This window comes from Cheilinus undulatus, linkage group 13 (assembly GCF_018320785.1).
Source record: "Cheilinus undulatus linkage group 13, ASM1832078v1, whole genome shotgun sequence".
Classification (NCBI taxonomy): domain Eukaryota; kingdom Metazoa; phylum Chordata; class Actinopteri; order Labriformes; family Labridae; genus Cheilinus; species Cheilinus undulatus.
Window position 1 is genome coordinate 34,372,532 of NC_054877.1, and position 64,196 is coordinate 34,436,727.

The window sequence follows — 64,196 nt, forward strand, 5'->3', positions numbered from 1 at the left end:
CTAATCAAGCTGGCCAGCAAACCAGTTTCTGCTAGTTTTGGCATCACTGTCAGCAGGTTCTAAGTCCTGCTGGAAAAGGCAATTAGTACCTCCATAAACTGGACTTCAAGCACCTTGAATTCTGTGCCTCTCTGATCTTTCTCCAGACTCTGGGACCCTGTTTTCCAAATGCTTAATTTACTTTCATTTGAAAACAGGACTTTGGACCACTGAGCAACAGTCCAGATCTTTTAATTCTTAGCCCAGGTGAGATTCTTGACATCTGTGGTTCAGGATTTGCTTGACACGACTAAGAACATAACACTTGTAGCCTATTTCTTGGACCCGTCTGTGTGATGGCTCTTGATGCACTGACTCTAGCCTCTGAAAACCTTTGCCAATGGACTTTTCCACAGTTTATGTTTTGAGATAGAGGATTTTAGATTTTTGTGAACTATAAGCTGAAGTCATCAACATTAAAAAAAAAAAAAGTCTTGAACCGTTTCACTCTGTACGACATTAATCAAGAATTTATTAAGTTTAACTTTTTGAAGTACATCATGGGGAAAAGTTGACTTTTACTTCATATTCAAATTTTTTGAGATGCACCTGAATACGTTATCAATTTCTCTTATATTAGATTTTTGTCTCTTTTTATTGTTGTAGAAAGTTCAAGCAATTTACACAAGATTATCTGTCAAGATAAATAAAGTTCAATCTTATCTTCAAAAAAACAATATCAAAAAGCAGCAAAGTGTTTATTGGGGGTTTACATTGCAACTACAGTCAAGAACTTGGATGTTACACATGTAGATACAACAGACTACATGACAAATAAGAAGTTAATCACGGTGGTAAAACATTTGTGGAGAACTTTACTTCATAATGGCTACCTCTCGTCAGGCTCTCAACTACAAATATCTCATTGACCACTTTATACAGATTTGTTCAGCCTTTTAGTCTTTTGGCCTTCAAACAAGAGACAGTGGACATTGTCTTTACACTGGGAATGACAGTATCAGCATGTGTGGAGAAAAGAAAAATTACTTCACAGTAATATGGTCAGAAAATTGTCTTCATAAGATGTGAATTAGACCAGAATGATTGATTAGTGAATGCTGTGGACTAAAACAAGAAGCACCACTGTAGTTGTTTGTTTGCCTTTCCACAAGATCAGCCCCTAAACTCTGTATGCGCTGTCTATTCAGTGTCTGAAGAAATATAAAGCATTCTACTTAAATCTCTACATATTTTAACAAAAGTACATTCAATTTTTACAGAGAAGTGGCAAGTATTGGTTAGTTTTTGCATAATGAACATTCTTACATAAATCGTACAGAACATCACAGAGCTAACAGTTTCAGTCTTGGTAAACAGTTGTTAAATAGCTATAATTTGCTCCTTCCTTGACATTATAATACAATAAAATACAAACATGATCCACTGAATTCAGACTGAAATATGAGAAGTTTCTTTCCCCAACTTACAGTAAACTGACTTATAAATTCCTAAAATATTCCCACAAGAACAAAATCATTAAGAGCACCAAGGGCATTTTTCTTTCATTGAACAAGTTTGCCAAGAGAATAAGAAATATAAATTTGGCTTAGGGGAAAAAAGCTAACAACTAAAAATTGATGCTTGACAAAAAGCGAGATTTTTGTAAATGCAATTGGAAAAATTAAAAATATAAAACATGATCATGTAAATCAACAAATGTGATTTCAAAGACGTCAGAGTACATTGCAGTTTTTCCTGCTTTTGGTGCTTTGTTTCAATTCCTCTCTTCACAGAATATCAATAAAAACTTTATAGTGTTGCTACATAAAATATAGGGACAAGTTTCAAATCAAAAATACCTCTACCATCACACCAAACCTGCTAAAATCATACCTCAGATACATACTAGAAACTACAGCAATTCTCCTTTAGCTAACCTTGCAGTTATGCTCACCTCTAACATTCAGACTCTTAAACTGCTCCTTTTTAGCCAACATATTTTCATAAATGGAGAAATTTCTTTTCAGAAACATAAGTGTCTCACCAAAAACCATCAAAGTCATCAGCCCATCGTACAGGCTGCTGTTTATACTCAAACACCTGGCAGCATTACATGCAGTGACACATTGTCTCTTATAACTTTCTTTTCATTTGTTAGAATAAAAAGCAAATATCTTCTCCAGAGTGTTGTCCAGCCCGCTGGACACTGTCAGTTGACCTGTAAGCGACATGATACAAAAGGAGAAACTGGAATTGTAAATGTCAACATCTTTTGGATTAGTGCTGTTTTAGGGCACTCTACATGCTAAGTGAGCCACCCTGGTCCACTTTGTGCCTCATAACTCAGATTGTCCCAAAACCCTGTCAGATGAGATCCTGGGCTAGGTTACGAATGACGCTCAGTGCTCCGAGGTCGAAGCCACAGATGCTCAGTAAACCCCGGTCATCTGTGTCTGCGATGGCATGTCCAATGGAAGTAAGTCCACACATCACCAACTTAGAATTAGCTCCTGTTTTCTGTAAAGATAATACACAAAAACAGATTTTAGGCATTTGTTTACATTTTTAACAGAAAAATCACAAGCACCACAAATGCCCTTCTATAAATAAATAAATACATAAATTAGGGCTGTCAAAAGATTACAATTTTTAATCAGGATTAATATCAGGATTTCTGTAGTTAATTTTGATTAATCACACCCTATTTATCATAATATTACTATTTAAAAACTCCACTTTTTTGCATTTAAAACTGGTTTGTGTCATTTTGGATGTTTCTACGGTTTTAAACCAAGGGTAAGAGGCTTTCAGTTTGGAAACAGCCCTACTTTTATAGGCAGACTGAAGAATTAAAATGAACATGAACTACGGAAAATAAACTAAAATTAACTAATAAAAAAAAATATCCCAGAAAATTCTTGATGAAGCAAACTGACACAAAAATGCAAAAAATTTATATAAACTAGAAAAGCACTTGGAGAGCACAAACCTCCGCTATTAGCCCTATCTCCCAATAGTAAAGAATCCTTTAAAAAATTCCTGGATCTGGACGGTGATCCGGATCATTCCCAAAATCTAATCAATTCTTCTTTACGTCATTTCTGACATTTACTGAAAATTTCATCAAAATCCGTCCATAACTTTTTGAGTTATGTTGCTAACAAACAAACAAACTAACAAACCCTGCCAATCACATAACCTCCTTTGCAGAGGTAAAAAGGAGATGATTTGAAAGGGAGCAGCAAAGCACGTCCTATGTTCTTTGGTATCAAAGGCTGTTAGAGTTTATATTTAATTTCTACTCCATTAGGTAGATGTGCTTGAATTTCATCACTTCAATGTCATACCTTTACAAAAAATGGGTCCCATTACTCTATGCCAAGTAACATTAGAAGAAAAAATATAAGAGTTTATGAATTAAAATGTATACCAATAAACTGACAATAGAGAATTTAGTATAGTTCGTCTGTGCTGATCAACTTTCAACTCATGTTTGGCTGAGCATATTTTAAGAAGGACATTTTTCAAACTAAAACCCCTCCTAAAAAGTTATGAATGGATAAATGTACCTGTCTATGCTTCTTTAGAGTCTCCACTGGGCTGGCAGCGAACATCCACAACGGGTTATTGGTCAGAATGATGAAAACATCTACTGTTTTCTCGTTCTCTGTGGCCCATGTGATGGGAAGGGTGCAGTCTGTGCTCCCACCAGGAATCTGAAACATGAAGTGTTGGATAGTTCACAAACAAAGGAACATTAAGAAACATTCAGTTCAGGGAGGATGGTATAAATGCAGTGCAAGCCTGCTACTACACTGCCCTGTATATGTTTAAAGTTTGTAGCTGTGTTATTATGGACTGCATGCATATAAACATCTTTGACTTTGTGACTTCCATTACCTTAACCAGTTCAATTGTAGCCTCTGAGAGAGTCATGTCAGCAGAGATGGAGCATGGAACCAAAGCACCTTCAGAGTAAGCTAACACCTCTGTGTCCGCCTCTGACCTAGCAAAAATCTGAGAAAGATTCAAGGATCAAAAGAACAGCACAACATCATAAAAAAACCTAACAAATAAACACACACAATGCTGCATCAGTATGACAAAGTGCTCAAAAATCCTGGGAATCATCTTTGAGAAGTCTCTCAGCTAATTCCTTCTGCTGAAGGAAATTTGCTGGAATCCATAGTATGCATCAGCAGATCAATCCCTCAATCCCATCTTCCTCTAAACATAGGGCAGCCTGAGCAGCTGCTCCAACTGGAGCAATTATTATCCACACAGTGTGAATTTCTCACTCTAGTATCGCCTTACCATAGTAATAGCAGCAGCAGCGACTGCAGTACTGATTGACGTCCCGGGGACTATGCTGCTCAGCGATGTGCTCACGTCTACCGCCACTACAAAGCGTTTACCCACCGGCTCCACATTCTGAGGGCAGAATAAAAATCATAAAACAAAAGCAAATATGTGAGGGGATTCTATTGGTAGCTGTCTGAATTTTAAGTTTGTGAGAAGCAATAAAGTAAAAAAAAAGAACCTACCATAAAACTCTTATAAAAAGCAGAGTCCATTGCTTTAAGGATGCTGCTGTCTGGTTCCCATTTTGTTTTACCCTGATAACCTTGGCCTCTTTTGTAGTTTTCTGTAGCCAAAAGTATGCTGAATGGATGGACCTGTGCCTGGTTGTTTCAAGAGAAAACCGTTATTGCTTAAAGACTGAGTTATGTGAAACAAACAAACTAAAACAAAACAAACAAAGTTTAAACTTAGAATCAGGCTATTCTCATCTGACCTTCTTTAGTGCCGTCTCACTCTGGATTCTGTCACACACAGCCTGTGTATCTGAACTTCCAGGTTCAAGTACTTTGTTTGACGTCATCTTACCCAAGATCCTCAGCAGCGACTGGAGAGGCATTTCCTTCAATAAAGCCCTCCATACCTTGAAAAAAGAAAGGAATTCACATCACTTAGAAGGATTAATGATTTGCAGTAGTGTGAGTATTTTAAAGATATTTGTTAGCTCAACCAAAGAATGCCCCACCCCTGTATTAACTGGAAAAGACTGCTGAGAAATGCAAGCCATTTGTTCTTAGAGCCCCCTCCCCATTATCTTTATGATTTCAGAGAGCCTACCATAAAATATCTGTGAGGATTTTAAAATTTTGTTGTTAGCTTCTAAAGCTCTTCATGGTTTGGCACCACCTTACTTCATGTTCACACTCTAGCCAAAGCACTGGGGTCTGCCAACCAGCTAAAAGCCAAGGCTCAAAACCAGGGGGATTGAGCTTGTGCAGTAGCTGCCCCAAAACTGTGGAACAGCTTACTCCTTCATATAAAAACTTCCCCCACTCCATAGTATTAAATCATTGTTGAAAACTCCTCTCTTCTTTTTGGCTTTTCTTTAAAGAGGAGATTTTAACAGATTATGCTCTTACTTTTACCATTATTTTATGATTTTCTAACTTAATTGATTTTAATATTCTAATATTATTCTATACTGATGTATTCTTGTTTTATGTTTTGCCTTTTACTCGGTGGAACAGTTTGGTTGACCCTGTTTTTTTTTAAAATGTGCTTTACTGTGGGACACAGATCTGTGCTAGAGATGTAGGCCTATGAAATGCTTTTTTTTCATTCTTTGTCTTTGTTTCGTCCTATTTTGTTCTACCTAAGGTTCAAACTGCCACTTTTTTCATCAAATATACTGATTGACTGAAAAAAAATACACAAATTTGTGTCATGATTTCTCAGAAACAGAATCAAGTGTTATTACCAACTACACTTTCACATACAATTTGATTTGGTTTCTGGTGCCAAAACAAATAAAATAACAGGTATTGAGAGGCTATTAGGAATATCAAGGGATTATGAACTTGGATTATTTTAGAAGAAATACTCTAGAAAAATACAAATATGAAAAATATAAACATTACAAATAGTATGTTAAGAAGCTAGTAAAAATATCATGAGGCTAATAAAAATATTAAGATGCTAGGGACTAAGACTGCTATTAAAAATATAGCAAAAAAGTATGTACAAATTATTAAGGAGGATCTCAACAGATGTGCAGGGATATTGGTGATCAGGTAATAGTGCTGATTTTTAAAGGGAATATTACACACAGTGTGCAGTTGTAAACAGAAGAGACAAGTCTTCAGACAAGTATTCTTGGGTACCATTACACCATGAAGACAAAAGAACACTGTTCAAATGTTGATGTTTGGGTCCTAAAAAGAAAAACTAATTTAACAAACTAAACACGTTAAAAAATCATATCATTACAGAAGGATTTACATGCTTACATCTTATTTTACTCCATTTCCCCGAGATAGCCTGAAAGTTCGGTAATTTCTCTAAGAATTTCCTTGTTATCTTGGGTAAACCAGCTTTTTCCGAACAAAAGGAAGATAAATAGGTTGAAATCTTGAGAAAAATTCTGAATTTTACTCATAATCATAGGAAAACCTAAAAAATGCATGTATGAAATTACTGTATGCCTACTTAGGGCTTCCAAGAGTAGAGTTTTTGTCACTTTCCCCCTCTAACACATTCGTGACCCACTTCTGGGTCCTGACCCACCAGTTGAGAACCACTGTACTAGACAAATGAGGAAAGACAATGGGTCCCTCAAATTGACTGCTTGTAAATAAAAAATAAAACTGGTTAGCAAGTTCTCCCAAAGACAAAAATATTTTACAAAGTGCAATAAAATTTGGATGGCAATTTACATGTATCAAAGTTAAAGGGAAAGGATGTTACAATTTTTAATAAAAAGTATGCAATAATTTAGGTTTAAAGATCCTCTCCCAATACAGTTTTGGTGCCAACACTTCATTTCTTATATTGTAGTTCATTTTTATTTCCCACTTTGTAATTAAAAGGGCACGTCATCATTTTAACATCCTCTGCTTCATACATGAGTGTAATATTTTATATTCTAGCAAGAAATAAAGCTCAGAGGAATGTGATTTTTTTGCCAGAAGGATGTTTGCTTTTTAATTTCTGCCACCACATTTTTTGTTTCTGAGTTGATCTTCTGTAAAAATCTGACTTTTTATCACCACCTTTGAATCTGAAGAACACATTTCAAGTATAAAGCTGCTTTAACCTGTTGAATCCTGACTGTATGATGATGAACGCTGACCTCTTTGGTCTCTCTGTGTCAGTCACTGTGGCAATAATGTGATTTTTATTTGACTGAGGTCTATTTATCATCAATATGAAGTCTTATTAAATGCTTCGGGATTCAGAAGCCTCTGGGAAAACATGCTGTAACCAAGATGTCAGGGCGCTCAATTTAAATAAATCATAATTAAATGTGTGAGCTGCACACACTGAAGGGAGAGTGAAAGAGAGACTGAAAGCACCAAAACTGAACTTGAATCGCGAAGCCTGTCAGTGCACTGTAAAGCTGTCGAGCCAATCAGTGTCAGTTTATGAAATCTTTCAAGTCTACAGACACAAACTGGCCGCTGTCTTTTAAAGCGAATTGTGTAGACAGTGCGTAAACTCAGAGATCTGCGTAGTTTCACCCATGCAGTCTCTTTACTATCTGTAAATTTTTTTTCCTTTATTTAAACCTTTTGTTATGACACTGCACCCCTACAACATTAGCATAGCGCTGTATCTGTAGGGCCCTATGAAGATTGAAGACCTACTCACCCCTCGGAGGCCTCAAACTCAAGTCGGATGGACTCAAGATTTTACGAAGTCCTGCAGTCTAAATGATGTTACATTCGAGTATCAATTAGCTTAATAATTCCTCCTGTAGCTACTGTAGTTCCCTTTGGTTGCTTAACAAGCCAATACGTGTCTGCATTAATGTAGCGGTCTGATATGAGGCAGACGGACAGACAGCAATGCATGGAGAGCGATGAGGAGAGAACCACTACATTTAGGAGTAAAACACAATGCAGCATCAAACTGCATGGACTGTTACAGACTGTGAGAGTAAAGAAAATGTAGGTGACAGGTTTACTTTTAACCATTTAACTTTAATGTTACTTTCTTATGAAGTTACTATCACTCTGTGTTTGAGAGAACAGAAGGATTTCTTCATTTACATTATTAACATCAGTTAGGACGTGATTATACACGTGGATGTGTCTTAAAATGTTGGAAATATCTGACTGTGAAACTGGTTATAATTATTTTATATCAGGGTTATCCAAATAATTGCTCCTGGGCCAACTGTGGCCCTTTTTCAATACATTGAAGGTTATTTTTATTTAATTATTGAACATTTTATTCATTTACATAAACAGGACACTCTTTTTATGGTAAAATCAGTGGAAAGGTTAAAAAATAGAATTCCAAAAAATTAAAAACAGAATTTGGAAAAAAAAGGGATTTTCATCAGGCCCTATATCTGTCATTCCCCCATGATTTTTACACATCATCTTTACTTTATGATACACTAGAAAAACAGCGACAGTGCAATGTCCAAGCTTACACTATGGGCTTAAATGGAAACATGACTTGATTTATACAAAGCCTTGAAGCAGATAATTTGCCTCAAGAATTTTCTTAATCCAGTCAAGGAATCGTTTCAGCCCTACAGCAATCCCATTAAAAAAGTCTGAAACACAAAAAGGACCATTTTAATATAAGATATTTGAGTTTGATGGAAAAAATGACCTTTCTTATGTGGATTGTGCATTTTTTAAACCAACAGTCAATTCTAAAGCAGATCAACATCTGTTCAGCTGTTTAATATATAGGCATCAGCTTATGCCTGTCACACAAGTGCTTCAGCTATCAGGTATTTCAGTCAGGCAATAAAAAGACTCACCTGTTTTGACTTCAGGTGGTCTGTCAGCAGCTGTTCCCTCTCTAGTTTGTGTTCCTCTATTAAATTGACGACCTCCGTTTCATCACAACTATGCTTGACCTTCTCCACCACTTCCAGATAGGAAAGCACTTTGACAACCTCCTCAGAGTTCTCTTTGTCTGAGTAAGCCGCCTGGACTTCTTTCCATCCTTTTGTTACATATTTGCTGATTAAGGCAATTGCTGCAAAGAGAAACACACAGCCATTTTGATTAAGTTGGAATTTTGTAAACTCATGACAGTGTGCTACAATACAGTTGAAAAACAAGTTATTAGAATATTAAGCATTTTGGAGCTATTTTACTTTGATATTACATGCATCAGCTCCACAACCAAAGATACAGAGAGTCTGAATGCCTGTTAGTAAGTGAGTGTTTATGCTACTGCCTTTTTATCACTGAATAAAATCATACCAGTTATGCTGGTCTGATCTCTTGAAACATACTTCTAACTGGTATTTAATTTAACTGCCTGTCTAATTTACAGTTGTGGGTGCTTTTGTTAGCCTGGAACACTGTAACTGTATGTAATGTAAAGTAAGAAAGGAACTATATCCTTAAATGAGGCAGTAAAATGGTAGGTTAAAAAACAATGGACATATTTAATTGGGAATTCTGCAATGGTATTTGACAAAACCTGAATTTGTGTCACCAATCTGACCTAAACTGTAGAGTATATGGCTCTATGAGGTGGTTCTATTCTAGCCTACCCTCTGTAAAAGGCAGTGTATGGTGTGACTCACCTTCATTGGCTGGTTTGGTGTGAGAGAGCCTGAGCAGATCCTGATGTTTCCAGCCCTCTCTCTGTTTACATTTGGTCACAGCCGCAGCCAGACTCAAGGTGTCCTGTTCATTGTACCAGTCAGATACTGCTTTCCTCAGGGCTCGTCCCCATATCCCACACTTCATACCCTCCTTCAGCTCCTTTTTGTTCTGGATGAAAGAGAAAAGGTGGGCAGGGTCCCGACAAACTTCCTTTACAGCTTTGAACGCCGCCTGTCTCGTCTTCAGCTCTGAGTGCTGGGAGCACAGAGCCAAGGCGAAAAAGGAGGGGCCGAGTCTGACAGCATGTCCATCTTGACTGAACCGTTTTATCTCCTCCACTACCTCAGCGCCCCGGCCCTCCTGCAGCAGGGAAAGCAGGGCTCCTGCAGTCTCCATGCTGACCTGCCCCTCCTCTCTGGCTGTGTATATGTCTCCTTCTGAGCCATAGCAAAGGAAGCGGCATAGTCTGGCCTTGTCAGTGACCTCCCATGCACAGCCACCACCACCTGTTGAGTTTTGGGTGTGGTTGCTGGATGAAGATATTTTAGTGCTTCCCGAAGGCTCCATTGCAAACTAAAGAAAGCCTGAAATAAAAAAATAGTGAAAGGAAAGTGACAAGGGTTGCAACATAATATATTTAATGGATGTGTTTACTGCATTTTTTTAAATTTTTAAATAAAAGGCATGAGATGTATCAGTACACAAGACCAGGGCTGAATGAACCGTTTATGAAATGTAAAATGGTGTAGGGCAAAATTTTCTTTTTTGGTCACAAATGCCAAAATTTGTTGAAAGCCTCTACTCTATCAATCCGTCCTATGGTGATACTTATCATAACACAATTCTGCAGGTGGGCTGAGCTGATTCTAAACAGTTTACCCATTAAAAAGCATAACTATGCTTTATGTTAGTGAAAACCTGTCAAAATATGGGTGGGCTGCAGGGATTTTTAAGTGGGTAACTTAGCAACTACCCCAAATATTAGAGAACAAGACCAGTGTTTCACAACAGTACAGAGTTCATTAAGCCACATTGAGTCAGATTAAAACAGAGAGGGGTCTGGGGGTCCTTCATCAGGATATTTAGAACATCCAACACCAAGTGCCCTGAATTATGGAAAATATTTCTTTAACAATTTGTGGAGGAAGATGATTAAAACTCTATAACACTGGCTAGAAAACAAAGATTGGATAAGAACATGTCTTAGTCAATGTGCCTTTAAAAAATTGGTACCTCTCATTGGTAAAGATTAGACTTTTTATGACCTTAATTATGAATGGCAATTTAAGACTATTTAAACCTTTACAGGGTCTTCAAAAATTTTAAAGGATCTACAGGAACCCTGAAAAGTTATTTATTGGTACCGTCAACAGAAAAGAATATATCTGTTGGCACCGATAAATATATCCGGTAGAAATATGTGATTGTATCAGGTGTGAATATCAGCCTATGTCAGCTGTGAAGCTCGTCTGTATGTACCCACAAGTTCGTGAAATTTTAGGCAGGACAAACAGACTTAAATCATCTGCAGTCTTTTTGCTTTCTTCATCCTCATACTTAAAATTATAGTGTGCATGAAGGACTGTGGTTGGTTTCTCTGCCAATCTTTAAACTGAAGGGTGTTTTAAGGATGGAAATCTTAAGTCTGAACAGCATTATTGCTTCCTAGGGATGCACAATATAATCAGCGTGGCATTGGTATTGCCCGATTTTAGATGAAAAAGTTAAATATCGGCACTAGCAGATATGAACATTTCTGCAGACATTTACAGTGGATATAACAGTTGTATGTATCATCAGTATTTATTTAATATTGATCTTAAATATCAGTAAAATGTGAAACTGTACTGCCAGGCAAAGGTGGCTGCCTAGGGTGCCACAAACTCAAGGAGGCCCTGAACATTTTGAATAATGCCCCAAAACACCAGTCTACTTCCCCGCTCCTCTTTCAGCTCTGCTTTGCTAAGCCTCACTTTACACAGGAGTTCCTTGGTGTCCTTTACAATAAATAAAAGTGTGCTTATTAATTAGGGCTAGAAACCACAATATGACCTCACACAGCATACACTTGTTCAAATTCTTTGCCTTTCATTTATTATACATCATAATCTCTATCATATTAAAGATCCATAGTATCATAACTACATCTAATTCATAAGACAGGTGCATAGACGAGGAAAGAGCCCATTAAAATTCCTGCACACTGCTTTGATTGCACAAATACGTTGGAAATGTTTCAATGCCAACACGTTGTCAAGTACTTGCACAATTTCAACACTGTACAAAAGTTTGCCGGCAAAACAAAGCCAATGTCTGATGCCTATAATATCTATATCATTGCTGTGGTATTGGTATATCGTCGCAGTTTTAGAGGTAATACAGCAACCTTTCCAATAGCATGCCGACCATTAAACAGTATATTAGGTAAGGCTCCAGTGCAAGCCCACTGGCCAACCTTAGATCCTCCACAAAAACAAGATAAGGTTGACTTGGCTCGCAACAATACTTACTCACTGCCTCGCTGCACGGCCAGAAATAACTTAAAGCCGATTAAAGGACATGATGATACACATGAGAGAGATACAAGTGACCATGAGCTGTCAATACAGGACTGTACCCAGGCTCAACACACAATGTTTATCGATCTTGGTTACTTACATGTCAGACTCAAGTGAGCTAACGTTACTAAAGCAGGTTAGCTAACTTCGGCTAGCAAAGGAGGGCAGTGGTGGGAATGCGAAGTTAGTTAACGTTAGCTAAGTGGCTCAGTCGACTGTAACAATATTTTATTAACGACAAGAATATCTGACCTAAATATTTACAAATGGTTCTCATGCACAGGTGTGTTTGTTTCGGGTCCCTCCTGTCAAACCTAACAAACTAGCAAGTCTTAAATCTGAGCTTCTTTTTTTTTCCAGCCGGACACCGGAAAGCTGAGCTAACGAGGCGGTTTGAAGCAGCTCGTTCAGGAGAGCAGATGCTAAGCTGACTTCAACTAATCAGAGCTGAGTTTACTCTGAACGCGTCATGTATTTAATTTTGACGTTTCATTTCAAATATATACGATTTATGACTTAACTTACCGTAAATATGTATACAGTATTGAATTCTTAAATGTGGCTGGACGTAAAGAGGCCTCCCCTCCGCTCCGACCGTCAGGGAGATAACGAGGGGCGGGGCCGCGGTGGATGCTGGGATACAGAGTGCCATCACACACGGCTAACGTCTCTCTCTCCCTCCTTTCAGATGTTCTCGCACATACATGTATTTTTTCTCTTTCCCAGAGGTACAAAAAGAACACGACTAATATACTCAAGCCAAAGCATAGTCACTTTGGCAAGTAAGAGTACAGTAAAAGTACTGGTCCAAAAATCTCCTCAAGTTAGAGTAAAAATATTTAAAGTTAACTTTAAGTAGGCTACTAAGGGATGAGTAACTATGGAGGAGTTGTACAGTAAAACAGGATTTTACTTGTTGGAAATAACAACAAAAGAATAGATCTCCAACCATGTTCAGGTAAAGTCACCCCTCTATAAAAAAGTAAAATTACACCAAAAAAAGGTTACAATATGACAGAGCTGAAGTAACTTGTGAAAAACTGTGGCAAGGTATATCTATGGTGTCTCCTTTGACAAAACAAAGCACAAATTCAACCATTGCAAGGCAATGCATATTGATGAAGAATAGGCACTATACATCCTTCAGGAGTACTTAAAGGCACAGGTGGGAAGTTGAACTTTAACTCAGTGTATAACTTCAACCATGGTGTAAATGTGTCTCAAATCAAAAACAGCAAGAACCCACCAACATGATCAACAGAACCCCAGCACTGATCACTGTACAACAGGCAACATCCAAACCCATATAAACACACATAAAACATCTAAACACTCTCCCCAAGGACATGATGGGGAAATCTGCCGAAACATCCCCTGGATTTAGAATCACAGTGGGGAGAGCTTATCAACTGACTCTTTACAGAGTTGAACGAACACTGTGGTGGATCAAGACTGGCAAATACTGCCAACACTGTAGACCATTGCACTCAGAATGAAGTAAAAATAACAATCAACTCTGAAATATCTAACCCTGAGATCTCAACACTCCAGTTTTTACTGTTTTGGAATATTATGTAGTATCATTCTCTCTGTGTTGTCAACATAGGTGGAAAAAGTAAAAAAGTATTGTATTCAAGTAAAAGTACAGTTACTCTGCAGCACTTACTCGAGTAGAAATAAAGGTACTGATTTCAATATATATTCAAAATAGAACAAGTACCCATAAAAACTACTTGGTTACAATAATTAAGTAAATGTAATAAGTTACTTTCCACCCCTGGAGATAAGCTCAAAGTTGGTTTCTATTCCATTCAGTTCAATTCAATTGCACAAGCCTTATCAGCATGGAAAACATCATTTTGCATTGCCAAACTAGTGTACAAAACATGATAATAGTAACAACAGAAAGTTATTATAACTAGTATATAAAAAAATCTGGGTTTAATTTAAATTGATGGTTTAAAAATGTAGAAACTCTATAAGTTTTTTTTTTTTTCAAAATATGTCCAGTCTTGTTCATATTGGTGATGCAGTGTTTTAGTCTCTTTTTTTTTTTTTTTTGCCACAACAACTCACATAATGTGCTGCAGCATTTGCACACTCTTGCAGTTAACCCAGCAGATACTGAAGCTTCTGATCCTGGTTCATTCTGATGAATTGTTTTTGTTTGCTCATGATAGCTGGTAAGAACTTGTCTCTGATGTCCTAATGAAATGGATAGAAAGTGCAGCTACAGTAAGTTCTTTGGACTGAGGGGAACAAAATGTTGCTTTTTCGCCATCAGACAAGACGCTATGTTTGGTGGACACCAAACACTGTACATCACCACAAAACCGCCATCCCCACTATGAAGTACGGTTGTGGCAGCATCTAGCTGTGGGGATGCTTCTCGGCAGCCAGTCCTGGAAAGCTTGTAAAAGCAGAGGGTAAAATGAATCGAGCAAAATATAGGAAAATCCTGGAGGACAATCTTAATAGTCTGCAAGAGAACCAAGGCTTGGGAGATTTATTTTTCTGCAAGATGATGACCCAAAGCATAAAGTGAAAGCTACACAGAAATGGTAGTAAGGCAACAAGGTGAATGTTTTGGAGTAGCCCAAGCCTCAGACCCAATCCAAAAGAGAAACTGTGGCTGGGCTTGAAAAGGGCTGTTTCATACCCTATCCTCATGCAACCTGACAGAGCTTGAACATTTTTGCAAAGAAGAATGGAGTGAAATTGCAGGGTCCAGATGTGCAAGCCTGACTGAGACCTATCCACACAGACTCAGTGCTGTGATTGCAGCCAAAGGTGCATCTACTAAATACTGACTTGAATGGGGTGAATATTTATGCAGTCATTTATTTTACATTACACATTTTTGTGTAATTGACATTACTTTGTGGAAAGCTGTTCCCACTTTGACATTTAAGAGGTTTTGTTGTTTTGTATTTTTTTTTGTCAAAAAAGCCAAATCATATTGACCATGATTGGTTTATGAAATCAATAAAAGGTAAAAAAAAATAAAAGGGGGTCAATACTTTTGTATTAAGGTAATCAAACACTAATTTAAATAGGCCTGCTTATGCACATTTTATTTCATTTGACCAAGTTTGTTCAGTCAAAAAGGTAGTAGTAGTTACTATTACACACTATACCCTTAAAACTAAGACTAAGACCCATAAAAAACACAAGATGTCTGAATTTTCACATCTATTACATTTATTACTTCTTATGTCTTTCTTGAAGAGAGTCCTAACTAAGGTAGCAGCCAAACAACATCACAAATACATAAAAAAGACATACACTACATGGGAAAACCACACAATTAAAACAAAGTCGTCACATAGCTCTGTGGCCTTTAAAAAAAATAACCATATACCGTTCTATGCTCTTCAACTTGTGTAGTGTATGATTCAATAAATAATACAATAAAATGATTACAAATAATAATCATTTTTATGGTTACTTGTTGGTAGAAGAACATGTCATTGCACACAAAATGAATCTGCTTTTTTCTTAAATTTTTTGATTCCAGAGGGTCTTCGGTTCTCTGCTTGTTTTCTCCTTCACCACTGGGTGGCGGTAGAACTTCAGATTTTAGTACACAGCTGGAGACTTTTTTCAGGTGATGAGTTCCTTTTTACAGATCAACAGTACTTCAATATGACCCACAGCATAACCTCAAATGTACTGCCTTGTTTCATGGTTTGTATATGTAAAATAAATTCTAACAGTAAATATTCATCATATACACAAAGATCCTGCAGTTAAATGAACTCAACTTGAACAATAAAAAAGGTTTACATTCATGACTTTAAGCCCAAGGGTTAACACTTTAACATCTATGTTTTTATATCACTCATGTCCTGTGTTAATGGTGCGCCAGATGGCACTGCCTGCAGTATATTTTGTTATATTGCACAGGCACAGGGTTCACTCCATGATATTAAGCTGTTATGCTTGTAAGGTGACATTATGAGGGAAGGGGAAGTGCCTGCACTGTTTCTGTCATCAACAAACCTTGAACCTGCGTCTGTTCTACATTTTACACCATCAACCCTGCGTGATCTCAGTAGTTGTGCAAGAGATAGAGATCATGCTGCAGACTGACCGAGTTTAAGTCATGCTGTCTCTGATCTCCTGTACTCTTTGTCCTCCAGGCCTTTTGCAGCTTTTCTCGGCATCTGTGTTGAGAATCTGCACTTAACAGGACTCTGTGTTGCTCTGACTGAATGAAGCGTGGGAAGGCGTCATTCTCCATCAGACTGTAGATTTTCCTTTGGGCAATGACAAAACATGAAGGACTTGGTTGATGGAGACTCTGTCTGATGATCTCTCTTGTCTGGAAATCTAAGTTTACCTGCAAATGTGAGGTGAACAATGGAAATAAAATCAGTGAACAAGCAGTAAATAATGTGGAAACGCAGCTGTCTGCTTGATAACTACAGTCATACAATCTGGTAATGTCTCAGGTCTTTGTAAGTTTTTTAATGAAGGTCATTCACTGCTGTAGCTTCTTTTTTAATCCAAAAGAAAAGCATTTATAAATATGCACAGTGCCTTGCAGAACTTTTATGCATGTTTGGGTCAAAAATTGAGGCTGAAGTTAAGGCGAGTAAGCCACCTTAGGGCACTACTGGTTGGGAGGCAGGATTGACACTGTCCCGAAGAGCTCTGGATGTTCTTGCATATTACCCGGAGGAAAATAATCTGTTAAAAAATAACAAAGTTCACACCTTAAGGGTGGAATAAAGGGTGGATGTGGCAAGTAAGTAGGGCCTAGAATACCATCTGGGTGGGTAGTAAGGTTGCCAAGAGCGTGGTCATGCTGTGGATGTCCCATTGTCCCAAAAACGATGGCGGTCTGCAGTTGTATCAACAGGGCTGAAAGGCCCCAGACAAAGACATGCCATCAAACTTGACCTTTGCTGCCAAGTAACACACACATAACACACATTACATAATATGTAAATGTGAGCAGGGCAGGACTGATAATTATCACGTACAGTTCAGAAGTCGAAGAGTGGAACTTTTATTTTAGAGGTGTTACTGTTCCCAGAAGGTGGCGCTATCGCAAAACAATGAAATTAACATATACAGTACTTAACAAATGTATTAGACCAACGCCTAATGTAAGATTTATGCCACAGCTGCCCGAAATTAACAGCATTGATAACAACCAAAATCTTATTTTATGTTTCTGTAATGGTTAATACATCAGATTATAGAAGCTCTTCAAACAAAATGACTATTTGCTTGTATTCCTGAACAGAAAAAAAAAAGTTTTAGTGCTTGTTTAATTTCTGAATTTCTGGCCGGCTCAAATTTGGGTATAAAAAGGTGAATTCAGTTTGAAATTCCTTATTTCTCTTCGAAAAGATAAAACGTAGAGAGTTCACTGAAAATGAAAGAGTCTGCATTAAAGCACTTCATGATGCTGGATGGTCTCTGAGATAAATACATGAAGTGTTCTCACAGTGCTTCGTATTCACAAAACAAAACTTCAGACTCTGCTTTGTGTGCTTAAAATCAGGTCCAGATAAACGTCAGGAAACTTGATTTATGGCCAGATATCAATATCCACAGACTAGGAAACAGTTTGGATCTCTGTCGAGTCCAGATATTTCCAATTTAAGCAGATATTAGTCCGTTCTCCTCCCGTTTTTGCTGCTCCTTACAGAGCAGACTTCTGTGTTTCCATGCCAAGTAGATCTATGCACTCACATGTCGATCAACCAATAGGCAAACAGTTTAACCCAAGACACACTTAGGACCGCCCCCTCATTTGAATAACATTTCCCGCTGCATTTCATGCTGACAGTGTCTGCAGCATGAAATAAATTAATGTGAGAGCAGAGGACTTTTATCTATTTATTGATATTTAATTCTATTTATATATTTATTTTTGTATTTATTTCCATTTATATTTATTTTTTGTATTCAATTTTTGAATTTTATTTTTTATTTTTGTTTTTATTTTGACTTTTATTTATTTATTTATTTTTAATGTTGGCAGGTTTGGGCCTCCATAGAGGTGTGGTAATGCTCCCCATCACCAGGGAGGCATCCTTTAATAAAACATGTCAGTACTGTGGCAAAATATTTAGGTCTTTATTTCAAAATCGTCGAAATAAAATGACCCAACAGAGTCACCTCCTGTTGCATGTAGCTCTTACCCAGTCCCCAGACTGAGATTTGGGATTTTTGGGATCCCTGTGGGGCTTATTTGAAGCAAAGATTGTTGCAACCAGCAGAATACATAGATCTTTCACAAGGACTGAATGCTACACAAATCTGAGTTTGGGGGGATGTTTAAGCCTCTAAATTAACAATTAATTTGCTGGAATGATAAAAAACACAAAATAAATAAATAAATAACAATAATAATGACAATAATAACAATAATAAGAACAATCATCATCATAATCATAATAATAATAATAGCAACAGCAATAATGATTATAATAATAACAATAATAATAATAATAATAATAATAAGTCCTTGAATTACAATAGGGTCCTTGCTGTTGCTTTGTCCTTGTGTTAAAATAAAAAAGGATAGATGTAGGCCTCTATGCTATCAAACAAAATACTCTGCTTTGAATAAATAATTGTGTTTTTAGCCTTTAAAAATGAGATTACCATTCTCCATTTCCTGTGCTTGCAACTCCCGAAAAACAGATGTTTGCAATATGTCAGACATCATCAGACGGCTTGATCCTAGCTGCGACAGCTCAGTTCAGGTGTCATGGTGTGACTGTAATTAGCTGGTAAAATCTATCAATATGTTCATGTCAGAACAGCATAAAGTTGCAGATCTCACTGAGTCAGATCAATCTGAACTCTGTCATCACCAGGAACATTTCCCTCTACTTGCAAACGAGCTTAACTTTTATATTTATACTTTTTTTATAGCACGCTTTTACTTACACAAACACATTTTGCTGCACAAAAAGTTTGGTTTAATTACCTGTCTTGGAGCGTCAGCACATACAAACTCTTCATAGATACTGGCTGCTCCTTGTTTTAGCTCCTGTAGACCATCAAAGGTTTTGAAGTCTTCACATGCGAGCCAGAAGTCCAGATTTTCCTCACAGAACTCCGATTTCAGGAAGTCCCTAAATGTTATTTTTCCAGCTTTCAAACAAGAGAAAATAATTTCATTAAAAAGAAAAACAGTGACCAACCATGATATTAGTATTGTGCTGCATGAAAACAGACGATAATTACATTTCTGAGAAAGGAGAGCCTCAAGAGAATTTCTCTGTGGGCTTGTTTCATTTGTTTTGTGCCTGCAGATGGAGGAAAATGAAAGTTTTTAGAATTGTTAAAGAAAACATCAGACAGAACAATATTAATGACTGCATTAGGACAGAACACCTGTTGATTCTCCTCCATGGTAATGGACTCTGGATGAAGTTATGTACTTTGGATTTCCATGCTTTATGTCTACAAGAAAGGACAAAGAATGATAAAGCAGCAGCATGCAAAAGCCCTCATATAAAGCTTCATTCCAATGCAAATGAGACATAGCGCAAGAGCAGACAGGCCTCTAAGGGCTTAATATGTTTTGATCATAAGGTCAAAAAGCTTAAAAACTTAAATTATGTACTTTTGATTTCCATGCTTTACATCTATGGGAGTGGATGATGGTAGGATTAGATAGAACTGTGCGGGTGCTTTAAACTTAAAGCTTCAAAATAAGCCTCATTGCATTGCAAATGCGAAATTTAAGACTGTACTTACATGCTCTTTGTGTCCTGGAGATGCAGAGATGTCTTGCAAAAAACATTCATGTTTACTTCAAATCACAACAACATATACGTATACATATACTTCCTCTCAGCTTGCATGATGCTGCTACTTTTTCTGTAGTCCCGGTCACATCCACAACCTCATCCTTCCTCAAACCCAAACTCTTGTTTCTCCCAGCACTTTCCTCCCGTTTTGTCTCTATCTTTAACCTCTGTTGACATACAGCCTGATTGTTATGCAATAAGAGGGAGCCACATGAATACTCGGAGTGCGTCAAACCTTGTGCTCTTGCTTAATTTATCACAACCACCATCATATTCTCCACGGCTAAATGCATTACACAGGCTGTTCAAAGTCATTCACTCTCTACTTTATTAAGCTCACCATTCAAGTCTGTGCTATTTGCAGTCTGAGGTCAAGTGGTCACGAGTCTTCCTTTTCCTTTTATTTTGCCATTCCTTCAGTGAGTCTTTACACAATCTGAATAACCTCCTCAAAACTGATGCGGCTGATGAAAGCCCTGATCAGATTTTTCTCATAATACAATCTAGAAGAGCAACTGAAGTCTTTTCTTGATTCATTTATGTAGTTGATGTATAAAAGTCTAATTCAAATATTATGTTTATAAACACCCCATTTAGCAGTTGTTAGAATTATAAAGTATGCATGATATTGGATTTTTTTTAAAATTTATTTTTACCAGAATCTGATACGCCGATATTCACAGATTATTTCTAGCCAGCAATGATATTGATACGGATATTCAAATATGTATATCAGACCTAAAACTTCAGGCTCTTGAACACATTTTAAAGTATAAGGATGAACAAAGTGTACTTAGAACACACTTTGAACTTTAAAGTTTGGGAATGAACAAAGAAATGACCTCGACTGGTGTAGGTCTGTTGGCCAAGCCTAAAACTTTACAAACTTTTTTAGCACAAATGACAAATTACAGCCAAAATTTACAGTGGATATATGTGAATATTCAGAGCAAAAATATCAGTTTTAAATATCAGCAGAAATTTTGCCATCTGCTGATACTAATATCAGGCCAATAATATCCTGCATCCCTAGTTTCTAACCCTAATACCACTAATAATAGGGTGGCGATATGCCTGGCTTTAGGCTTGACAGTCCGGAATTTAAATACCTTGTCTGGCATCTGGTGCAGCCTAAACCTGGACGCTTATTTGTCCTCCTTTTGGAGTCACACCTGAATGTAACACAGCATACTGTCCAATGCTGTAACACTCACGGTCCAGCGAAAGTTTGGCCAACAAATATGATTGGCTGAAAGTGGTGTCAAATGATTATCTGATATATCATTGGTTGAAAATGTAAACAAGCCCCCATGTGCTAGCTACATGAAGTCGTCACGTTAACAGATTGTTAGAATGCCGAAAAGACAGACGTCAGAACATTCATTTATTGCTAAAAGCAACAAAGATGACTTCCATTCGCATTGTACTCTTTGTCAATGTGATGTGGACGTCAGCACCAAAGGAAAGGGGGCCAGTGATAGGCATGCTAGCACGGACAAACACAAAAGCGACGCGGGTACTGCTTCCCTGAAGTCTTTTGTCGAGCCGCAACATCGCCTAGGAGGACAAAATATCCACTGCAGAGTTAAGTTATCATGCAGTCAAGCATCACCAGCCATACAGGAGTGTAGGCTGTGGAGCGAAAGTTGACCGAGATCTTCAGGGACTCATACTACATCATGATTTATTACAGATCAAATTCTCCTTCAATGAATAGAGTTGCTCAGAATCACTGTATCATGATACCATCACTATCATGGACAATATTGTATTGTAGTGGGGAATATACTATAGTCCTATTTGTTGCAATTATTCTTGCTTCCCCAAGTGCTGCAAAGTGTCCCCCTTTGGTGCTATGGAAATGGCCACCCTATTGTATAATACTTCATTTCATACTATTTATCTAGGGCCTTAACCTAACCTTGCAAAACAAGATGGATTTGCCAGACTGTTGTCATGCAAATCCATCTTGAAAAACTCCAATCCACAACATTTGTGCCAAACCCATATAAGGCTCTGATCAATCAATTTGCAAGGAAACAACATGAAAGGAGGAAGGAAGGATACCAAATTATGAAATAAGATGGACCTACAGTGGCAGTTTTATCAGAACTGGACCACATGTCTTTATTAAACAAGAGCAACGAGCCACACTGAAAGCTCTTCGTGACCCAAAAGATGTTCTAACTCTTCCGCCTACCTGCTTTGGCATGAGTTTGAGATCGTTATTGGTGGGGTTGAGTTGTACTATAAGCCAGTGTAACAGTGGCCACTGACAAGGTAGCAATTAGCTTGGATGTTGCTGTAAAAATAAAAGCAGTTTAATCAGACCTCAACCACATTTCTTTACTAAAACAAGAGCAAAGAGCCACACCAAAAGCTTCTCTTATCAGAGATGTTTTTGCACCCTCTCAGTAGACTTTGGCATGAATTTTAGCCACCGACAGGCTTAGGTGTTCAAACACTGCAGTAGCCTTAGCCTGAATAGTTTAGTTTAGCACTGGAGCTGTGCATATCTACTACCTCACTTTGCCTTGTTGCTCTGATTAAAAGAGATGAGTTGCACAACTTCAGTTTTGAGCTGATGATCGGAAACTACAACAAAAATACCATCCAACACATAAAGACATAGAACATAGAAAATGATCAATGATAGTTTAATATTCAAGATGAAAAGTTACATAGTTACCATGACTCACGCATTTCAAGGCAAAACCATGATCTGAATCTTAAAAAAAAAGGACCATCCACACAAGAGACTGACCTTTCCATCCTTACTGACAGGCACCTAGCAGGGTTGAGTGTAACTCTACCACATCATGTTGATAAAATCTGCTCTGTAACTGTTATGCAATGAAACCTAGACTTACAAAGTGACTAATACTTCCACCTTTTTTCTGTCTCCTTGCCAGGACATCTTACTATAAATGAATGGTACAAAGACCACATTAAACCTGAACTCACTACGGGACTTATTGCTCAAGAAATAGAAGCTGTGTGCAACACGAGGTTGTTGTATTAAACAGGAAGACGGTTTCCTGAACAGGATAAAGAGCTGGCTAGCATCTTGTGTTATTTATACATACACTTCATGTCCAACAGGATTTCACACACAAAATAAACCCTACTCTAAAAAAAGTGAAAATCATGACAATACAATTTTATTTTTCATTCCTTAAGAGCAATTTCAGTTTCTTCAGTTTTTTTCAGTTTCTGTGGTCAGTGGGTGCCTGCTCCAAGAACTGGCATGCCATGTTTTATTGAGCTGAATGGGGCCTGTAGTGCCACATTATATGATAATGCCGCATTATGTAATAACCCTAACCATAGGACTTAGTGTGGGCTCCAAGGTATGCCCTATCCAACTACCTTGCCCTAACTCTAACCGCTTAGTGACTTATGCCTAAACCTAACCCCCCTTCAGGGCTCTAGACTAAACACCTAACCTTAACCCTAGGACATAAGGTGGGCTCCAGGGTATACCCTACTACCTTGCCCTAACCCTAACCGCTTAGTGGCTTACAAAATGCAGCGTTATTAGATAATGAATTGAAAATTTATCACATTATTACATAATGTGGCGTTATTACATAATGTGGCACTACAGGGCCCAAGTGAAAGGGCAACTTCAAGCTAGTGTTCCGCAAAACCAATTTGCAACATTATTTGGTGAGCCTATCTCCAAACTGAAGGCCAAGCTCCAGATAAATGTCAGAGACAGGCCGCTAAGTGGTGGTCCGAAGAAGACGAGACCCCAAGAAGACCGTTTCATCACCCTGTCTGCACAGACAATCTGGAACAGACTGCACTCAGCCAGTCTCTGGTCTCATAGGGCTGCCAGGAGGACTGCCATGACATCCCTTCACAGCCAAGCCGTCAGGACCGCGCACTTGAACCTTAACATGTGGAGGAACTTTATGTTCAGCAATGAGTCCGGATTCTGGCTACAGCAGTTGGATCATAGGGTCAAAATGTGGAGAAGCAAAGAACGCTATGCTGATCGCTGCACCATGAGAGTCACCCCTAAATTAAACCAGATATGTGTTTGTTCCATCTCCACTCCAGAATGGCAACAGAGCAGTTTTAGGTAATGAGAATGCTTCCACCAGCTCTGTTGCACTGTATCTCTGCTCCAGCAGAGCTCCTGCAGTCTGGAGCCTTTGGCAGCAGAAATGCAGGACTTCAATTTCTGAAGACAGAGACCTGTGCATAAATTCAGCATGGAGTAGATAGAACAGGGCAGGAAATGTTGCCAAAACCAAATTAAAATATCAGGTTAAAGTTCAGAATAAAACACTCCGTGTTGATGCAAGATGGTATTTCCTTTCACTACAACAGTTAAAGCCTTTATGGGGCATAGCAGAGCCTGTAATCAGCAGGTCAGAGGAGCAAAAAGAAGCGCATTTATTTATAAAGGGTTACTGTCCCATGGTAGAAGCACAAAAATCCACACCAGGACAAAACAGAGACAAATCAAAGAAATTTCATATTCCTGCAGTTCAGAACAATAGCTTCATGTGTGTTTGGTATGTTTCATAGCACTTAAGTAGTTTCTACTTGCATGGTCGGGTGTGATTCTGTAACTACCGCGAAACTCCTCAGTGTCACAGGTCTAGCAGTCCAGCAGTGCTGCTTCGTGATGCACTGCAAACGCAGTCATTGGGTGTTGACGGACAGCGGGGCACACAGTCTAACTGCAGTGCAGCCGTGATGGACAGGAGAAGTATGCAGCCTGTTGCACCAGCTGTGAATAAGTTCTGCCTTAATTTATGGTGCAAAATCCACACTAAACCCTACGTTGAAACTAGTAAGTTCTAACTAAAGTTGTGTCATTGTTCAGTTGCAACACAGAGACGTAAGGTTGCATATGTGAGTATTGTGAAGCCTACAGCCTAAACCTAGAGACCTAGAGCCAGTATAAAACAACAACACTGATATCGAGTGGTGAAATCGCTAATAACACAAGATAACATAACAGTGGATGGCGGATGATCTCTGCTCATGGAAAACAACAGTTACTGATCATGGAGAACGCATTGCTGACTCCAAATCCTCAACTACTTGTCATCCTCCGGGTTATCACGTCTTTTAGAGCTATCACTATGACAGCCATATTCTATGGAGGACTTTACGCCTAGTAGGGGTTAGGTGTAAGATTTAAGTTAGAACTTAAGCCTACGTTGAAACTATCACAGCTGGTGCAACACCTTAAATGTTAGAAGAGTGTAAACTCCATCGTAAGTAAGAACTTACGTTCAAACTAGGCTACGTTTGAACTTTCGCACAGCTGGTGCAACCCATAGCTGGTGTATTTTAGGGGTAACATCTTTTGGTGGAGGCAGTGTGAGGTTGTGAGGCGGCATCCCCCTCACTGGAAAAACGAGCCTTGTTATCATCGAAGGCAATCTCAATGCAGAGAGACATTGAGATGGGATTCTGCAACCAGTGGTAATCCCGTATCTCCAGTCTGGTACCAAACTCTATCCTCCAAGATGACAATGCTTGCCCCCACAGAGCAGGGTTTATCAGAGACTGCCTCCAGAATTTGAGAGTGGAGAGGATGGAATGGCCTTCCAGCTGTCCTGACCTGAACCCCACTGAATGCTTGCTGTTTGTGCTGTTAAATAACATGTTATCCCAAGGAGGAGACTTGTTTATTATCAATCTTTTTGACATTGTTGTGTAATCAAGCATCAAATCTTAAAATTAAAATTAGACTAAACTGGCAAAAATTACACATTTTTTCTACTAAATTCCCTTTAATCTGCTGATTTGGAATCTTCAATTGAAACCCTTTGTTGCACTGAAATATCTGAAAAATGTACAAATGTATGACACAAAAACAGTTAAACATGTTAACATGATTCATGAATCAGGTCTTTGGCTGACCAAGTCATGTAAACATAAGCAGAAGAAAGACTGAATAATTAGTCCTATACTTCTGTTACACTATTAACTAAACCACATCAGTACAGTAACATTTATTTAGGCCACATGGGAAGCACATGTGACAACTGTTCCTGTTTGTTCAACAAATTAAACTCAAAGTGGGTCATCTATGATTGCCATGATCCACATTTCAAGCTTTTGTAGTCCATGTGACTGGAGAATAATTCTGTTAGCTCCTGCTGCATATTAAACTGTGTCAATCTACATGAAGAGCTTATATAACCCATAACTACTGATATGATACAAATACATGGAGTAGAAGTGCATGACAGGCTCTGTACATTGATGTCCTTTTGGATAGTTTTGAACAACATGGCCCTATCATCCTAAGCCAACAACTTTTAATAATAATAATAATAACTTTTGCACTTCACATCTGAACATAGCAACAGCTCAGGGGTTAAACTCAGAAGTCAAAGTCATACTTTGTTTGTTGGTAGTCCGACTTTCAATACAAACAAAAAAAGAGGAAAATATGAAAAACAACTTTTGTTTTCAGACACGCTAGCAGATTATTGAAGTAGATTTCCCAGGAAAAATAACAAGGCAAGAATCACAGATGCAGAACTTATAGATCTGACAGCTTTTATCAACGCAGTCAATCTGCAGACCTGCCGAAGATGCATACACTGTATTTGAGTTCTTATATGATTTGTTATCACAGTGTAACATCACTACATGCGTCATGCTGGCTGCAAACAATTAGGTCAAGCAAAGAGGGAACATTTGATAATCAGCAACAGTATATCATATCAGCAATGGTTTTAGGTTCCTGAACATGTTTGATAGGGATCTTTGAGAGGTGGCTACCAGTGGCGCCGCCAGTCATAATCCTGTACAGACTGTGCGTATTTGAAATATGTTCAATATGTGTCACGTCTAATAGATGCTTCTGTGGTTTACATTGGTACGAGGTTCTTTCTTTACATATTATTTTCTCATATTTTCTGTAGATTCATTTGACCCCGAAACAAATTATTCAGGGGTGACATTAAAGTCTATTAGATAATATTGTATCGTATTGTATCACTTTCAGTTCTAATATTTATCACAAACAGTTTTATATTACTGCAGAGGCAGCAAAATGTAACATTTCATAACTTATCATGTTATTATGAATTTGATTCTATTGTATTGCATAATAAAGTATCGCATACTATTGTATCATGGTTGATATTAGTAAATACTATTATTTCTATCTCTTGATGCACTTAAACTGCATATCTTGTGTCATGTTTGCTGTGTATGACTGATCTTTGTCTGAAACTCTGTCTGCTGCTGCTGTCTTGGCCAGCACACTCTTAAGAAAAGAGATTTTTAATATCAGAGGTTTTTCCTGGCTGAATAAAAAAACCCTAGTACTTTATGATGTATTGTGTCACATTGTGAGATAGTATTGAATGTATTGTATCATGTTGTATTATATCAGCACAGGGGTTAGCGTTGTTGCCCACAGCAAGAATGTTCCTGGTTCATTTCCCAGTCAGGGCCTTTCTGTGTGGAGTTTGCATGTTCTCCCAGTGCATGCATTGTTCTCTCCAGATACTCCGGCTTCTTCCCACTGGTGATTCCAAATTGGTTGTAGGTGTGAACGTGAGCCCTGTAATTGGCTGGCGACCAGTCCAGGGTGTACCAGGTCTCTCGCCCAATGACAGTTGGGATAGGCCAACGGGATAAGTGGTGTAGAAAATGGATGGAAATAATTGTTTTTCATAAAAAGAACCTGTTTCATATAATAGTAAATCATATCATATTATCATGTGCTCACTTTATGTAGAGCTGTATCTTCCGAAAAATAGATTGATGCCCCTTTAATATAGAGCTACCTTTCAATCTAAATAGATCATTCTGCTGACTTTCCACCTATTAATGGAGGAACAACAAAAGACATCTTTACCAATATAGGTATTAGACTTAATGTTTTAATATTAAACACTTGGGATGAATATATGACAAGGACCCAGAAGCAGAGCGTGAGAAAAAGGTAGTAATGTTAAAGGAGGACAACAATAGTGCAAATGATGGATGAGTGTACTGGCTGGTGGTTGGCGGTAGCACTGGCAGAAATACGGAGAGGACCAAATGGACTTAGACAAAGAAAAAAAAAACTCAGTAAAAAGGTTGAAGAGGAGTCAGGTTACATGACTAGAAGCTGCAGTACACAGGTGTCTAAACGTTCAACAAGAGGTGAGGAGATCTTGATTGCCAGTGATTAGCTGCAGTCGTGACTATCCATGAGTGATGGCAGCTGAATTAAACCCTGTGAAGTAAAATCCCGAATTTGTGTCTAAACATATTTGAAAACACCACATGTGACTGAATTTTGGATTTGTTTAAACTGCATAGTCTCTGTCTAATAAAATAAGTTCAATTCACTCTGTGTTATCGATACAGCTGCGGATGCAGCCAAACCTACCATTTCATAACTTACATTTCAACACTTATCTTTTCATGACAGGTTGCATCATATCAAAACAGTGCTATGATAACCATGACAACTAAGTTTAACAAATAGTTGTTCTTTAGGAACAATAATAGCGATTTCTACTGTATCAGATTGTTTTATAACTGTTGTTACTATCACAGTTAATACATACAGTTTTAACATGCTGCCAAACATGCTGTATTGAGTTCAAGACAAAGTTTCCTGTAGAGACCACTATGTGTATAATCTGTATGGCCTGATCTGGTCTGGTCCAGTATGGTATTTATGTTTCATATCATAAGATTTGATAGTGTCTCAAGTCAGATAGGATCAAACTGAATTAGACTTTATTGTGCCATACTGAACTGCAATGTATCCTTAGAACATAATGATTTATAATCCTGGCAAACATCAAACATCAGCTGTGTGCATGTTACTGTTTTTTATGCTTCCTAAAAGTAACACTGCTTACTTGTTTTCCCCCATGGTACCGTCATGATTAAGCCATAACAGCAAGCATGGCCATAGGCTCTTACTTTCCTAAATGTACTCCTTTGTTCTGGCAAAACTGAGTAACCAAATTATTTAGACACATTTCATAACAAACTGTTGACGTCAAATGATTTAAAAATATTGTTCATGTTTTAAAGTTATCTAATTAATTACTATTGTTAGATTTCCATTATCTCATCTGTGGTCAAAAAATATTTTTTTTCGGGGGGAAATTTTCCTATTGTGATATTTTTAAACTGTTTTGAAACAAGTCCTCCCTTATTTAACTGGATGAGCAGCATCACACAGTAATCCAGTGACCTCCCATAAGAGGCCCACATGGTTCCTGAGGGATGACTTGCATCTTATGACACACATTGCCACTAAAAATACAGCAATGTAATGTAATGTGAGATGAGGATGGTAGATATCTTTAAACTTTATCTCAAAGATTTGGTAACATGTCATACATTGAATGACTAATACATCCTCTCTGAGTATAACCTCATTTTTCATAGCCTCTCATGATCGTATGACTTATACATCACAGGGTTACGCTGTTGCGGCCAAACAAAGAAGTGCAAACAAGGAAATGATGACCAATCAGGCAAAGGTTTCTCTGTATAACAATAAAACTGCATTGAAGTAAAAGAAGAACTGCTTATGACTTGTAAAAGAAATAAAAAGGAAGATCTCATTCTACTGAAAGCACTTTTGGCAAAAATATGACATTACAGAGGTGCTATAATTGACAATTTCTAGTCAATTATTTTTTAAAAGCACAAAGGCACTTTCAGAGGTTGTGTTTTTGTGTCTGTGCATCTGTGTTGGTGTGCTAGCTCAAGGATGCATGAGAGAGATTAAAAGAGGATGTGGTAATGCAGTTGCTGTTCACACTTCTCCCTAATTGCTATAACCTTTAACAAAGTGAGGCGTGATGGGTTTCCACAGCTGAACTTCCTTTTTTGGGCTGTTTTTGGGATGTAAAATGAGTTTCGGTTTTCATCTTTGAAGAACAATTTTTGAAGGTAATAACTGATTGATGTGCACATCTTTGAAGGACTGCACCAAAAAACAAAGCCTGAGTGAATCATACTGTCGTTTATAGTCCTTAAAAAACATCACTTATAATGAACATGATGGTTCATGAAAGACTCTGAGTAGGTAGGAGCATTACTTAACGTTCTCATGAGGCCTGTTTTAGCTGCTGTCCTAAACTTCCTCTGCATCTTCATCCCTTGTATTCAGCTTTACATCATTCAAAAAATATGTGGATTAAACAAAGAGCAAAACAGCTTAAAAAAGACAGCAAACAAAAGTTATACTAGTAGCCAACTAGCTTATATCAGCACAGAGATAAACAAAAAAAAAGGGAAACACCAGTCTTCACCATATGATGGTCAGTTAAACAAATGATTGCACAACAAAGATAAAGCTAGAGCTTAATTATCGATGTAAGAGCTATTATTTGGTACATTTGGTCAAAGCTATAGTAGTTTAGTCTACTTTCTTCAATTGTTTCCTGTGTTTAAACATCATGTTGTTGATAAAAGGTATGTACCACATGTTCAAGACAGTCTGGCTGCAGACTGTTCATCTTTGACAGACACTCTCACAGACCATTCATCTAAAACAAGCTAAAACTTTACTATAGAAATCAGATTAAACTTCTGTTTAGGGTTGGGGTAAGGGTAAGGGTACAAAAGTTAAAAGTCAAAAACCTGACAAGCAAAACCTGCCAACAAAACATTTAACAAAGCCTGCTGCTAAGAAAAACCTCATCCTCCATGAAAACATTGTCACACAGCCAGCATAGCTAAGGTAGCTCTGTTCCCAGGTTAAGCTACATAGCTACTGGAGCTACATAGCTTAGGAGCAAGAGTAAGAAGCTAATGTAGCTAAAGATAAGCTCAAGAAGCAGCTACTCAAGCCACGTCTATACGTTACCTACACAGCTTCATTAGCTTTAGCTTTGGCTAAGTGTTGCCTCATTAGCTTTAGATTAAGCTTTCCTAGCTAAAGCAAGCCACTGCCTGTGTAACAACTTCTAAAATGGGTATCTGTAATCTGTAAAGCTTACAGAACATTTAATGAAGTGAAAAAAAAAAACAGTCTGCTCAAAGTCAAAATGCTTATCCTCAATGAAAACATTTGAAAGCAGCAAAGTAGCTTACATAGCTCTGTTAGTTGCTTATGCTATTTATCTAAAGTAGATGCATAGCTAATATAACTACCTAGCTAACATAGCTGCATAGGTAACGTAGTGAAAGCTAAGCTCACAAAGTGGCTACATGAGCTACACTGCTATGTTAGCATTAGCTATGTTTGCCAAAGAGCATGTCGCTAATTAACCTTGACTAAACAACTAGCATAGCTATATTAGTTTTAGCTCCAGCTAACAAAGCTCAAGCAAGCCACTGTACATGTATGCATAATTTAATCCTGGATTTGACCTCTGACCTTTTTCTCAATTTCATTTGTGAAATGTTGTTTAGTCTGTAAGGCTTGCAATTTTGTTATTAAATGAACTGGAAATATGTTGTACCGGCATGTTACAGCACTTACTTTCTGAGATATACAGCTTCTTAGAGGTGTCGTCTGCAGCTGGAGCCTTCTCTTTTGTTTTTGTAGGTCAGGCACACTTTTTAGTTATGGGCTGCTTCACTGACCCAGAAAATTGCCACTAGTGTAAAATACATGACTAAAAGAAAAATGAGTGTATAGATTAATGAGTTGTCATCTTTTCATTTTAATGCAGCACCTTACTGAATCTGTGGGGTGATGTGTATCTAAAGATTTCATGAAGACTTACCTTATTTGTGTCTGTTTATCCAAGAATTTTTAAATAAAATAATCAGTTTTCATCAGATTTCATTGAAATGTAAGTCATTTATTATTTAATCATTAAACATCCACTTCAATATTTACATTCAAACCATTTGAACACATCTTCAAACATATTCTAGCTTATAATATTCAGAATGCAGCACTGATGTTGTACTGTGAAACTCTACCTGCTTGCTGCTGCAGAAAGAAAATCACAATTAAATAGCATCTACAAACAGCCTATTGCTTTAGTGACATTACAATAAACTTAATAAAAATGTAGAGTCCAGCTCTGTTCTTGCATCCTGTATGGTGTCTGCACCACTTCCACTTCCTGCACTGCTCACAGAAAGTCCCTCAAATTTTAATTTCACTATTGTAGCGTCTCTGGGAAGTCCTGTGCTTCACAGCAGTTATTGCTGCGGTTAACATACAACTGTAGCAATCTTAAGCTCATTGTTTCCCCTCGTACCAGCTGGCTGTGAACAAACTCGTCACCTTGGAAAGGAAGCATAAATGTCTTGATGATATAAGCTAACAACTCAGGCTCTCTCAGGTAATCCAGCACTGGCTCAGCATCACAATCCAGCTTCTACACATGCAGTATCCCTTGTGCCTGTTTGTTTTTTTACATCTTTGTTGGTTCTGATGTGGAGTCAAGAAGAGCTTGATAGATGTCAGACTTTAGGAACCGTGGGTAAGAGTCTCTCTCCATCAGCCCATAGACGATCCTCTGGGCATCGTCGAAACAAAACGTGGTGGGCTCCTTCATGTTTCGCCTGATCAGGTCTCTGGTCTTGTGATCAATATTGATCTGGAAGCAGATGCAAATATAAGGACGATAAATACTCGAGAAGAAGCATTAGTGTAACAATAAAGCTGTCTGAATTATTAACAGATCTGTACATACTTCTCTCAAAGCCTCAGTTTGAATGTAGCGTTTGAAGATCTTCTTGGCTCTGGAGCACATCCTAAAGGAAGACTTGATCTTCTTGTAGTCTTCACACACCATCCAAAACTCTATGTTTTCATCGCTGAATTCTGTCTTCAAGAAGGCCTGGAATATCTTTAAGCCATCTGCAGAGAAACGCAAGCATTAGTAAGAATCATAAAGCACTGATAAAGAAAATTTATAATATTTGACTGTATTTTGTTTAACTTACATTTGGATGAAAGTAGTCTCTCCAGTGAGCTTGACCACTGCGATATGTCCTCAAAAGAAAGTCTGCAAAAAAGACAGGGTGTCACTTAAATGTGCAACAAGTGGGCTGTGCATTTGAATATCCATTACTTTCATTTTAATAGTGATTTTTTTCTTTACTTACCCTTCAGTGGAAACAGCCTGGGATGATCTACTCTGCAGCCAAGACCTCAAATTCCCCCTGTGATCAAATAAATACAAGTGAATAAGTTTTATCATGCTCATATTATCTTCTCTTAGTGATCCACAAAAGGAGCTACAGTACATAAACCAATATATTTACCTGTCCTTTACACTGATCTTTTCAGTAGTGTCCATGTTGAACTGCTGCAGCTCCGGTGGAGGTGAAGTGACAAGGCTTGGCATGGCTATTGTGTGTATATGTCTGATATCTTTGACAGCCAAACTTTCTGTTTGACAAACTTGCTGAGTGTCAGCTTTTATACGCGCGACAGATGTCTGAAATGAGTTTGGTGAGTATCGTCACAGCATCACTCTGAGCTAACCGCAGAAAAAGAGGAAGCTGCAGATGACGCAAACATGCAGACTTGGTGCTGTAGTTGTTTATCTGTACTGTATAGGCCTACCTGTTTGCTTTACATTCAGGGGGATGCAAATAAGGCAGTGGAAAAGTCAACAACAGATAGGCAAATGTTTCAGTCTCTGTTTCTCGACTGACATCAGACTTTTGTTTTATGTTGTGGAAACTTTTGTGCTGAGAATGATTAAGCATTCATGCAGATTCATTTGACCTAAGATGGTAAAGATGTAAAGGTTTGAACCAGTAGAACAACTGTGTGCATCTTTAAAGGCAGTATCACCCTCTCATTACAGCAGCAATTCCTCTCATAACATTTTTTTTTTTCAAAATAGTAGGAGAAGACATCCTAATATCCATTTCTGATGTGAACTGACTGCATGTTAACACTGATGTCCTGCCATCAATTAAACTCTACCACAAAAGTATCAATTTTTTATTATGTGAATAATTTGTATTTCTTTCTTTTAAAAGTAACAGTGTCATAATTTAACCCTTCAATCCCAACTCCAGTTTTTCCTCGCCACTGTAAGAAGGTAAAATACTACTAGTGCTGAGCTTATGGTCATTAACATTGGTCTTTATAAAAGACTACAGATGTTCTCAGGTGTTTAATTCTATTTTGGGCTAAACGCCCATTCAAATTGCATTTAGCCAAATAGGAAATAGATGCCAGGGAACACTAAATCGTGTTAAATCCACTAGTTTAAAGAAGACAAAATACTTAGAAAATGTTTATAAAAAAGGATAGCTAATTAGAAGGGCTGTCAGTAGATACATTTTTAAACTCAGAATTTCTGTTGTTAATCACGATTAATCACACCCTTTTTCTTGTGTTTTAAAATTCTGCTATATGGGATTTAAAGGGTTTTCATGTCATTTTGGATTACTCTTCTGTATTAAACTAAAGGGTAATTTACTTCCTGATGGATTTCTTTTGATCACTGATGCTGCATGGAGACACTGATGTGGCCTCAACCAAAGTATGCTGAAAGGTACAATAAAGCATGTGATTAATCACGATTTAAAAAAACAATGGTGCACTAGTTGTGGACCTTAATTAATCATGATTAACACAATCAATCCTGCCAGCCCTAGTAATCAGTTAACCAACTCGTAAATCTTGTGCTGGCTAATTTGACAGACACATTTAACCCTTTAGAATGCTAACCATATGCATCCCGAGTCTAGACCTGCCCTCTATGTGAAGTGTCTTGGGATAACTTTGATCATTAATTGGTGTTGTACAAAGAAAGATTGATTGATTTTCAAGAACTCTCATGACGTAACCAGATGCACTTAGGACACAAGTTTCAACCCTAAGCAAATCTAAAGCCCTAGCGATGAAGTGAGATCTCCGAACCCATACTCACTGTAGGATTAGTGTGTCAAGGATCTAGAAAAATAGCCACAATTACAGAGGATGAACACTGCGGTACACATTTTGTTAAAATATTAATAATCAATAGTATAGTTGCTAATATAAATGAATACAATGATAAATCACAACTAATAAATAATGGGGCACCACCTAGAAATCAGCAATCAAAAACAGCACAATTCTGGCTCATAATTAAGATTTACACATGATGTAGCCACTACCGAGATGCGCCCCTATCAAATGAGTAAACTCCATAGATAACTGGATAACGTGAATCGTGGCGACTGTAGACACGTCAGTACACGACTTTTGTTATTTTTGAAAAGAAGACAACTCACTGCTGTTCTTTGCTCTCCTTTTAACAAAGAAATGTCGTCAAGTGCAGATAAAACTGGCACTCTAGCAGCATCCACGCTAATGTCTTCTGCCATAATTGCACCAGTCTCTTGTTGCTGCTTGCATATGTCATGACCCCGCCGCTCCAGAGAGTACTGCCCCTCGTTGCTGATTGGTCCTGTCACTTTCTAACCTGGCCCAAATGGTTCAGATGGGAGCTTTGCAAAATGGATTCGCCAGTGAAACGGGCGTATCCATGTGCTATGTGCTTTTAGGTGAAGCTGGGAGCACAAAGCAATACCATGGAAGGCTGCGGATCTCAGATCTCCTATCAGAAAGGAAAATGGGTCCTCTGTGAATGTGCTGCAAAGGAACTCTCTCTGTTTGTATGGCCCTTTGTTCAAGATTACCCAACAAAACTACTACAACTCAGGCTTCAAAACTGCCATGCAGACTCAGTCTTGTTTTCCACATGACTGGACCCAACAATATTTTGAGGAAACCAGAAGTCTTAGAAAAACTGAAGGCATACAAATCTCTGGACATGTACAGTTTTGTACTTTGTGGTAATGATCAGGACATTCAACACCATATTTTGTCATTTGTCTTTTGGATATTAAGGACGTGGGCTTATGTGTATTAGTCAAAGAACTTCATACTGATGGTGAACTGCACTGTCATGTCATAAATTGTTCAATGTGAGCTTCACAAACAACGGCCACTCGGAAGAGATGTCCTCCAATGTCACCAAAATCCTGATTCAGTTTGCTCTCTCTTTAACTTGTTAGAAATCCACTGGGAAATATACGTACGTAGATCAGCCTCCAATCTCCCCTTCACATTCCTTCATTCAACCTTAAAATGTCATTATTTTAAAAGATGTCTTCTCTTAAACATGAGGGCTTTGGTTTCATAAATGTCTCAGAATTAACCACTAATTTTTAATATCCATGTTAGCCAAACTAGAATCAGTGTCGTATCCTCTTTCCTGTCCATGTTGTCTCTCTGTTTAGACCCTTTGAGTTGTCATATGGACCCATTTGCTTCTTAGAAGCATATCTTGTCTCTTCTTTGTCTCACTCTGAAAATGACTTAACATGTCTTTAATAATGACTTGCTTCCGTTTTTTTCAGCTTCTTTCTCTTATTTGGCTTTTGACAGGGAAGGCACACAGGAAACCTGGAGGGAAATAGCGAGGGGTGACATGAAACTAACATCGCCCACTCAGACCAAACAAGGGTTATGAAATACTGTATGTCTTAGATATAGAAGCCACCCGGTGTTTCCACTGTGAACAGGGCTGTGGTGATAACTCAGAAAAAATGGGGGATCTCTGAGTGTAATATGATATCTTTAAGTTCCTCCAGCCATAGAAAGATCTATATCTCTATAGGTCCCCCTTTACAGTCCCCATGTATGACATAATGCCAGTTTTACGTGGTGGAGTATGTTTAGTTTCTCTCTAAATGATGATGCACAACATGAGCTCATCCTTTTCCTACTTTTAGAAACAGTCTTCAATTTCAAGTCACTCCTTGCCCCTTGAAACAGAGCTGCAAGGAATAGTGGCGAAGTCTTTACCCTTCAAGTTCCTGATCTGTCATCAGTAATCGTCGCCAGCATTTATGTAAACAGACATGACAGCAATACCTGAAATTTATGATACAAATTATTTTCCAAATTCTTATTTGAACCACATTAAACTATGATAGTTTGGAGTGTACAACAGTAACATCTACATTTGAAGAGCCATGTGGCCCTAGCCCCTCACCCTATCCCTCCATTCCAATAAGAATCAGGACACTGTAACTCTAGATGCACATGCAAAATACAGAGGTAGGGCAAAGTGGTAATGGCAGGATATGTACTGAAAAGGAACCAAGGGTTGGTCAAAACCTGGTCTGATCTTTATGTAAAGTGCCATGACATGGCATTTTTTTGGTTTAAATTAATTATTAAACACCATCAGTTCTTCGTCAGAGCTGTGGGAAATGTCAGTGACCTTTCCACACACACACAACACACATAACACACTTCCTGTGTCTTCAATGAGGGAAGTTGTGACTATACAAAAGCTTTCACCTGTCATCTGGACATTCCTCTATGATCTCAGAAAGTTTTCAGAAGGAACAAAGAAGAAGAAGGTCTAGCTTTGTTGTAATTAAGTCATCTTCAAGGATAACACACTAAAAACTACCACGGACCTATCTTTTAGCAAAACTAACTTTTATTTGGAAAAAAAGCCAAAAAATGATCATTGCTTTAAAGCAGTCATTCCCAACCATTTTTCCTTTGAGCTCCTTTGTTTCACACATGCATCTGGTGTGTCAGGAAAGAGCTTTGAAAAAAACTCAGAGGGTGATTGGATGAACGTTCTGTCTGTCACATCTTTACAGGACAATCAGAGCAACAAAACACATGACGTCGTAGCCGCTACCGAAGTGTGCGTGCGCCACTACCGAGGAATAAACTTGATATAGAACAGCATAAATCAAACTATGGCGACTATAGACATGTCAGTACACGACTTTTGTTGTTTTTGAAAAGAAAACAGCTCACTGCTGTTCTTTGTTCTTCTTTTAACAAAGAAATGTCAAGTTCAGATAAAACTGGCGCTTTAGCAGCATCCACACCAATCTCTTCCGCCATAATGGCACTGGCTTCTTGTTGCTGCTTGCTTATGTCACGACTCCGCTTCACCCAAAAGTACTGCCTCTCGTCACTGATTGGTCCTGTCACTTTCTACCTGGGTCCAAATGGTTCAGACAGTAGCTTTGCAAGATGGATTCGCCAGTGAGAAATAAGGAAATCCACATGGTGGATCCACCTGCTTTGCAAGGTTACCCCTTACCTGTATCTAAGAAAACCTGAGCCTCCCCAGGACTGACATGAAAAAATAGTGATACTTTGTGGCCAAAACTAATCAATTTCCATCTGTCTTTTATTTAAAATAAGGGTCATCACTATGGGTTCATTATTTTTATCCAAGCATTAATCCCACTGTAACTGTTTTATTGGTGTCTTTTCCTGAAAATCAAACTCGCATCAACCAGTTGATCTTGAACCCCCCCCCGCCCCCCACACACACACACACACTCACCCCTGCCCTTCTCTCACACATATAGCAACACATCCATTTTGGCTTCTTTCTCTTCCTCACTGTGTCTCTGCTTCAGTGTTATCATCAGCAGTCTTTCTTTTAGTAAATCCCCTCATAATATAGGTCTTCATTATTTGTTTTCACCCAGGATCTGATTTTAAAACAGTTGATCTGCGTGAAGACATTCGATGACGTCACTCTATTCCTGATCAGAATCAGCGTGGGAACTGCACATAATTGTATTTCTAATTCACAAACTACACAAGTTGATGTTTGACTAGATAGGTTGCAGAACAGCGGATGGATTTAAGCACTCAAGCATAATCTTTGTCACCGTTGCACAACTACAGAGATAGCTCTGTTTCAACCAACTAAGTGCTTGTTGTTGAAAATGAAGCCAATAGAGGTGCAAAATCCACAAATACCCCTCTGATACCCATGCTAAATTGGAAGGTTGAAATGTTGATACTAAAGCAGAAAAAAACATGGCTGCTAAACAGTTTTGGGCGTTGATTTAATAGCTGTTAATATTTAAAACCAAAAGATAACAGTATAGCCACATCTTTTGTTCCTTCATCTCTTGGGGGCCAGATGGAAAGCTTTTTTTGGGGTTGGGGCTGATAGGGCCCACTTCTAAATCAAGAGTATCCAAATAAAGAGAATATAAATTAATTGTTTACCGAGCGGCAACCTCCGATCCTGAAAAATGAAGCCAGTGCAGAAGTGCAAAAAATTGCAATACCACGAGTGTCCACTTGAGGCTAGCTGCAGGAACATCGGAAGTCCCATCTGAACACCTGTTAAACAGACGTTTCAACATGAAAGAGGTGCTAGCTAATTAGAGAAAGAGGGAGGTGGGCCCCGTCTTTGTCATCCTGGAAAAAAATGCAGCATACTACCAAATTATGAGCATAAGAGGGGATTTAGCAGTGGATATTCCATATGAAGTCTATATACCTACATATATACACATATATCGCACTACTAAGAGTTACATTTGCAATGTCACTGTGATCAAGACAAAATAGTTAATGATTTATCCTTATATATTAAAAAAATCAGCCATGTTTTAAAACTTATTCAAGCACAACTGTGTCAACAACTGCCACAAAAGCAGCTGTGTCTTTAACTAATCCATACCCTGTTTATACCGTTTATCCTGTTTGGGATAATAGGATAAGGTTGGATCCAGTCCCAGCTTTCATTGGGCAAGGAGGACACATAAGTTGGCTGTACTTGAAGGAGCCTTTGAAATGGGACAGTCTTTGATTCACCACTGTGATGTAATCCGTCTTCGGATGCTCCCTGTGGAAGCAGCCCCTGAATTGGTACACAGCTTATGTATGCCGTGTGATTGGCTGGGCACATTTCCAGGGCTATGTTAAAGACTCAAAGCATCACAGACTTGCATCCTTCTTTCCTCAGCCAACTAGGGATCCATATGGTATGTCCTTGCAGCCTATATACACTAATTTGAAGAGGCTGATAAATTCTAAAGTAGCCAGGAAATACAATTTTTAAATGAGAGTATCTGGTTTCATTTTAATTGCTACCATTACTAATGCTTAAAACAGAAAGGACCTTGAAACTTTGATTTCTCTTTAGAATAAAAGGTTAAGTCATGTCACGTAGGAATCGCTAATTCCTATGTGGTTAAGGTCGCTAGGTAAAAACGGTTACATTTACCAAATGGTAAGAGTAGAAACTGTTGGTAAATCCTCTGTAGACTTGGCCATTTCATTTTAATTTAGTTTGTGCTGTCTGGACAGGCTACCAAGGCTGGGCCCTTTGAAGGATGAGGACACCCGCTCAGGAGAAATACAATCATCTAAAATAAAAAAACAATTCTTCTGATCAGAGCACAGCTGCCTGGCTCTGTGACAGAGCAGATAAACAGAAGTTCGGGATTAAATTTACTGTTTTCTGGTACAAAACTCTCTGTTATGATGCTTTTAATGACCCGTGGGCCACTGTGGCTGATAGTTTTGGGAAATTTACCTCACAATGAACAGAAACCTAGCATGTAACTGGATGTTAACTTTCAATCAAAGCAGTGGCATCAGCTAACAACAGTCTATACTGAGATAAACTGCTCTCTGATTTTATATCATTGAAGTGGGACAGGGTAATTCCCCATCAACACCGGTATTGATTTTTGTCCTGCCCAAATTAAACAAAGCCAGGAAAAGTGAATATTTTTATAAAGCTCTGAATAAAAAAATCAGTCACACATAGATCTCAGTGTCATCACACGTTTACGGCAACATTATTCCAACATATCTAGTGTGTTAAGACACAAAGTTTGGATTTGACTTTACAGGGACTTTGCAATAACTGCTAACACATGCGGTGAAAATAGCTGTCACTTCCTCTCACTCATCTTCATGTTACCAGTGACAGCTGCAAACGCCCTCTGGTTTTACTGCACATTAGAGAGTGAGCCATATCTGACTTCTCGCATTCCTTTTTCCTGTTTGCATTCACTCTGACACCTCACAAGCTTAGCTTTTCATAATAAATTGCTGTCACAACTTCTTCCTCTTTCAAAACAAAAGTCTGTTTTATCCAGACTATCTAAACAGAGCAAAATATGTCCATAGAGTGAAGCAAAAAGGTAAAATTCTTGATTGTTTTTGTTTAACTTAATAATTATATTTAACAGTGTCACCTACAAATACTGTATTTGATCTTTCCCACTGATTTGACTTTCTTTCTAACAAATTTGATCTTCCTTTCATCATCCTCTGAATCCAACTATTATCAGATCATTAGTTGCAATGTATAAGATCTAAAAAATGTCCACCTTTCTACAACATACCTTCAAATGTTGAGGAGACCAATGTAATATTAGCTCAGATCAGAAATAACATTATATTAGAATCAATAATCAATAGTAACACCAGATTTGTTAGACTGATGATGATTGGTGGTCAGAACACACTGCTTCACATGCATTTACTACATTTTCTCATGCTGTATTGAAACAGCAGCGGGACTGTGACTCAGCAGAAAAGCTCAGGAAAAGCTCATAGATTAAAATCACCTCAGCCGTTACTGTAAAGTCATGTGCTGTTTACAATAAATGATATCAGGAAGTCCCAATAACACTGGGGGTTAAAAACGACATCTGTTATTTGTTCCTGCGTCACCTCTACTAGTGTGGTGTTGCAGGTTCTCAAATTACAGGACATGAGAGTCAGCACATAAGCTATACTACTGACAGCATTAGCTACCTTAGCTCAGTAGTGGAGGAAAATAGCTGACAAATGTTTCCCTGAAACAGGAGGCAATAATTATTCAAACATGAGCCACTTGTGGACTAACTGACTTAATTTCCTTTTACTCGGATGGAAAATTATCCTTCAGTTTGTACAAATAAGGCTAGATTCCTGTTGATAATTGCCTTCCATCAGTGGCTACTGTTGAGAGCCTCAAGCTGTAATCCCTTACGCACTGTGCACACACTTTATTCATATTTCTGAATCATTTTTCTCTTTAAAAATCTCACTAGGAAGGACGACATAGGTCATGTCCACACAGCTCATATACAGAGGCTCAAAGCATGCAGCAGAGGTCCTGATTTGCAACTGTCTTATCTCTCAAATAAACGCCTAAAAGCTCAAAAATAAATTTAAAAAAGTAACTTTAAGAACAGCAGATCCCTCTATGGACTCTTATATCAAAATCTTGAGTTGAAAACAAAGAGTTTTCCGTAGTTTGGTACAAAGATGTAGAAGTTTTTGCAGCCAGAGCAACAAATCATTCCTAATGAGAAAGAAGCAACAGAATAAGGATCTTAGAATAAATCCCTGCTTGTATGTCAAGTGAACAAATCAGTTCAAGCATTTAAGAAAAAAAGAAAAAAAAAAAAAAAAACAATACAAACCCAACTCATAGTGGAGGCTGATGTTAATTAGAAGATGTATTTTAAAAGACTGTTCTTGTTGTTATCTTTGATTTCATTTATTCCCTCTGCTTTTTGATCTGCCAACATCTTTGCCTGTCTCAATCTGCAAATTAAAAACAAAAGCACCAACAACTGCACAGCAGTAAAATAATAAAAAAGGCTTCCATTGTTTTTACAATCAGAATTACCAGTATCTTTAATTCATTTCAGATCTAAAAAGTTCATACTTTTTGTGAACCTGTTTAAAATCTGAAAATCTTTGCTGTGCAAAATGTCATCAAGGCCGTTTGTATAAACAGCTGGATTTCTTCAGTTTCCCTCAGTAGTTACTGGAAGGGTAATAGTTTCTGTATTCATCACAGGTCCAGTGCATGTGCAAATGTCATGTACTGACATGTCTACATGTTATGCAGTTCTCTATGGATTTACTCCTCGGTAGGGTTGTTGCTCTGATTGGCCCATAAAGATGTGACAGACAAAACTTTCATCCAATCACCCTTCGAGTTTTTTTTTTATCAAAGGCTCCGCCCTTTCCCAGACGCTGTGTATGTGAGGTTTGAAACCTTGTGTGTGAAACACATCCATCTGTTATGCCAGGGTAGGGTGGCTATGTTACCGATGCTAATTCATTTCAAAGGCTATGCATGGACATGTAGAAGTAGAGAACATGACTACATGTGTGTATTTAAATGCTCTGCTCAGACTCTGTTGCAACCTCCCATCCCATGAGCTAGAAGTCATCCACTGACATACATGATTTAGGATTTTGTACAACCACTACACTAGCTTTATACCAACAACAGTATACCTTATAAATCATAAATATGATACATTGCTCTAAAATGCACATATTTAACTTGAATTTTAGGTTGTTTTTTAATTCTTTCAAATCAGGAGAAATTAGGCTGTTAATTTTTATTCTTCTTATTTGGCATTTTTTTAGTCCATCACAGGCCGTACCAACGATCACTGATAGTTCTAAATAACTACGCTAAAATTAAATGGGGCTATTTTACCTTGGTTGTACCAGTAGACATGGAAAGTGTACCCCTCACCTAAGCAAAACTGTAATTAATCCACTTTTTATGTGATACCCCATTTACTTATTAAGAAGTAAAGCTGATCATGTTAGAGCTTTACATCATTCGATTTTTTTTCATATAATGACACTTTTGCAGTTTCACCACCTGAAACATAAACAGACAAATACTTCGACACATATTGTTACTTTCTTCTTATTAAATTGCCACATATAAAAATAAGATACAGATTTTTATTGTTAATAAGTTATTAGCAGTTTTACCTTGGTTGTACCACCTGACATAGAAAGTGTACTTGCTTGCCTGTGTCTGAAAAGAAACCTTTTTATCTCTACTTGAAAAGGATTTACAAAACATTTTGCCTTAAGTGTCAGCTGGAGTCAAAGAAATAATAATTTATGCAGCAATCTGTTTTTATCCCTTCATTTCAAAATGAAATATCCATGGTCATGGTTACACCTTTTTAAAAATGTGCAAATTCCAGGACAAAAGCTTTTTTTTTTTTTTTTTTTTTGATGATTTTACTAACTTTAAAATGCAATATTTTAATATCTGATTATATTAAAGATTTCAATCATCAAATCATGCAAAAATTTTCTAATCTGAATTTCTCACAATTAAAACATTATTTTCAATAGCATCAGTAATCTGTTCGTTTATCTAGACGGAGGCACTGCCAGGCATTTTTAGGGTTAGAGATGCCATAATTATTTTCGTTATTCAAATTTATTGAAAGTGTACGTAAACATGTTGGTTTTGTAGAACACATTGATCCATGCCATGAACTTTTTCCAAAAGGAAATAATGGATTTGGACAAAAAAAAAATGCTTTTCATGTCATATCCATTTGCAGTTATGGTTAAATGTTTGACGAGTGTTAACAATATAACAACAATATAAAAACAACAATATAAAAACCAGAGAGCTGTCTATGGGTGATAAACAAGCGATTGTGAAGTTGAGAGAAGATGGAAAATCAATCGGAGCCTTTTCACAAACATTGACCATAGTCAGTACAACCATTAGGAATGTCCTGAAGAAGAAAGAAACCACTGGAGTACAAACAGACATCGAACGGTTAGACCAAGGACAACGTCAACAGTTGACAGCAGAAACATTGTGAGAGCTGTAAAGAAAGACCCTAAAACAACTGTTAGTGGCATCAGCAACAACCTCGAGAGGACAGGAGTGAAGGTGTCACCATCTACTGTTCACAGAAGACGTCATAAACAAAAGTACAGAGGCTACACCAGAAGATGCAAACCACTCATTAGCAAGAAGGACAGGAAGGCCAGGCTGGAAGTTGCCAAAAAGTACAGAGACCACCCTCAAACATTCTGGGACAAAGTTTTATGGACTGATGACACAAAAATGAACCTTTACCAAAGTGATGGAAAGGCTAAAGTTTGGAGAGAGAAAGGATCTGCTCATGACCTCAAACATACAAGTTTATCTGTGAAACACGGTGGAGGTAATGTCATGGCTTGGGCCTCCATGGCTTCTTCTGGGACATGTTTATTAATCTTCACTGATGATGTAACACATGATGGCAGCAGAAAAAAGGAACTCAGAAGTCTACAGAAACATTTTGTCTGCAAATTTAAAGAAAGATGCAACCAGACTGATTGGGAGATCCTTCAACATGCAGCAAAATAATGACCCAAAACACACTGCCAAAACAACAAAGGAGTTCATCAGGGGCAGGAAGTGGAAGGTTTTAGACTGGCCAAGTCAATCTCCAGACTCTAACCGTATAGAGCATTTTAGTTGCTAAAGAGGAGACTGAAGCCCCGTCCTCACGGAGATTTATTACAGTTTTGTTTTGAAAAAGTTTTTTGTAAAGACGGGATCAATTCAGGAAATATCCGTGCAAGCACAGAAGCACTGAAAACGCTGTAGTGCATATGCCAAGCCTGTACGAGGCGCTGTATTGCTGCCAGACATGCACCAAAAGGGAGAAGAAAATCACAGAAAACTGACACAAACTTTCTTCTAGTTCCCGTTGTGGCTGTTCTCTGCATTAAATTTAAGAACATAAGGTCTATGTGTTTCACGGTGGTGGTAAAGGAGCATCAGATTTTGCTGTAAAAGCTATAACAAGCTCAGTAGCTTCTGCAGCACGAACACAACCCAGTAATCCGCTATAGTTGTTTTGGTCGGACCTGCGCAGTCATCTTAAGAGAACTATGCTATATGTGACGTAATTGTTTCAAGAGAGATGCAGTTAGCCGTCCACATGGAGACGTAATGGTAGTCGTTTACGGACTTGTGCACTCTGGGACCCGTTTTCAAACAGTATCGTTTACAGTCACACAAAACGCTGTTTCTGTGTGGATGAAACGCTGATATGACAAAAGACTTTTGCGTATACTCCTGAATTCGTTTCCGTGTGGATTGGGCCTAAAGGGAGAAACCCCTCCAAAACAAACAACTGAAAGAGGCTGCGGTGAAAGCCTGGAAAAGCATCACAGAAGAAGAATGTAAAAGTTTGGTGATGTCTGTGGGTCACAGGCTTGATGCAAGCAAAGGATTTATAACAGCATATTAACTCTTATTCACTTGAATCTGTTTAAGTCTATCTGTTCCAGTACTTTTGCTCACCTAGTAAATGGTGTTCCGTTACAAATAAAGCTATTTCCTAAGTTGTGTATAAGATCCAGATGTAAATACCTGGAAATAAAAACTGAAATGTTGATCTCTTATAATTCATCTTTTGATGTCAAACCCAAATGTTTTCAGTCTACAGCAAAAGTAAAGGAATGGGCCTCACTGTTCCAATACATTTGGAGGGGAGTGGATGTATAAACTTCAATAAAATCACAGGATGCTTTCCTATGAAGGACTGAGCTGGAAGCCTGATTACATGCAGCGATGAAGGCTTAGCACTGGATCAATACCTGCAATAAAACAGTGGATGGCAAAAAGATAGAAAAACACATTTTCCTTCGCTGAATTTCTAACAGCATTTAAATATTGCAACTCATTCAGATGAAAATCCCACAATTATCTCATTTAATCAGACACTTTGCTGCAGTAGTCTCAAACAAATAAAACTGAACAGGAATCATTTTGTCAGTGTCTCTGTCTTATTAGCTTCTCACATACAGCTGATTTATCTCATGCAACAGCTGTTTTGCTCTGCAGATGAAATTTAAATAAAAGGTTCAGTCATAAAATGTAAAACAGTACTGAAGAAAATAAATTTTTCATCATTGTTCACATGACAGGAAACGTGTTAAATGCAGCTGTTGATGTTTTTCTGTTATCTCGGGCATTTTCTGTATCTGCTGTGACATCCATCTGTGTTTCCTCCAGCAACCAAAACAACGATAACTCCCCTCAGTTTCTTTCATTTTCATGTCTACCTCAGCTTCTGTAAACATTATCTAGAGCAGATGTGCAGGGCTACATGTTGTGTTCTGCGTAATAACTACAACGTTGAACATGTGGTTTTAAAAACTCACTTTACCGTCTCCCACAAAGAGGTGAGCACAACCAGAGTTGTCTACACAAGAGGAAGTTGCGGTGGGCCGTCTGAAGGTCTACTTAACAGAGAATTGAAAATAAGTCCTCTGTGCATTCATTCACCACCAACGTAAACAGAACAAAATGTCAGTTCAGAACCTGGATTAACCCTGCTGTGACTACTTCCACTTAGCAAACCCACACAGAAAATACATCAGGGAATTAAAATGTTCGAGTTTGTGCAAAAAGGAACAACGCAGAGGTTAATTTAATGTTCTGAACATTACTTTTGAAAGTTGCCAGTTTGAATGCATGCTCTCTTCTTATTTGCATGCTTCTTACATTGGAGATTACATAAGATGCAAAATCCATCATATCCTTACTAGAAATGACAAACTACAGAATCATGTCCACTTCCTTCATGTCACTGAGTTTAGTCTGAGAACATTTTTACATCTTTTTATATTCAAAGTGTTGATTTAAATCCTCTAAGGTAAGTTTTTCAGCATTTATGAGCCCACACAGCAGCATGAAACTGTCTTAACTGCAGCAGAAAGTGCTCTCCTGCCCGCCCACATGTCTGACATTTCTGACAAATTTATCTCTAGATGGTGTCGATGGGTTCACTTCCTCTTAAACATTCGGCTCAATGTACAAACGTCTTGAAACAGAGAACAAACTTAGAAGAAGTGTGTCAGCCTGTTTGATGAGTAATGTTGCCTGAAGAACTTTGTTGCCACCTGGTGTATCATTTGACCTATGACCACATCACAGTCTACAGAGGAGTCCCATCTCACCACAGCAACAAAAACAATGAGCCAGCCTCTCTCTTTTTAGCATTGTGTATGGATTTATGGATGATTAATGTTTCCAGGTAAGACCTCAAATGGCTTTTTTAAATATTTAAAGGGATATTTTGGTAAGCTGGGTTGTCTGAGGCGCTTGGTGATAGTAGAGCTATTAGCTATCAGCCTATTATTTATCTAATTTTTGATTTAAAAAATGGGCTAAAAAAGAGGATGCTGGCTCAATTGTACGCTATATGGAATATCTTTTCAAGTGTTTTATTTTTCACCCAGAGACCCTCTCTGTGTTTGGCACTATCCTGCAATGCCAGCTCCAGCCACAAGCTCTTATGCCTCAGCGTAACAGAACAGCTGTTTGGGTCTGCTGGCTTCGTCAGAGGAAACAAGGAGCGACTAAACTAAAACTACACTAAACTTAGATATTTAGGCTCGAGTAATGATGACGTCCAATTTACTGTGGAGACGAGGGGGTACACAGAGGAATCACTTCTACAGATGGAGATACAGAGAGAAATAGAGGGAGAGGAGAGAGACTTCAGAGGAGACTTGTTATCTTACCTGGTGGTGCAGATGTGGAAATCATAAGCCCATGTGGGTTTTAGTTAACCTTGCAAGGCAGACGGATACGCCTGTTTCTTTGTTTCTCACTGCAAGTGACAGGACCAATCAGCGACGAGGGGCAGTGCTTTCGGGCGCAGTGGAGTCGTGGCATAAGCAAGCAACAACAAAAGTCCAGTGCCGTTATGGCAGAAGAGATTAGCGTGGATGCTGCTAAAGTGCCAGTTTTATCAGAACTTGATGAAATTTCTTAACTAAAAGAAGAACAAAGAACAGCAGTGAGTTGTTTTCTTTTCAAAAACGCGTTATTCCTCGATAGCTGTACACACGCACCTCGGTTGCGCCTACGTCACGTGTTTTGTTGTTCTGATTGGCCCCTAAAGATGTGACAGAATGTTCATCCAATCACACTCTGAGTTTTTTCAAATCTTCTTCCCTTTCCCAAATGCTTAGTATTAACAGTTTTCCAGATTAATGACTTTGTTTGAAATTTGAAACCAATTTGTTTTGATCTAGACAACTGGCTAAATGATTATTTGGAATTGGTAGCTATGGAGCAAGCAGCATCAGCTCTTGAAGATTTGGGCAGGGATCAAGAAGTTAATTTGAGATTTTGTCAGCTGTGAAAAGAAAGCCTTGGCAAGTACTTAGATATCTGACTGAGGTATGAAGTAGAAATGAGAATTTCATTTTCATTATGGCTTGACCCCTTCCATGTTGATATTTTTGACCCAATGTTTATAGGTATGCGTACACTATGTTTATAAGATGAAATGCATACATGAAGACAGTTTTTGCTGTTGTTGTGTCTTTTGGATCCTTTATACTTATGCTTTGAAATGGGCACCAAACCTAGCACTAAAGAACTTTACCATCTGCCTTACGCACTTTAAATGAAATGGTCACAAAGCCATCCTCTGTATTGCTGTATGTGGGTCTTTGTATAATATTGTGCTGTTTATATTGTTTGGTCCTTGGGTGTTTTCTGATTTTATATATATGTTTTATTATGAACATGCTTTATGAATGCATGTTCATTACTGTACACTGATCCTTATAATAAGTAAATGAATAAGTAAATAAATAAATACTCTTTGCTTTTACTCAAGTAGATTTATAGACCAGTATCTTTGCTTGTACTGAAGTAAATTTTAACAAGAGTGGCTGTACTTTTACTTAAAGACCCTGTAAAGTGAAAATAGATTTGTATTTGTCTTTGTTGTATGACAAGTCGTTGTGTTATGAAACCCCAGGTCAAATTTCAGTCAAATAAAACATCTCTAAGTTTATAGAATTAAACTTTAAAATCGTGAAAAATGAGGCAGTAAAATCTGCTCTAGGGTGGTGTGGGCGTGTCAGTTGAATGAGCTGAAGCCACGCCCACTCAGGAGAAATACGATCCTCTCAGATTTAAAAAATGTTACAATCTGAATTGAGGAAAGCACTCGCACCATTAGCCTGCTCTTGACCTTTTGTTGACCTTAGAAGAAGAGACAAAGTGGTTTCTGGCTCAAACCTCTGTTATGATACTTTAAATGATCCATAGACCACTGTGGCTGATAGATTTACTTCACAATGAACAAAAAAAACAGCATTAAACTGACTGTTAACTTTCAATAAAGGCAGTGACATCAGCTAACAACAGACTGCACTGAGATGAACTGCTCTGTGATTTTATATCCTGGTGTTAGAGGGGTGGGGTCATCCCCACTGTGGGCTCGTGACATCATGAGCCCATATTTTTATTAAAGAGAGAGGTGAAAAACGTTCTAACGGCCTAATCCAAAATTCAGTCACACGTAGTTCTCAGTGTTTTCACTTTTCACACGTGTGGTCTTCAAGTGCAATAGCCGTGTACTTTTCCCACCTCTGGTGTTTCTGTTAAATTGATGGTTAAATTGTTTGAATTCCTCATTAGTTTTTCACACAGCTGTAGTTGGTTTAAACAATTTCAATAAAAATGTTTTAAAAGTTTTTGAACAATGCCCCCCCCCCCCCCACTGGCAGTTTGTTGGAGCTGATCCTTCAACCAGCACATCAGAGACTAGCCTCTGTATGAGGGCTGCACTACCAGTACCCAGGCTGTGACTTTAAATGAGGCGGTTATACCTGCTGACTTCAAAATGTTGCAGACATATGTCTCCACCTACTGACATTTGTTTTTGTGTTTCATTTGAATTCACAGTGAACTAGAATAAACCACACTGATTTTATTTACTTGACATAGGTATGAAGTTGAAAATATGTCTAAGTAAAATCAAGTAAACTAGTTCTTATGATACTTATGACAGCCATTTTTTGAGTGGAGTTAAGTCCTGTCTCTCATGAAGCAGAAACTCAATCATAGTTTATGATCTTTAGGTGGCGTCTGTGCTGACCAGTCAGTTTGGAGGGGGTTCATGCCACCCCTCAGGTATAGGCTGAGTTGTGCTTATTTTTGCTGGAAGTCAATAAAAGAAAAGATTTGCATCATGAATAAAAAGAAGATTTGCATCACATTCAAATAACCACACCCCAATGTCGCTCAGTATTTAGTTTTGTTGTTGCTCAGCTTCAGTAAAGATGAAGATTAAAACCTTAGACAGAACACAAAACAAGGACAAAATTTAACAATGCACTCACATATTTATTTCTATTAAAGCTGAATTCATCAGAGCATAAAAGGGTTTATAATTTGCATAATCAATCAGAACAAGTTGGCGATAATACTTTACAATAAAAATAATTTGTTTTATTATAAACCTCATAGGTGAGGGCTGTAGATAATCAAGAAATTATTATGTGCACAATCTCTTCAGAGACTTCTTTAAAACCTTCATATAATTAAATAGATAAAGTATAATACAAACCACACATCCTCTGAGCTGTATCTGTCTACTGAATCACACAGGTTGAGAAAAACTATTTCTGCTACACTTAGGAGCTGGATTGTCTGGTAGGAACTTGTTATCCACACTGAAATCAAAGCGTGCTACAGCAGATCAGAGCTGGTGAGAAGGTTTTTGATATTTTTTGTCAGCCTTTGGTGAGAGGCTGTCAGTTTTAAAACAGTCACCTTGAATCGCCTCGCCTCAGGAGTCCCTGATAGATGTCGGATTTTAGGAACCGCGGGTAGCAATCCCTGGCCATCAGACTGTAGATGAGCTTCTGCGCCGTATCAAACGAAGTCAGGGTCGGCTGGGAGATGTTCTTTGTTATGTTTTCTCTGGTACCGCAATCTATGTTGATCTGAAATCAAACAATACAGCCCAGGGGTGTCTTACGGCAACTCTTTTCATTATCATTCACTATAATGTTGAGAGGGGAAAGAGCTGGTGTGCAGTTAAAAAGAAAGTTTGCAGTCTCATCTTCACAGATGGCTCAGCTTTATAGCTGCCACCCCTCGCTGTAGGCCTGCTAAATTCAGAATACAACCCCTTAAGGGCACTTTCTGAAATATATAGTGCAAAAAAACACCTTATTTTGTTTTTTTTTTTACCTGTTTGGGTGCTTCTGTTTGGACAAACTCTGAGTAGATCCTGTTGGCAGATGAGATCATCTCAGGGACCGTCTTGATTTTTTTGTACTCCTCACAGGCGAGCCAAAACAGGATGTTTTCCTCACTGTACTCAGACTTGAGGAACTCCCGGAAAGCTATCTGTCCGGCTGGGGATCAAACATGATTTCAGGCAGCTCAGAAGTGTATATACTGAGGAATAAATGTATGAATCATAGGATGCATCCCTCACCTTTACAGCTGAGAACTTTGTCCACAGACTCGCTCCAACTCTCAACATCCTCCAGTGGATCCTTGGGGAAGCAACACAATCTACCCTTGAAAAGAGCATAAAGATCTATCACTAGCCCAGTTACCTGTTAACTGCAGCAGCAAATTGCACTGTAAGGCCACATTAAGAATAAATCAAAGCATTTAAAATCCTTTAAAGCAGCGTTCTAATGCTGTATTTCCTTCATTGAGCACCTTACAGCAACCTTAAATCTCTACTATTCCCTTTAGATGCAAGGTGAGACTTACAGTGAGTGAAAACCTCCCAGGTATTTTCCACATGGCTGCTGTAAGCTGCTGCCTGATGAAAAATGGTAAAGGACCAGTAATCACTAATATGCAGTAACTCACTTTATCGCCATCTCCTCGTCCTCTACGAAGGGAGACAGAGATAAGATCCTGCCAGACTGAAGATGGGAGCCGTGATTGTTTGGAAACGAGGGAGTCAAGTGACTGAACAAATCTAAATGACCCCCACCCAACATGCATGGAATATATGGAAATCTGTATGCAAAGTGTGGATGTTGGGAGAGACGGGGCATCCTTCCTCGTTTGTGGCACCTTGAGGAGACGAGAGAGCCGGGCTGTGATTGAAGCTGACTGCACCTGTGGTCCAAAACAATCATTAACATAGAGGTGACAATTTGAGGGTGACAGAAAATTTACATAGTCTGAAACAAAATCTATTCTGAGCTGAATAGAGAGGATTCAACTGTATAAATCAGACATTATTAAAAATAGATTTTCTAGTTACTCATATGGAGCTGTAGAGGGCAGTTTTCCTCAGTATAATGACAAACATGGTGACATAATGGCTTTTTGTGGTAGAACACAACATATCAAAGTCATAATGAGATTTAACTACGGCAATGGTCAGGAAGCACTGGGAAAGATCCCAACCATAAACAAATAGCCATAAACAAATTCACTATTAAGGAAAAGCCTCGTCATTCTACCATTTGCATATCTGCAGAGTGCTTTATTCATTGAGGTGACAAAAAGAATGAACAAGCACTGATTTATCAATGTACCTTATATTCTACTTGATGGTGATGAAGAAACTTAAAGCTCCTGTAAGGAGTTTTTACCAAGTTGTGAAACACACTGAAATGAATACCGAGGCCTATTTGTGAACTCTGAAAACAAAGGAGACCATCAGGAAACAGGCTGGCTATTTCTATTCAGTTATTTTTAATGTCAGCGAGAGCTGTCGGGGGGTAGGTGTCTGAGTTAAGAACTCCTTGATGCCAAAACAACCCTTTTCTTTATATTTCCACAGAAAAGATTCTTAAGAGGGGTCAAATGATATTGGTTTCTCAGTGCTTACATGGACACTGATTTTTCGTAGTTCATGACAATGATAACCAAGATTTGGAACTGGTGCATTTTTTATTACGTAAAATGGGGCAGGAATAAAATTACATGACAAAAACTAGAAAAGCACTCAGAGAGTGCAGACCTCCGCCATTAGCCCTATCTCCCAATCCTTCATAGAGGGAAATTTTGACTTCAGAAATGATCCACTACAAGTTACATTTATCAATTTGTTTCCCACACTTTTACAGAAGGCTTTAAATGTCAAGTTAAAAGACAACCTTTATTTTGTGGCTGTTTATTTCTATGGCTTGTGCGCAAGAAAGAACATGCAAGATTAATATCACTGATTCTTGAGTAAAGGGACAAAACATGTTACAAACTTGAATTTGTACTTTTGTTTTACTAAAATAATTCGAAGTCGATCTTAAACCAAGATCCCCGTACACAGTCCAGGTTGTCAGGAGCGAAGTTAAACAAAGTGAAATCATGTGAAAATGATTTAAGAGCGAGGAACGTGCATCTGTAGCTTCTTCATCCGACTCACTGACCTGTGGCTTGTGCCCTTAATTGTGACGTTATAATGATACAGTGATGAGCTTTACAGTCAGGAGTCACTGCACTGTTTTATTTTGAAATTGACCAGATTCTCTGTGCATTCTTGATCCTGTTTTTACTCTACATGGATTGGCATGTTGGCACTGTATGTGTTTGTGAAACACTAATTCTATAAGAATTAAATGTGGAATTTTTTTTCCATTCTTGCATATTGTAAATCATCAACAATAAAACATTTCTATTTTCATATTTTGCATCCTAATGCACCATATAAAAGAGACAAGGCTGGACTGCATACAGGTCAGTCTTGTACCCACACTTTTTCACGGTGAAGCCATGCTGTTGTAACTCACAGCAACATCTGCCAATATTGCCACTTAAACAGTGTCCAAATGGGTTTACACCACAGAGGGCGGGTTAGACTCCTTTTGCAGAGTTAGTACCCTAACACTAGTGAAATGTCATTATTGACTTTTTGAACGTTGATCCTTCCTAACACTAACCATTGTGAGTTCAGCTCAACACTTCTATTAGCATTAGAGTTTTACTCCCTCAGTGGATCCTTTTAAAACTATTAAAGTGTTGTCCTCATATTAACACTGTAGGTTATAAAAATGTATGTAATTAATCACTAAGAAATAAAGACATTTCTCAAATAAAGATTTTAACACGACATCCTGTTATTTCCTTTCACTTTACATATAAGTTTGAAGTTCTTAAAGTTTTAATTATTGACCCATTGGAATGCACTTTTCAAAATTGATAAAGATTACCCCCTTGTAATGCTCACCTGTGGCAAAGTCAGGTGTTTTCAGGTGAGGATGGAGCAAAGAGACAAATGCAGGGTTGGGAAACACCCTATGATGATAATCAACATACCAACCATTCCTAAAGACCACCTCTTGCCAGAAGCTGGAAGTCAGTAACCTGGTGGATAATTTCCTTCATGGTGCAGAAGTGTCTAACATCAAAAACAATAATCCACACATGAAAGGAATCAAAGAATCACATCAGGCAACATCTTAACAAATCCAAGTGCATCTGAACACATAAATACATCTAAACACATCTTAACACTTGCCCAAATGCATGATGGTAAAATTCAGGATTTGAAATGCCAGAGGGCAGAGCTTAGATCAATCAACTCTCTACTGAGTTGGACCATGCATCATGTTACTTCAGCACTGAAGGCCTTTTCACTCAGAATGGAGTTAAAAGTTACACTTTGGGAGTTAAAATCAACTCAGATCTGTTTAACACTGAGAATTCAGCACTCCAGCTTTTGTTGTGCGTGTGTAGAGTGTGGCTTGGCACTGTCTTGCTGAAATAAGCAGGGGTGTTGCTGAAAAGATGTCAAGAAAGAAACATGCTGCTCCAACACTAGTATGTACTGTACCACTTTAATGGTGCCTTCAGAGATGTGCAAGTGACCCATGCCATGGGCACTAATACACCCCAACACCATCACAGATGTTGACTTTTGAACTCTGTTCTCATTTGGGGGGCACTGATGGTTGAGTGGTTTAAGGCACACACCATGTACGTGGGCGGCCTGGGTTCGAGTCCGGCCTGTGGCCCTTAGCCACATGTCTCACCCCTACTCTCATCCCTGTCTCAGAGTCTATCCACTGTCCTCCTCTATCCAATAAAGGCACGAAAACGCCCCAAAAAATAAATAAAAAAATAACAATCTCTGTGCCCCTTTCCTCTTTTAGCCCTGGGGACTAAACAGCTAACTTTGCAAAGCAGACGGATACGCCCGTTTCCATGTTTCTCATTGGCGAATCCATCTTGCAAAGCTCCCATCTGAACCGTTTGGGCCCGGTAAGAAAGTGACAGGACCAATCAGCCACGAGGGGCAGTACTTTCGGGCGCGGCGGTGTCATGAGGTATGGAAGCAGCAACAAGAGACCGGTGCAATTTTTATCAGAACTTGGCAACATTTCTTCATTAAAAGAAGAACAAAGAACAGCATTGAGTTGTTTTCTTTTCAAAAACAACAAAAGTCATGTACTGACACGTCTATAGTCGCCATGGATCATAGAGTTTACTCCTCCGTAGGGGCGCAGCTCTTTAGTGGCTACTTCACGTGTTTTGTTGCTCTGATTGGCCAGTAGAGATTTGTGACAGACAGAATGTTCATCCAATCCCCCTCTGAGTTTTTTTTCAAAGGCTCTGCCCTTTCTGAAACGCTGTCTATAAGTGGTTTTCCAGATGGATGTGTGGAACAAATCCATCTGGTGCGCCAGGTTACTAAACAGACAATATTTCCACACAAAAAACAAACAAAACAAATTGAAATGTGGAAACTCTTCTTCACTTTAGGTGAGTTCATTGATGAGTTCAGGCCTGGAGATGTTGCCAGCGCTTGGATGTTGTTGATTTTTGGCTTTGGCTTTGCATGATGGAGTCTTAACTTACATTTGTAGGTGCAATGATGAACTGTACTGACTGACAGTGGTTTTCTGAAGTGTTCCAAATCCCATGTTATAATATCCATTACAGAATGATACCTGTTCTTAATATACTGCTACCTGAGGGATCAAAGGTCACCACATTCTATGTTAGTTTTTTGGCCTTGCACCTTACAAGCAGAGGTTTCTCCACGTTCTTTGAATCTCATGATGACATCCTAGATTATAGATTATGAAATCTTGCGTTTGCATGTCAAGGAACAGTGTTCATAGACGGTTGGACTATTTGCACACGTAGTCATTCAAAGTGAGGAACCTAAGGCCATCCTTGATTGTGAATGACTGAGCCTTTCAGGAGTGCTCCTTTTATACTCAATCATGGTACTATTGCCTGTTACCAATCAACCTACTCACCTGTGGAATAATCCAGATGTTTTTTAACATTCCACAACCTTCACGGTCTTTTCTTGCCCCTGTCCCAACTTTTTGTCACATGTTGCAGTCATCAAATCAAAACTGTCAGTATACTTCTAAAAAGTACTCTTTTTTTAAGTGGAGCATTAAATGTCTTGTCTTTGAACTTTTATGGGATTAGGGTTTCCTAGACTAATGCTACATAGATGTTCAGTTTTTACTTGGAAATAAACTCAAATCAGAGGCATACTCTAGTCTCCCAAAGAACATTTTCTCAAAAGTTCTAAAAGAATTTACATACTGTTTGATATTGTGTTCTTGGAATTTGAAACAGATCAAACAAAGCTATTTTTGACTTGTTATAGCACAGCAACTGCAGGGAATAGCATCACTCAGTCACGTGAGCATGAGCTATATGTGGAGAACTTTCTTCCGCTCCTTTGCATCTCTGGCTTGTATGCGGGTCATGTCAAACAGTGAATCCTGATGCGTATATCATAATCAGTATTTCTGGTGCGTTTTAACCTGTCTTGACCTTCCTGACCACCAGTGGAGATGCACTGGTCTCAAAACAAACCAAGAATGTAAATCACAGCAGGTGATGGAAAACACCCAGGCTGCCCTTATTTGCATGTGTGCAGACACACCAGGTCCAGGAATTTGTTTTTCAAAGAAGGCACGTTCAGGAAATCTACACAGACGGCACTGAGGAGTGTTGTCTTTGAGTGTTCAAGACGCTTTGTATTCTTGGGATTAAACTTTCCCTGAGCAGTTCTAGTAAAGCACAAAGGCACTCTGTAGTACCTAGGAGAGCATTAGTTTTCATACTCACATCTACAATTAAATGGGCTGTCTCTTAACTCCTGATACAGTTTCACTCTTCGAATGTGGTTGAATACAAAGTTGTAGTTTCACCCAGCATGCACAGGGTGGCACTCTAGTCCTCCCTAGTCCTCTTACTTTTATTTTACTGTGTGTCCACTTTTCTCTGTAAATGATAGCATTGAGTGTGCGTTTCCTTTCGCTGTATTTCAGTGTAATCATTTGTACGTGGCTCTTAAGACCAGAACAGCAGTCTGGGGTTTTCTTAAGTCAGACAATATATCTTTAAACCTATTGAAGGCCCCTATGATGAGTTTTTTTACATGGTTATGTAATTGATGTATATGCCTCGTTATGACTTACTAAAGCAAACAAGACTTTTAGCAACATGGCTGGTTATTTTTGTTATGTCTTCTGAAATGCTTGGTATTTTTGCCAGGTAGTCAGATAAGACTGACAGACATTTTTCCACAGCACTTGAGTGATCCAAATAAAAGCAGAATGATTTTTTTTTTCCCAGCAAACATGACCTATGCTTGCACAGGATGGTACAACAGAGTCAAGATGAACCGCTCTGACCAAAAAGGGTGTCAGAGTTGGCACAATCTTAAAGTTCTTTGACAGAAAGTTGAAAGTAAACTTCAAACCCTTGAAAAGTTTCCTTATAACTTTCCTTCCCTCATCTGTCTTCCCTTAAGAAAATGGGCTATGAGTGGGAGTTAGGGCAACCAGCCTCTCTGGCTGCAGACCGTACCTCTCTGTCAGGCCCTCTCGCAGACCGTTCACGTGAGATGCCGTCGCTGTCAGAATGGAAATGCCATATTTGTTTGTACAATATATTTCAAGGTTTAGATCAAAAAAGAAAAAAAATCAATTATATTCCGATACAAAATCTGGCAGTTTGTGAAAAAAAGACATGGCCAACATAACAGACTAAGCAACATTTGAAAAAATTTAAAAAATACAAAAAGATTAGAGGTCTAAGTCTAAGAGAATCATGACTATTGCTAGCTACATAGCTACACAAGCCAATGCAGCCAAGTTAGCTTTAGCAACAGGAGCTTTAGCAAATGTAGCTAAAGCTAACATACATAACATGTAACATGCTATGTACATTAAATTGCTGCTTTGTGAGCTTAGCTTAAGCTATGTTAGCTATGTAGCTTACCCAGCTAACAGAGCTACATAAGCCAGGTTTGCTGCATTTGAAAATTTTCATGAGCTTTTTTCCTGTAAGCAGACTGTTTACTCGGCTTCATAAAGCATTTTCTAAGTAGGTTTTGCAGGTCAGCTTTTTGATTTTTAATTTTTACCATCAACTTAACCCTTACTCTGACCCCAAAATGAAGTTTAATCATATTGTATTTCAAAGGTTTAAGCATCCATTTCTGTTCTGACAGAGACGTAGTCTAAGATAAACGGTCTATCGGAGTGGCTGTCAGAGATGCAGGGTATGCAGCCATGGGCTACTTGGGCTACTTTGAGGAGTCAAGGAATAAAGTCCATGCCTGCAGGGCTAGGCTGTGGCCAAAATGGGCTTCTTACCCTGTGTCTGTCCTCCCCTTTCTCATTTTTAAAACTCTTCTCTTCTCTTCTCTTCTCTTCTCTTCTCAAGGAGTTAGGGCCTTAATTTGCAAGGGTGAGTTTTGCCTAAACAGGCTTCTCGCCTTGTCTCTAACTTCTCTTCTGTTTTTTGGTTTTCTTTCTGTATATATATATATATATACAGTGCTTAACAAATTTATTAGACCACCACCCAAAGTAAGGTTTATGCCACAGCTGCCCAAAATTAACAACACTGGTAAAAATTGGTGAATTGGAGTCTGGATGGTCATTGAGATAGGTGGTCTTATAAATTTGTTAAGCACTGTATATATATATATATATATATATATATATATATATATATATATATATATTTATATTTTTTTTTTTTTTTTTTTTTTTTTTACAAATTTTCTTACCTCTTCTCTACCGCCATGAAAATGAGGTACTATGAGGAGTTAAGGCATATAGTCCACACAAGCAGGGCTAGGTTCAAGCCTAAACAGGCTTCTCAACCTTTTTCTGCCTTCTTTTTGCTAATTTTTACAACTTATATTCTCTCTTCTTTTCTTCTTAAAAACTAGGGACTAGCAGGAGTTAGGGAATACAGCCTTACATAGCAAGGTCAGGCTTTTGCCGAAACAGACTTCTCATCCTGTCTCTGCCTTCCCTTTTCTCATTTTTACAACTTTTCTTCTTTCCTCTCTCCTTCCATGAAATTAGGGCACTATAGGGAGTAAAGACATATATTGTAAGCCAACATGGTTAGGTCACTGCCTAAACAGGCTTCTCAACCATTCTATGCTTTCTGTTCTCTCTCTCTCTTTTTTTTTTTTTTTTTTAAATTTTATTCTGTCTTGTTCCTCTTTTTTTTTTTTTTTGAAAGTGAGGGTATGAAGGCATACATACATTATTATATTATAGTATTACCCCTCTCATTTTCCCAACTTTTCATCTTCTCATGGGGGAGACACCTGGGGGAGTAGCAGGAGTTAGGGCATAAAGTTCTACCAGGCAGGGCAGTAGTCTAAAACAGGCGTCTCAAACTGTCTCAACCTTCACTGTTCTCTTTCTCAGAAATTATTTCCCTCTTCTCCCTTTCCTCATGAAAAGGTGGTCTTGGTGGAGATAGAGCACACAACCTATTAAAGGGTGTGCTCTTGCCCAAACAGGCTTGTCAACCTTGTCTTCTTTCCCCATTTTTTCTGTCACCTCTTCTCTCCCCCCTCTTGAAACAAAATTGGGGTACAAGTGGGAGGTAGTGCAGAGAGTCTAACCTGACCCGAACAGGCCTCTCACCCTTGCTCCGCCTTCTCTGTTCTTTATCGCACAACTTTTCCACAAACTTCCTCTTTTATTCAGCTTTTCTTTTTCATAATTTTGGCAACCCCCGTGCGGTGTGTTGCTTATTTTTTTATTTCGCTTTTGTACACAAGAACACAAAAGTGCATTAAAAAGCACTGAGGGAGGGCTGGGTGGCCAAGCATGGAGCATAACTGCTGAGCCTTTCCAAGGTGTTATGGTCCTAACTTGACTAAACACCAGCAAAGGGAGGATCCAGCTTGATAACCCTGAAGATATGTGTGCTCTCACTGTCCATAGTTTAAGGGTTAGGTGGTGGGGTCATAGGTGCCATATGATTAGGCAGATAGTATTGGTGTTGTCACAACTTGGGGCTTTTATGAACAGAGTCTGGGTTTGTTTGGCTGCTGTTTGGATTGTAGTGGTCACTAAGGGCTATGTAGATGGTTGTATAACTAACTGGTAGGGCAAAACCTGTGGAAGAATATAATCTTTAGTTGTTATAAAGTATCTTGAGATTAAATTTGTCAGCAGGCTTTGACTTTATTTCAAAGTGTCTCTCAAACTGTCTGAAACAGAGTAAAAATGATCCTAAAGTGATCTTCCTGCCATGTTTCAACCTTATTTCATCCTTTCAGCAGTGATTTTTTGGAGCATGTCGTAGCACTTAAATAATCTATCAAACCAAAAGTTAGAGATAGAACTCCAAGACAAGCATCTTAGCCTCAGTACATAAAATCTGATGCATTTTAGATTATCTCATAATGAAGTTCCTTTCCTTTCCCTCCAACAATCAAAACGCCCTTGGAAGCCTGAACACATGCTTGATGAGAGTTTGTATCATCCTTCAAAACATCTCTATAGCTAAGAGAGCTCATATATAATGTCTTCTCCGCAGATTCTTCTCTTATCTTTGCAAGCCTTCTGTCGACACACATTATTCCCAAAATAATCTACATAATCTACCTGCCGTCTTTTTATTGGTGAACATTTGGATACATCATACTTGCCCACCAGGATTTCAACTGTAGCTTTCTCTTCTCTACAGAAAGTTGAGGTATGTTGTTCTGAATAAAAGGTATGAAGTCTCACCTTGAGCATTTCAAACTGAACACAGCCTTCTGTTTGCCATTACACTGAAATGTATTTTGGTCTGTCAATATTGTTGCAGGCCAACAATGAGAGCAAACAGATTTATAAGGGGAGCAATTAAATATCTGAGTCTGGGAGCTTGTGAATCTTTTACTAAGTTTCACTTAGTCAACTGTGGTCAATGTAATTAGACTTTTTAGGTTAAAAAAAACAACAACTCTTGAATGTAAAAGTGAAAGATTTCTACAAATGCTCCAACACATTCACTTTGTTGTCTTCAAACCATTTCTGTGTAGCTTTGGCTCATTCTTTTGCTGGAAAATAAATCTCCCAAACTGTGGTTCTCTTGCACACAGAATAAGTTTGTTCACCAGGATATATTGCCACATTTATTTAAGCATCCCCACAGCATGATGTTGCCACCACCATGCTTCACAGTGGGCATGGTTTGTGGTGATGTTCAGTGTTTGGTGTCTGGCAAACATAGCATCTTGTCTGATGGCCAAAAAGCACCATTTTGGTCTCATAAGGCCAAAGAACTTTCCGCTACTTGCCCATGGAGTCACTAGTCTCCCTCTTGTGTGGTCACTCAGGTTGTAAAAAAAGGCCTGATCTCAGCAGATTTACATGTGTGCCATATTCCTTCCAATTCTTGATAATGGATTTATCTGAAATCTGAAGTGTTCTTTTGTCTTCATGATGTAATGGTAGCCAGGAAAATGGATTAACCAGTGGCGGGACCTTCCAGACACAGGTGTCTTTATACTAAAATCACTTAAGACACATTCCTTGCATTCAGGGGATCCCCATTTCACTAACTGTGGGACTACTAGCATCATTTTTCTCGGCCTATGTTGAAATGGTTAGCTAAGTCACATTAAAAGGGGTGAATATTTTTGCAAACCTGTATTTTACCTTATATATTTTTGATTAACTGACATTATTTTGCAGAAATCTGTTTTTACTTTCACATGTAAGAAGTTTTTTTTTATTTTTTTTGTCAGAAAAGCTCAATCATATTAACCATGATTAATTTATAATATAAATAAAAGGGTAAAACATTCAAAGGGGTGAATACTTTTTATAGGCACCCTTTTGAGAATGGGGCAAACTACTTATTCAAAGGGGAACGTGTCAAGAAAAACTTTGGATACTTTTAACCCAGAGGAAAAACTCCACTGACATACAGAGGAATCTTTTAGATAGAAAAACATTTATTTAAGAAGAGCTGCATAAAACTCTTTTATTGGACACTGTAGAGTTAATGTTTTTGTTTTAAACCCCTCTTAAACTGGTAATCATCCATTTAACAAGTCTCCTAACTCCAGCCAAACTGCTTTCCCACTATTTTGTGTCTCTACGAGGGCTTTCGCAAAAACATCTTTAACTTGTGGATGATTTCAGAGGCTTTTCGTGCCGACTGAGTCACAAATTTAAATACCAATGGGAAAGAAACGGGAAAATCTGCCAGCAAATTCTTAGCGGGCTACTAATCTTAAGCTGTGATGAATTTGGCAGGCCGGTTGAGCTCCTACCTTTGTTAACACATCATTACGCTTTCCCTTCCTTCTGCAACTGTTTGTGAGAGAAGGCGGGAGAAAGTGCTGCAAACGCAGGCCGCTGCTGTCTACACGGATGCATAATTAATGTGAACTGCGAGGTATTCCGCGCAGGTTTGTGAAGTGATTGTAATTTGGGATGAGGTGGACTTTATCCCTCTGAAGGCTCCTAGAAAGCCTGACATCTGTGTTAATGAGCCAAACCAGCTCAGTGTGCATATTTCTGAGCAACAGCTTTATGCTGTGCACATGTATGTGGTGCATAACTATCCAGGAGTTCAGAGGCAGCTTTGAATTGATGTGTGTTTGTCTCTGTAAGAAGTATAGCCTTTGCATACATACACAGTATCATGAATAATTCTGTGCAGGAGTATTGGGAGTCGATAAGGTCTATTAATTTTTCAGTGATTCGGAGCAGGAAGTTATACACAATCACCATTTTCCCCACTAGTGTCATATACACACATTATTGCCCCATTTGTTTGGCATAGATATGGTCATTTAAACTTATTAATGAGACTAAAGGCTTCATTAAAACTGCTTTAATAAGGAAGTGTTTATTTCCACATATCATAGTAGTATATTTTACAATAGCAAGGCAAACATATGATAGGAGACATAAGTTATAGTGAATAATAGGAAACGGAACATAGTGATCAGTTCATGTAATAATAGTATACAAATAAGATCTATGCATTTCTGTGTTTGGAAATGGGAGATATTATAATCACTAGCATCAATAACATGTATTTATATTGCTCATTAAAAAGTTTTAGTGGTTTGCAGACACCATGACTGCAGGCTTTTACTGCGTGTACGCCTGGAAGCAGACAGACAGTAACAGCAATAAAATCAGGACCCCAGTTTAATGAGATATGGCCAATTACCTTGTATGCCATGTCTAATGTGTAAATGTGCTCAAGTGTAAGGTGCTGTTGCTGGATTGGAAGACTAAGTTACTGAAGCGTAATGTGTCTGAGGGAAGTAGAGAGACCTCAGCATGACTCCTTGTACGATGGGAGCTGTATACCGTCTGACGCAAAGAGGCAGCTGTCCTTAATCGTCTCGCTGTCATTCAACTTTGGAAGAGTTATGAAAATTAAACAGCATCAGTGAGAGTTCAACGCACAGGCAGCACATAGCCTTTGAGAGACAGAACAGAAATGTTTCCCACAAGTGCTGCAGAATAGTTCATATCATGACCACAGGATGTACTCGACTCTGATTAGCCAAGAGATGTCCATTATTTCTAGATAACCACATGGTTCTGATATACTGGCTGTACAGCGTTTCTAAATCCAGTTTCAGCAAAAAGATTGAAGCAGAGTTTCTATTAGCTGGTATTTACCAGTCTTTGGCAGGTTTCACAGGCGGATGTCTGGCAGATATGAAAATTAACAGCCCAAAATGTCTGTCTGAGAAACATGCTGATTACCACTAGTGAATAGTAAATAATTACATGTTAAATGTTA

General features: G+C 38.3%; 4 protein-coding genes across 4 annotated transcripts; all 4 read right to left on the minus strand.

Moving 5' to 3' along the window:
• Nucleotides 1-720: 720 nt before the first annotated feature.
• ro60 (Ro60, Y RNA binding protein) lies at nt 721-12,759 on the minus strand. The gene is made up of 9 exons (XM_041803956.1): nt 12,659-12,759; nt 9,554-10,159; nt 8,774-8,994; nt 4,775-4,921; nt 4,524-4,661; nt 4,294-4,410; nt 3,880-3,996; nt 3,549-3,695; nt 721-2,496 (listed from the first exon to the last, which is right to left on the minus strand). The coding sequence occupies exons 2-9, from the start codon at nt 10,140-10,142 to the stop codon at nt 2,344-2,346; spliced, it is 1,629 nt and encodes a 542-aa protein (XP_041659890.1). The 5' UTR covers nt 10,143-10,159; nt 12,659-12,759; the 3' UTR covers nt 721-2,343.
• Nucleotides 12,760-15,470: 2,711 nt separating this feature from the next.
• On the minus strand, nt 15,471-19,911 carry LOC121520226 (regulator of G-protein signaling 21-like). The gene is made up of 5 exons (XM_041803601.1): nt 19,862-19,911; nt 19,496-19,564; nt 19,346-19,407; nt 19,086-19,252; nt 15,471-16,475 (listed from the first exon to the last, which is right to left on the minus strand). Exons 1-5 carry the CDS (start codon nt 19,909-19,911, stop codon nt 16,185-16,187), a joined length of 639 nt encoding a protein of 212 aa, XP_041659535.1. The 3' UTR covers nt 15,471-16,184.
• Nucleotides 19,912-31,681: 11,770 nt separating this feature from the next.
• LOC121520348 (regulator of G-protein signaling 13-like) lies at nt 31,682-33,241 on the minus strand. Its single transcript, XM_041803745.1, has 5 exons — nt 33,091-33,241; nt 32,932-32,988; nt 32,770-32,831; nt 32,517-32,683; nt 31,682-32,420 (listed from the first exon to the last, which is right to left on the minus strand). The coding sequence occupies exons 1-5, from the start codon at nt 33,171-33,173 to the stop codon at nt 32,235-32,237; spliced, it is 555 nt and encodes a 184-aa protein (XP_041659679.1). The 5' UTR covers nt 33,174-33,241; the 3' UTR covers nt 31,682-32,234.
• A 17,748-nt stretch (nt 33,242-50,989) lies between these two features.
• Nucleotides 50,990-52,066, minus strand: rgs1 (regulator of G protein signaling 1). The gene is made up of 4 exons (XM_041804208.1): nt 52,056-52,066; nt 51,667-51,746; nt 51,417-51,583; nt 50,990-51,166 (listed from the first exon to the last, which is right to left on the minus strand). Exons 1-4 carry the CDS (start codon nt 52,064-52,066, stop codon nt 50,990-50,992), a joined length of 435 nt encoding a protein of 144 aa, XP_041660142.1.
• Between the last annotated feature and the right edge of the window lie 12,130 nt (nt 52,067-64,196).

Coding starts and splice junctions, on each gene's coding strand:
- LOC121520226 (XM_041803601.1), bottom strand. CDS start 19,911: ATGAATGTTTTTTGCAAGACATCTCTGCATCTCCAGGACACAAAGAGC. Junction 19,565..19,861: donor CTCCAGGACACAAAGAGCAT/GTAAGTACAGTC, acceptor CCTTTCTTGTAG/ACATAAAGCATGGAAATCCA. Junction 19,408..19,495: donor CCATGGAGGAGAATCAACAG/GTGTTCTGTCCT, acceptor CTCCATCTGCAG/GCACAAAACAAATGAAACAA.
- ro60 (XM_041803956.1), bottom strand. CDS start 10,142: ATGGAGCCTTCGGGAAGCACTAAAATATCTTCATCCAGCAACCACACC. Junction 4,411..4,523: donor CTTTTTATAAGAGTTTTATG/GTAGGTTCTTTT, acceptor TTCTGCCCTCAG/AATGTGGAGCCGGTGGGTAA. Junction 3,696..3,879: donor CTACAATTGAACTGGTTAAG/GTAATGGAAGTC, acceptor TTCATGTTTCAG/ATTCCTGGTGGGAGCACAGA.
- rgs1 (XM_041804208.1), bottom strand. Junction 51,584..51,666: donor CAAAGTTCTCAGCTGTAAAG/GTGAGGGATGCA, acceptor TTTGATCCCCAG/CCGGACAGATAGCTTTCCGG. Junction 51,167..51,416: donor AAACAGAAGCACCCAAACAG/GTAAAAAAAAAA, acceptor GTTTGATTTCAG/ATCAACATAGATTGCGGTAC.
- LOC121520348 (XM_041803745.1), bottom strand. CDS start 33,173: ATGCCAAGCCTTGTCACTTCACCTCCACCGGAGCTGCAGCAGTTCAAC. Junction 32,989..33,090: donor AAGATCAGTGTAAAGGACAG/GTAAATATATTG, acceptor ATTTGATCACAG/GGGGAATTTGAGGTCTTGGC. Junction 32,684..32,769: donor GAGACTACTTTCATCCAAAT/GTAAGTTAAACA, acceptor GTTTCTCTGCAG/ATGGCTTAAAGATATTCCAG.